Source organism: Callorhinus ursinus, unplaced genomic scaffold (genome assembly GCF_003265705.2).
Source record: "Callorhinus ursinus isolate GAN/ISIS: 27379988/994484 unplaced genomic scaffold, GSC_fseal_2.0 scaffold79, whole genome shotgun sequence".
Taxonomy (NCBI): Eukaryota; Metazoa; Chordata; class Mammalia; order Carnivora; family Otariidae; genus Callorhinus; species Callorhinus ursinus.
Window position 1 is genome coordinate 134,871 of NW_027397141.1, and position 72,089 is coordinate 206,959.

Here is a 72,089-nt window from a genome sequence, read left to right on the forward strand (position 1 = left end):
CAAAAATGCAGCCCCCAGAAGAATATCTGGCTCTCCAGAAAGCATAAAAAGAAAAAAAAATCTTCTAATAGGGTCGGAAGAGTTGAAAAGAGAGAGTTTCCTGGCCCTCTGTTCATAAAGACAGTTGCCCTAACATGCCTTCATGTTTATTTCAAATCCCACTGCTGAAACCTTTAATGTGAAGTTAGCATTATGGGCAGCATTCCAGATGAATGAGATTTATATAGATGAATAAATTGGCATATGTGTTTGCTGTATTAGTCTAGATAATTCAATATTTTTATGAGAATTATAAGTCACCACTTAGAAACTACAGGTTCTAAAGATTCATTAATTGACCCTAAAATACTTTTTTAGGAAACAGACTGTATTCTTCTAAAGCAATTATGTGACATTTATTATTCCATAATCATAGCAAAATTTTTAAATGTTAAGGAAACATTTCAAGGCAAATTTAGAATTTAATTTTATACAGAAACAATTTTGGGAGAAGTAAGAAGGCTTGAAAATGACTATTTTCAATTTCTTTAGTTAAAACACCATTTTCCTTATGCGGATCATGCCTAATAAATTTTTACTTACCTATGTTCCTACAGTAAAACATATTTGTACTTAATAATGCTGATGGTTTCCTACATTTACAATTAAAGATTTATCAAATATTTCTTGATTTAGTAGCAACATAAAACAAAAACAAACATTTATCTTGTCTGAAATGATTAAATAATATGTGAAACTGTCTTTGATTATCTAAAGAATAATGTATTTGAGGGACCTTTAAAAGGAATGGGTGTGCAAATAGTCTCTAAGGTGGCCCCACCATCTCCCTTTATCGTCACTGTGTACTTGTGTTGACTCCACTGGACTTGCTTCCAACAAACAGAATAGAACAAAGAAGGATATCATTTCATGATGACATGACATACAATTATAAATCTGTCTTGCTGAGAATCCTTCCCTTTATGGCTTTAAAGAAGTAAACTGCCCCACAGAGGGTCATATGGCAGAGAACCAATGGGCAGGCGACCAGCAAGTGTCTGAAGTTCTCGGTTCCACAGTCTGCAAGGCACATATTCTGCCAACAACCACATGGGCTTTATCTGATCTTTTCAGATAAAGAGTAGAGTCAAGTCTCAGATGAGGCCCCAGCCTGGACCACAACTTGACTGTGTGTTTGCTGAGGACATATCCAAGCCATGTCCGGACTTCTGGCCCACAGATGTTGTGAGATAATAAACATGCATTGCTTTAAATCTCTAAGTTTGTCGTAATTTGTTACACAGCAATAGATAACTGATACAACAGAATTCTCTACTTTTTTTTTTTTTCCTTTTTGGAAAGAAAATAAACTCAGGCTGCTTCACTTCGATCTACACTTTGAAAGGAAATCTAATGCATGATTTCATTTTCATGATTTTGGAAATCTAATACATGCCCCTGAAAAAATGGCAACCACTCCATTGAATAAAAAGCCTAGTAAGTCCTTCAGAAAACTAGTTGGTGCTTTCAGGACAATTGCTCACCTCTTCATAGTCTACCTAATGGTTAGATGATGCTACTTGCTACCGATTGGACCATACCCAGTTTTCTTTTGTGATTTCTATGAATATTAACCTTTAATGCTTCCCAAAATATAACAGATAAATTGAATGTGCAAATTTGTGCAAGTACTGTTTACAATATTCCAAAGTTATGGCTAAGGTGCAGGAGCAAAGAGGTGATACTGTAACACATGCATGAAACTGTAACTACTTTCTCCTAAAGAACAATAGAAACTTGGTGGCTACCAGAAAATCAGGGTAATCGCCCGCTTGAAAATGCTTCATGTTATAAATGCACAGTAAATAATTCAATGTCAAGAGGACTCACTATAGTTTCTTAATTAAAAAAAAAATTAAAATGAGGCTGAGGATTTCACCAGACTTTCCCAAATAGTGCAGTCTTTAAAACTGCTTCTCTCAAAAATTTCAGCAGATATATTTTAATTGAACAGTTACATTAATTTCCATTTTATCTGCCACATATGGATACACAGTGGAAACATATTAGTAAAAAATCCAGGGAAAGAAGTAAGAAGCTGTTCTATCCTGAATTCCCAGAGGAGTGTGCTAATCCCTCCATGGCATCGTTCATGTATGTGGTGTCAAACTGTGTCTTTTCAGTTATATTTTACACAACCTGCTCACAGGCATTGTATCTTTTCATACATCTCCTAACTCCTCAGATGATGAACTGTGCACAAGAGTCAATGCATGAATATTTGCTGCTAAATGAATTAAATGAACTGGCAGGGGGAAAACGTCACAATAAAAGTTTCAAGAAACTACTTACCAGCATTACTAACCAGAGAGGGAAAGAATTCAATAAAATATATGAGGCCAGATCAGTTGTGTAGTTTTTGGGGTTTTTTTCAATTTTCATTAGTTTTATTCAGTGGAACCTCTCACACAATGGAGAATCATTCAACAATTACTGATCAACACTTAGTTTATTGCTGCCTAACAAACCACTCAAAAATGTAGTTTAAAACAGCAACCTTTTCATTACAGTCTAAGAGTCTGTGGATCAGGAAGTTAAACTACATAAAGGGGGAAGCTTTTCTCTCCTTTAAAGAGTCTGGTGCTTTGAGAAGATCTGAGGGGCTCAGGGTGACCTAAATGGCTGGCGTCTGACACTCATCTGGAGGTTCTACCCACATGTCTGAACCTGGCCTGGAACAACTCGAAGTCTGGGTTCAACTGAGACTATCTACAAGAAAGCCTACCCTAGCCTCTCTCTGTGCCTTGGGCTTCCTTACAGTAGGGTGGTCTTGGGTTACTTAAACGTCTTATATGACAGCTCAAATCTTCCAGAATACGTGTCCCAGCAAACAGGGCTAAAAATGCATGGCCATCTATCAGCTCCCATGGAAGTCCCAGAGCATTACCTATGCCCCAGTCTTTTCTATGAAGCAGTCACAACCATGCCCAGATTCCTCTTTGTTGGAGGAATACCAAAAAATCTGCAGGATAGACTTTCCACCAAAGCCTTTGAATGGCCATTCAGAGTTGAGTTTCTTCCTTGTTTTATTTCTAACACTCTAGCTTATTTCATAATGTGAAGTAATAAGAACAATGTTTGTAAAGTATTATTTTAAAACATTTGCCTATGAGCAATTTGAATTTTGGGAACTATTTGAACTGTCTGGGTGATTTCTCAGGTAATATAATAATTTTGCTGCTCTGAACATCCTAGTTAGGTACCTGAATAGAATCTTGTAATAAAAAAATATCTACAGCTTTCATTTTATGCTTGGATTGATGAAAAAGTTTCTATTATGCTGTCAGATAGTCTCTCTTTTGCTTTTTTCTATTAAGTGGAATGTTTTCTCTTTCAGTCTCTTCCTGACTTTGGTGCACAATATGATCAAGGTGCAGTATCTTTCTAGTTTCTTAAAAATCATAAACTAATCAGCAAAACCAAACAGTGATATATTTTGCTAAAGTCTTCTAAATTTGGGAAACAACATCGGATTTTAAAAATTGCTTCTCTGGAAAGGTTCAGAGATGAACAGTTATTTCTTTCTTTAAGTGGCTAGTTTAAGGAAACACACATCCCCCACTGCAAGCTATGGAGTAATTACACTGCTGTTTATGACTTTTCAAACCCATAATTACCCATAAAGAAGCATGTATAAATAAAATACTGTTTATGGTTCCCGTATAAAAAGCTGTTGTTCAGGAACGAAGATATCAAACACCATATTTTATAAAATTAGTATTTTATAATTATCGGACTTATAGCCTCCTGTATTTTAAGAGAAAAACCATGAAGTTTTCATAAGCAATTTGCAGCACGGTCCTAATTTCAAGGCTCTCTGAGTAAAATCTAATTTTCACCTATAGGGTGAAAGTGGGACCGTATGAAAAAGAAAATTTGTTGCCAGGATGGTTTTTTTCAGTAAAACATTATGAGCACAACAGCTTTTGGATTAAGATATTTACATGCCTTTAACCTTGTTCTCATTTATGTGCATCTTGGAGGGAAAAAAAAAGCAAGTATTTTCCTGGGTTTTCTCTCACATTCCTTTCTTCCCCTGCTTTAACAATTACCCTGTTTATATATAAATTTCCTACTTTTTTTTTGCATGTCCATTTATGAGTCACACATGATGAAATGTCTGATTATTCTTTATTTAACTAGGTGCACTGAGGGATATTTTTTATCTCAGTGTCTAAATTACTGTTGCCATATAATAGCGCTCAGACTATCCAACAACAGTTTCCACTAAAGATCCATTTTTAGAAAGTAATATTACTTTTCCCCATACAATTTTTTTCCTATATAGTACACAAAAATTGTATAACAAAATGCATTCCCAGAGGCAATGATTACAAATTAAATTATTAAAATGTTCTTTACACAATATCCTTTAACATATCTGGATGACAACTATCATATCTTCTGCTAATAATCACTGTGATCATTCTTTGAAAACGCATGCATTCTCTTCAATGCCAACACTTCTTTGGCCCCTCTGATTCACCTGCTTGGTCCACAACAAATAACAGCAACCCTAGAGGACAACCCTTAACGATTAATTAGAGAAGTCAGAGGAACTTGGTTGGACAGCTGCTTGGGAAACTATCCTTAATAATTTACGACATTAAATGCATCACATATTATCATGTATTTTTAAAAATGTAGAATAAGAATAGGTTCAAGTAGCTCAGAATGGAGACAGCACTACATAGGCAAGAGTAAATTGTAGTAATCGGTCAAAGGTAGAAAATGGGAACTCTCAAATATCATTGCATGTTTTCCTTGCTCTACTGGAAGCATGAATTCAGCTACTTCATCTGGACCCATGCATTTCAAATGTCAGGCCATTAAGATAAATTATTATATCTGGATGAAGATAAGATTTTTTTCTCTGAACCCTATCTATCACAAGTTAATTTTTCTACAATTCCTCATCTACCCTAGTCTTGACTTGGGGAAAAAAAAAAAAAAGGAAATTGTTGAGTGCTATGAGCCTTTAGCTGTACTGTTTTCGTATTATTCATATAATCAAGTCATTAAAGAAATGCAAATTTGCACTGCTTAGCTTTTGCACTTTTCTGTTTAAAGTGGATACCGTGAGAAAATTAAACATCCATCCAATTAACATGTAATATTGGAGAAGCGAGCATCATTTCCTCCGCAGGGATGCACCATATTTCTGACAAACACCATTCGCCAAAAAGGTGAGGAACAAAACAGCATTTCAAATCTTTGGGAATCTGTATTTGTCTTAACTGTAGTTATTTATTGGTCTTAGTTTTCTTTTCCTGTGTGGACACAGTCAAATAGAAGCTAGGAAAAGCTGACAGCACCAACACTCACGCGGTGGAACCATGGGACAGTGAACTCTCCAGCCAACACATCTGCAGTGCTGCCCATCTGGACTGGGACAAAGACGGACCCCTTCGTCAATGTGAGGACTTGCTCCTGCAATTAAGACCTTTCAAACATCTCTACCTTTACGAAATAATTGAGGAACATCAAAAATTTTTTAATCTCCAAAGCTTTAAGGAAACATTTTAGACTTTTATTATGAAAAAGTTCAAGTTCTTTTTTTTTTTTTGAAGTTCAAGTTCTTAATATCACATATGAAATATAAGATCAAAGATTTGGGACTATAAATATCAAGGGATTTTGTTAACTTTCCTCAGATTTGGAAGTATTTGGATTTGAGAAAATTATCTGTCAATAAACAAAAAAGTTTAGGTACTCTTATAGTATGCTTGTTTTTGCCAAAAAAAAAAAATATATATATATATATAGATAAAGAGCTTCCTTTGACTCCTGGGAGGTAAAACCGTATTATACATGATTGGTCTGTTTCATCCATTAAGTCATAAGAACAAAAAATATCAACATATCTAAAGATTGGATTAGTTGTTTTAATAATCTTAAAGAGCCAATGAACTGAAGGGGGAAAGCAATCTATGATTTAGCAGGTGAAAAACACAAATAATCTATATTCATCATTGAAATCAAACTATGCCCACAAGGATTTTGTTTACTCAGACTTGAATTCCCTCTTCTTTACTGGAATTTTTCAGCCACATTGAATAAAAATGAAAAGTTTAAAAATTCTAAACCAAAGTGATATGGAAGGATTCATTTTTTCCTAAGTGACTTCTAAAATTTCAATATATATTGAGACATTTCATGGGACAAAGAGAACGTGTCTGAATTGTCATAATTTGCCAACCCCTCACAGAGCAGATCAGAGCCAGAGACTCGCAGCTCCAATGGGCAGCAAGATCACATGCATTTGCATGTGGGTCTCTTTCCCCATGACTCCCCTTGGACTTGGGCTGAAGCCACCGCGTCAGAAAGCACAGCTGCCCCACACCTTCACGCCCAATGGCTCCCAGCAGCCAGCCCAGTTTTCCCTGCAGGGAAGGAGAAATCCTGTTTTTAAATGGTTTAAGATTCAGATCGACCTTTTTAAAATACATTTGTTTCTCTTCAGGCAGAAGATCACTGCTTATCTAGTAGGGTCTCTGAGATTCCAAAGGTTAAACATACCACAGTGCTTCTAAAAACGCCTCTATGAAAACTAAGTTCGAGATCTATTAGGCAGTTGATCTGAACTAGGAGGACAGCTTTGATTAGCAGCTAATTACTAGATGAGAAGGACAAACTTGTCGATGCTTCCTACCAGCTCAGTGTCTAAATAGTGTTGGTGCCGTGCGGTACGAAGCGACCACCTCCTTTCAGAGTGGCTTGAGCTGAGAGGACAACTCGCCAGTTACATCTTACTCTCCACCTGCTCCGCTCCTGCTCTTGGGGACTCCTCGAACTAGACAGAAGCACTCGATCTCACAGGACCTGGTGGAACAGCAATTTGTATCCCGGCCATTCTTTTAGGCCCCTATTTATTCCCCACACGAAGCTGCTGCAGCAGCAAGAAAGCTGGATGAAGTGCGTTGTTTGTTTTGATGTGCCAAAGAACTTTATATTCCCTCTACTCCTGCCGCTTTCCTCCCACAGTCTCCACCCTTAAAAAAAAAGACAAAAACAAAAACAAAAACACCTAAACAGGAGCAACAATTTGTGACAGAATGGACAGTGTCATCGAAGAGCTAAATTCAGCCTCTGAGATTTAAGCTCCAGATACTACTGGGTTTAACTCCTGGCTACGCCACAGCTATCTGTGAGAACTTCAGCACATTCTTTAACTTCTCTAAATCTCAGTCACCATCACCCTGTTTGTTGAAAATGCTAGTTTTGCCCATGATTTTGGACTGTTGTGGGAAATAAACAAGATAAGGATGCTAGAGTCATCCGCCTAGGGCTTATTTATGGTAAAAACTTAATGAGTATAATTCCATGAGAGTGGGGAATTTAATACAGTGATTTTGTCCCTGGTGATAATATCCCCAAAGAACTGGATATGGGATGACTTAATGCCTGAAAAGAAGGGCCACAAAACCAATAGGGAAAGGTCATTATCCACCTTCTCCTTCCCAGTCTGACCATGTTGTTGAGTCCTGTGTGAGAGTCTATAGCAGTGATTGATGTTTGTGATCAGAAGATAATGAGTATTTCTGCAAATGAGCAATAACAAAAAACAAATTTTCTTTATAGATGAGTCTAACTCTGTTCCTATACATCTTCAGGATAAGCATATGTCATTGATTCATTCTTTTTTTTTAAGATTTTATTTATTTATTTGACAGAGAGACACAGCGAGAGAGGGAACACAAGCAGGGGGAGTGGGAGAGGGAGAAGCAGGCTTCCCGCGGAGCAGGGAGCCCGATGCGGGACTCGATCCCAGGACTCTGGGATCATGACCTGAGCCAAAGGCAGATGCTTAACAACTGAGCCACCCAGGCGCCCCTGATTCATTCTTTTTAAAAGTTATTCAGACTGATAACAATATAAACAGAAACCAGAGAAATAATTTAAAGTTGATATTGTCAAGACTTTCATTTTTTAAAGGGAAGTATTACTATGAGTGAGGTGCTAGGCTAGGAAATTAGTTATATTTTGTGTGTAAGAAAATTTTTCTTTGGCAGGAATTAGTAATAAGTACAATCTCACTGTGCAAGCTTATCACTTCTGGGTGCCTCATCTTATGCCAAAGGCTGTTGGATGGAATATTTATAATCATCTGGTCAACCTGCAACACCCAGGCAAGACATCCTGCAGGGTCACAGAAGATAGCTCCCATCCCATTTGTACATCTTCTGTAGCAATGTGCTCTGATTGCCTCAGGCAACTCCTGCCATTGTACCCGTTAATAAAACACTCTTCCTTATAGAGAGTAGAGATTTTGCATAAAATATCTATGTACAGATCCTCATTCTCACCCCTAGAGCCACTTGAAGTACTGGATAATAAGACTCCCCTTCCACATGCTGATTTTTATCTGATTAAAGAATCTTGCTGTGTGTCCCTGTGTCTTCTCTTTCTGAGGGCAATCATGTTGCCACACATGGAGCACAGTCTCATATTTTATTCTCCCCATTCAGTCTTCTATGTCTTGGCACTTGCCATGTTTGCCTTGTCTGCTAGCTCCAGTTCAATATCAAGGCAAACTTTTACCCGACTTCCTCTCCCTCCCCAATCAATAAAAATACTAAATTTGGCTGAGTGGGTAAATGCGGGTCAGAGCAGAAAATAAAAGGGACACAAAAAACGAAAACAAAGCCAAGTATCTAGAGGGCAGGGCAAAGGGCCTCATCTTTTAAAATGGACTGTGAAGGCACGACTTTGCAATGCCTTACAAACTACTTTCCCCAAGATTTATTTTTTTAACCAAGAGGGTTCCAGGAGATGGACGATCATTAAAATGGTTTCTCCACTTGTCCTCTCAAAAAGGTCTGTGCATAAAAGGGCTCAAATCCCTCTGGGGTAACCTAAGGGGATCCACTCGGTCTAAAACCCGGCAGATGTAAATTTTTAATCTAAAATAGGGGAAAACTTCGAGGTTTAGGAATGGAACATTTTCACTCCAGCTGAACTTACGTTTTCTACTTTATTTTAGCATTGTTCAATAACTTATTCACCTTTCTAGAGAAGCATGTAGATGTAATAAAACTGAGAATTTTATCATGCAAAATACAAAGTCTGCTTATAAAACCCTTGTAAGTGAGTATTGTTTACCAGACAATTTCTATGAGACCTCAAGTGAAGACTATGTTAATTTTACTGATTTTCTTATGGTTTTTTTCCCCATGGTTTTTAATGAATTGTCCCATTTATTGAGCATCATCAAGCCCTAGGTTGGGTACATTTATATGCATGGGAGTCTTCTGATTTCTTCCTTGTAACCATGTTATGAAAGAGATACTAAAATCCCTATTTTAAGTAACTAGGGTGATGTCATGTAACTAATAAATGGTGAATCTGAGGGCCGAACCCAGGCTATCCTCAACTGTTCTTTTAACCATTTTATGATATTCTCTATTAGGTTTAAAATTAATTTCTATTTCTATTTCAGTATTTTTTAAAGAAATCCTATAAAGAGATGGCCATATTTAATTCAGTGGGTTCCCTAAATATATGATTAAACCCCAGAGCAACACAACCTAAGAAAGTATAGTTAACACATATTATGTAACTGTTGATATTTACAATCAATAATTATTTTGTATTATTTGAAAATGAATTTTCTACTTCATTTAAGCATATTCAAAATGACAAATGTGTTTATTTTTGAAATCCTGGAATTAAAACTTTGTTCCTGTTTAAAACATAAAATAAAGGATCTGTGATGTATAGCAAAATGCACAAACACAATCTCTCTTCCTCCCCAAGGCTGGGAATAGATGGGAGCCATCACCTCTTCTTTGGGATCTGGTGCCTTCACTATTTTTTTTTCTGAATCTGGTACTTTCTATCTCATATTCTCATCCAGGTCCTAGATCAAAAGTTACAAATATCCTAAAGTTTTTTTCATCGTAAAATATTTACTTCTTTGAATTCACATCTTCCCACCTACTCCATTCTCTTTCTCTTTTCTCTCCTAAGGAAGAGTCATTCAGACTAGTCTTTATCTCAGCTCCAAGTCATTCCTTAATCCATCACAACTTGACATCTCTCCCTACCAAGCTACTGAAACTACTCTTGTAAGGTTGACAAGAGCTAATTGCCAAATCCGGTGACCTATTCCTAGGCTTCACCCCACATGTCCTTTCTGCAAGATAAAACAGACCTGACTAATTCTGCATCTTTCTTAAAGTCCTTCCCCATACCCTTCAGATTATCACATTTTTGTGATTCCCTCTCCCTTCCCTCTGCCTCTGCTTCTCCCTCTTCCTCCTCTCACTTGTGCATTCATGCCCCACCCCCTCATATTTTTACTCTCATCCCTTGTGCTTCTCTGTCTCCTTCCCTGGTCCCTTTTCTGCCCAAACGCTTAGATGTTGTTCTTCCTCAAGATTCATCTTTGGTCTTCTCTCCATATAATTTATTTTGGTTAAGTCATCTAATCTCTGTCCACAGCTTCCCAAATCAAACCTTCCCAAATCACACTACCAAACTCCCTCAACCGAACCCACTTGGCATGCTACTACTGTACATCTTCTGCTATCATTTTCTACAAAAATGAACTCCTTGTTTCTTTCAACAATGCCAATCCCAACTTGCTCTTCCCTCTATGTCTCTTTTCTCTTTCGATGGTATCAACTCCCATAATCTCACCTTTTATAAATCTTGAGCCATATCCTTCTTCTACAGTCAGTAAGTTTGGAATGAGAAAAGTCCGGGGACTCTTGCCTTTCTTCTCCATTCCCATAGCCATGGTAGTCATTTAGAATTTTCTTCCCAACATGGTAGCCACTAGACACTGAGGCTATTTAAATTTAGACTAATTAAAGTTAAATAAAATTTAAAATTCAGATCTTCATTCACTCTAGCCACATTTCAACTGCTCAGTAGCCACACATAGCTAGGAGCTACCATTTTGGACAGGGTGGAGTATAAAACATTTCCTTTGTCATAGAAAGTTCTGTTGAAGACTACTGATTTAGAGCCACCATATTACCCCAAAGGAAGACAGCAGATTCTGAATTAGTCTCTCTGGCATTACTTCAACCTATCCCACCCTATTATCACATTACCATTAGAGATAATTTTTGAGAAAAACAAAGCATCCCAAATGAATCCCCCTTGATCAAAATTCTTCTCTGATATTTTTTCATCCAGAAAATAAAATTCAAAGGCCTTAGCATGGGATATATGATCCTTCACAATTGAGCACAAACACCTCCCCAGAGGTATCTCCTACAGCAAGACTTTTTAACAGTTGTTAAATCTACGTGAAAGTATGTGTGGGCTTACTATACTAATCTTTTCATTCTTTGATATGTTAGTAATGCTCATAATAAAAGAAAAAGACAAAATACATTAAAGTGACAAAGTGAACTTGATCTTTAACACTGCCCAGCTGTTTGACCTTGGAATAGTTAACTTCCTGTCCTTACTTTACTCATCAATAAAAACTGTGATAAAATTACCTCATATAGAGATGATGTAAAGATTAAATGAATTAGACAAGTTTCGGACTTCCAATAAGCTCTAAAGCTTATTAAACAGCTTGTGTTGAAGCCTGTTCCAGCACTTAAATCTATGAGTGATTCAAATCATTTTCTGTGAAAGCTAATACTTTGCTATGATCATCCATCTACATCTCAGTTCAATTTTCTTTTCAAATAAACTAAGTCAGTGATAGTTCAGTAAGAAAGAGCCTGATCATTTCTGATGGCAGTAGAGACGCAAAGAAAGACCCCTGAACTTTGGGTCTCCCATGGGACACAGCCCCTGGAAATGCCACAAGACTCAGCCAGGGGATAATAAGAAGGCATACTGAGAGGAAGGTAAGAAAACCGAGGGATAAAGACACAGTTTTGACTAGAGCCCATTTCCCCTCCTGGGAGGGGTGGAGCTGGTGACATACAGAATCCCCATGCATTTCCATAGAACTAATTTGTTGCATTCACCCTCATATATTATGTGTGGATATGCTACTGTCACTGCTAAAATCAGTAACAGTACTTAAACAGATATTAAACTTCTATTTTTGCAAGACATTTTTTTTTTTTTTTACCATCTGTGGTAGCTTATACAACATTTTGTTTATAAATGACTGAATGTAGAAACAGACTACCAAGAGGTGGCAGTGGGGTGGGGGAGTCAACTATTACCTTTTAACACTTGAAACAGCCAAGAATTAAATATTTTCATGTATTCCAACAAAATACATACTATAAATCAGTAACCATTTATTACAAAAAAGGCAAGTGTTTCCAGTTTTAAAGAATCAGAGTAAATTCACATTTCATTAAAGAAATTCCATTATTTGGACTATATTAATATTCCCTTTTTCCTTAGATAAAACTTAGATTTAATGTTTCACAGCAACTTATAATCTAAAAAGTTAAAAAATAAATTATTATTGACATTATAATTACTTCCAAACAGAATAATAAGATCCTCTTGAAACTAATTCCTAAATTAAGCTTTGTCATAATCTGTGACTACTTAGCATTTGTACCTTCAAAAAACTGTATGGATGTCAAGTAGTTATTGTAGTAATATAGAAATAAATTTAAAAAATGGCTTATCATTACAATGAAAGAAAAGTGAAAAAGAATTAGTGATTTCCTAGGATTAATAAAGTGAACAGATGAAGAACAGACCAGAATCATGCAAAGTATTACAAAAAGCGAAAAGGTCTTCTCTAAAACCAACCATGTATTTTTTTAAAAAGTCTAAATTTTGGCCATTTATATGGGCTAAAATTAGAGACAAAAATAATGAGGCTGGGGCTCCTCTAATAAAGTAATTGATCAGTCTCAGAAAGACAATCATTCAGTTTCTGCACTCATGTCATCAACCCATTATTGAACATTAGTATATTGACTCAGTTCTACCTAAAAGAAAGAATAGGCATAGCCAGTGGGCCCATTCTTAGACATTCAAAACTCTGGTCTTTTCTGCATCCACCTCCCTCTCTCCATGTTCTCTTTGGCCATATCCCTTAACCCTTACATCCAGTTGGTTCACTTTTCATCTAATTCCTCAGTCTAGTTACTACATATTTGCTCCCCTGCCCTCTGGCTATGTCCTGTTGCCTCTACCACTTTTCAAAAATATCTTGAGTTCCATTCTCATCAGTTGAGCAAATGAAATTATTATGTATTACAGAGGCACAGGAACTGGAAGGTTTTTGCACTTGAGCTGTCCCTGACAACTAGAACAGTGGTTCTCAACCTTTGCCACACACATGAGTCACCAGGGAAACTGGACATCCCAAGCCCATGACACAAACCAGATCAATGAAATCAGAATCTCTTTCAGGGCTAGGGGGCTTCTTCAAAGATCCCCCAGGATATTCCAGTGTGACCCCAAGGACCATTGATCCAGACTAAATGTTTACTGATTTTGAAGAAACATCTTTGCAGTATAAATCAATATAAAATAAACAACAAAAATGTTTGGTGCTGAGTTAATGTGATGTTGATATACAAGATGAAGATTAAGCAGGAAACTAGGACTTGAAATTAAAGCAATAGGTCAGATAATTCAAACCAAAATATTCTCTTGTTTGAAACAGCTATCTGTATATTTGTTCTTGCAAATTTAATCTAGCAAGAAAAGATATCTTAATGTATTATGATTTATATGTGGGGGAGCATGAGGCTGAAAGCACTGTTTAATCTCCTTTCGTTCATATTTTAATTCACCTTGCATATGCAGTCACCATCTTCATCTAATTAAAGTGATTAAACCAATGTATAACAGCAATTATTGAAACTTTGTGGTTATGCCCTATATAGCTACTAATTTGACCCAGTTACAAGTTCAAAGTAAAAATATTCATTCTTTAGTCTATAAAATAACAGGCATCTAATATTAAGATAAAATTTGGGGTGTTTCCTTATAAAAATAAAACACAAATCATAAATCAGTAGTTGCATATAGAGGAAAAATATAATAAAGAAAAAATCTGGGTCATAAAAATGATTATGATCATGGCTTTGACCTTATAAATGGCCTTATTAATGGTCAAAGTGATCATCTGCAAGGTTAGACTGTTTGATTTTGCAGATTTGAAAATAATAAAGTGGTAGAATATAAAAGAGCTGTATTTGCAGACGTATTCCACAGTTCTGGACAGCGTCATAATACACAAAATAGTACTTCATCAACAGCAAAATAATACTTTAGTGGAAAGAATTGTTAGATATTTGAATTTCTTTAAAAAAACTATTTTTTAAGAATCTATAGTGCATGACACCAAAATAAATAAGAACCTAAGAAATGCCTTTTTTTCAAGGAGCACATTATGTAATCTAAATTCTATGTTATCAAACTGGTTACTGTTTGTGTTTCCTGCAGACAATACAGAAAGCTTCAGGTATCACAACTGTTGTATATACCTAACACTGGCAGGGTTATCTCTTTGGTCAGTGATTGTTAAAAATAAGCAAGAGAATCTGTTTTAATATGACTTATAAAAATTAAAATATGAGAATGCATACGTTCATGAGAGTATAAAGATCAGACTTTGTGCTGACAGAACTAAAATACAGATGACGTAATGATTTATGTTAGAATCTAATCTCAAATCTGCTTTCACTGACCATCTGTCTAAAGGTATACTAAGTAAATAGCAGTAACAAAAGTTCACCTGTTCACGCAGAAATCTGTATTTCCTAAGTATCACAAGTTTTTATAATACACATTTTCAAGAATGCTTAGGAGCTAAAGAATGGCATATTTAACGGAAAGATCTTTATTTACGTTAAAAAATCCAGCATGTTAATAATATGCATATGTAATTTTGTATCTTAGAATAGTGTATTCTTTTTTTTTAGAATAGTGTATTTTTTAATAATACCACCCAACTTGAAGTTTTTTACAGATTTGTTAGATTCTTATTAAGCATATTTCAAAAACATTATTTTGAATAACACTGTGAACTACAGAGAATTACTGTCATAATTCTTGCTACCTGGTTTATGTAATATAGCAGCTTGAATGCTATAATATAAATGATACATGCAATGGTTTTTGTTCTTTATTTTTTCATAAATTACTTCCTAGATAAATGTGCATATTTTCTTTTAAAAAATTAAACCAGTTATTTCTCAGAATATTAGGAAATATTCTTGGATACAAATGATTTCTATTATATGTTGTAATACAAAGGTTTGTTAAAGTAAATCTAAGTTGTTTTTGATCTCCAATTACTTTGGACTCAAGACATTATGATTGTATTAGATCAATATTAAGAGTTTTTTTTTTCAGCATAATGAGCCAAAAAAGCCTTTTTAAAAAGTTAAATAAAAATTAAATTTGATCTATTTTAATTTTATACATATATGCTATGTGGCATTTTTCTTAATGGAGTGAAGAATATAAAACTAGAAGGTAATAATAATACATGCCCTAACTTTTAAAAGTTAGAAATCACAGCATTAATCATTTGATTATATATGGGTATAATAAAGTTAATATATTTCTCCTAAAATATGAATTCTAATAGTTTGTTTAGCTAATATGATTAAATATATTCTGTCTATAATTCTATAAATATATTTATAAACTATCAAAATTGGATCTTTTTCATGAATATATTACCAATCCCAGAAATATAATGCATTTACTTTTAATGTAGCCTAGGACTTTGTGGCTACCTTAAAATTTGGAAAATTTTGCATGGAATGTATATTTAGAACAAGGCCCCTGATGATAGTCCCCTTTTCATAATTTTAAGTATGTTTGAAATCATTATGTTTAGAAAGAACTCAGACACATCCTTCAAATGCGTACAAGTAGCATGTTAAGCCATGTAATATAATTTGCATGTGGATATGTTTGTGACTTTTGCAGAATCATAAAGAAATCATCCATTAAACTAAGAAACTAAGCACTCAACTTGTGAGTTATTAGCCCAAAAACACTGACACCTTAGAATTGAAATTGTAATTTTTGAAAACAGTTATTGTGGGATAAATATGTCAAATTAACAAATCTAACTGAAATCACACAACCAAGAAATAGCTACAAGACATCATGGGTAATAAATTCTGTGTTGTGGTAATGAAAAACTCAAATGTCTGTATTTACTTTTCCATGTGAGGAAGAAATTTTTCTAAAAAGCAATTAATATTTTTATGATACACTTTTGTGTATACAGGTAATGATGACTCTTTTATACAGAAACACAATCCAGAAGTACTTTACAACATGACAAATTAGTTTAACCTACACTATACCTATGATAATATAAATATCAAGTTGAGATTTTGTTCAGGTCAAGGAGAAAATAAACATTTATATATATTTAAAATCTGGGTATGTGAACAAATATATATTTGACATGTTTATTTGAAAATATGCTGCAGTCTATTGACAATGAAAACTATCTTAAATACTGAACCTACGCAAATTAGAATTACTGGAAATTTCTATAAAAGTTTGCATTCAGGGAAGCAAGCAAATTCATATTATTACATAATATGTAGTATTACATATTACAAGGTACCACTTTTAAACCTAACTATACTAAAGCCCTTGCACCCTTTTCATTAGTAGTGGAATTAGTGTTCTCATCTTTATAATTCTGATGCAACGTATCTTGTCAAAATAAACAACTGTGCAAATGTGCTAGTCATTCACCAACTTCTGCCATTAAGAATAACTTTGATCCCCAGGCATGAATTATTGTGGTATGGTTAAGAAAAATAAGTAGAAAGTTTAAGAGCCATTTATCTAGTGAAGTAGCATTCCAAGTTAATGTTGTAAACTCAACATTACTATTTGCAAAGAAGATCTGTTTCTGGTCTTTTAAAGAATCTTGACAAAGCAAGTTTACTTTAAGTTTAGCTTAATTGTCAAAAGCACAATCAATCAATCCAAAGTATAAAAAAAAAAGCCTTTGAACTATGTTCATTTTAAACAGATTATCTCTTAGCCCAGTTCTCTTGTCAAAGTATCACAAAAGCCTTTGATCCACACCACCCTGATTACACTTCCTCAGTACAAAGTAAGTGAGGCAGAAGACAGTTGTTCGGTCCCTGTGTGGGGTTGGGGGAATAGTGAGGAGAAAGGAAGAGAATGTGGTATATTATTTATTTTGAAAAGCAATACTGTTTTGTTGTGTTGTTTAAGAATTACCCTTGGAATGAAACATAAAGGCTCATTGAGATTCTGTCATCATTTCTTCCCTACTAAGAGGTCACTGCAGTATCTTCAACAGAGCTATCAAGCAAATCTCATTTCAGCACCACGGACAGGGACACTTCTACTAGCAGAAGCACCCATGATTACATTGACCATTTCTTGAGAAACTTGGCAATCTCTTCTCCTTTGTCGATCAGCAAGGATTATATCCACCATTATATTCAACAGGAAGAGGTTGAATATAATACACATGATTAAGGAGATCAGTATTTTTCATTCACAGCATCTAACACTTGCCATTTAGCCGTTCTGAAGAGCATCCTGGAAATTAAAGCTAATTACATAAGGTGTCTGATAAATAAGTTAACACTGATCATCGATCACCAGATATTTAATTAAAACTTTCTACGCATAGTGAGTCTCAGATCAATCATTATACAAATGTCTAAGAGAAAACAGGAAACTTCTGGTGAATAAATATGCTTAGGTAGGCCTCCATACTTTGCAAACAACCAGAATTACCCCGTAAAAAAGGCAAAATGCTTTTCCGTTCTTCCTATGTAAACAACTACAAACACTGTCTATTGTCCCTCTGGTCAACCAACTTAATGATGTCACTACGAGAGAGATCATGTGTGCAGGTCCATAAGCCAAACCATACATGCCTGTCACCGACTCTGGTTTTATCTGGGGTCATCAGGATGCAGTCCCATGTCTGTCTTCCCAGCAAGCTGCATTCAAATTCCATTTTTCTTTTTTTAAAAAGGGGAACAGAGTTTGAACCAATTACATAGCCGTAAGAGTTAAAGCATCAGCTTTATGATCTCAGAACACCAGGGTCTTCCCTGAGCTTCCAAGGATTCCCAGAAGAAGGCACCAGTCCACAAGCAATCCTTGAGGTATTCCCAACTCAAGCAGCAAGTCAAGCCCGCACAACTACAAAAGCAACAACAGAAGTAACAAAACCAGCAGAGAAAAAAAAAACTATTTTAAAACTCTAGAAGACATCTCAGCTAAACACACACAAGACAGAAAAGCGCAAGAAGGGGGGGGGGTGGAAATACACTGTTCCTACCTTACAGTCCTCAGGACACGATTTCACCGAGTACTCCTCCGACTGTAAATATTTATGGAGCACACTCTCAAACTCTTCGTATTTCTCCTGAGCGTGGTGGTCGTAGTCTTGGTAAGCCTCGACGCACTGCCTGCAAGTGGTCATCTCGCCGCCCTCCTTGAGCACCACATCCAGACTACAGTTCAAAGTGTTGGGACTGGACAACCCCGAGAACAACTCCCAAAGTGTGTAGGAATTACAAAACGAAAGGTAAAAATCCGACAAGTTCCAGAGCGGAGCTGGATGCGTCCCCCTCACCGGCTGCTCCTCCCCCGCGGCCGCCACCCCCCGACTCCAGTTCCTGGCGCACACGGCGTCCGCGCTCTCCACCGTGAAGCACTGGCCCGAGGAGGCGCCCTGGGGGTAACAAGTCTCCAGGCGCCACACGGGTTTGGCAGAGTTTCCTAGAAAAAGAGCCTTGCTCCGGTTGTTTTTGCCTCGGTTGCCCTTGCCGCCGCCGCCGCCGCCGTCTCCCGGGGAGGGGGGCAGGGTGGGGGACGAGGAGGCGGAGAGGAGTCTGTGTGCCTGGGCGGCGGGCGAGGACTCCCCCATGCTCGCCAGGAGCGCGGGCCAGGAGGGCTCGTGCTGCCGGTGCCGCTGCTGCTGCTGCCGCCGCTGCCGATGCTGATGCTGCTCCTTGTCGCGGGTCCGGGTCAGCTTGGCCTCGGCGCAGAACCACAAGTGATCAGAGAGCAGGACTGTGAAGAACAAGAGAGATGCCAGAGACAGTCGCCATTTCTGAGCCCTCTCTGAATCGATGAACGGTTTCTCGTTCTCCCGGGGTGCTGCCAACCAGATTTTTAAGCCGTCGTCATACTGCCGACACATCCAAGCACCCCTGGTCATATTTTGGGAACGCACAGCCCTGGCCGACTCCACCGTGAGGGCTCCTGTGCCGGTGTCACCACAATATGCATTGACTTAAAGGGTTTAATTTCCTTATCCCCTCCTCCCGGTTCTCTCTCTCTCTCTCTCTCTCTCTCTCTCTCTCTCTCCCTCTCTCTCCCTCTCTCTCCCTCTCTCTGTTCTCTCTCTCTCTTTGCCTACATAAATATTACCGGGCTTTGGAGGAAGATCTGACTTGCTCCCGACCTAATCATAAGCCGACCCCATCCTCTGTAGAGTGGAAAACAATAATGGAGAGAGAGAGAGAGAGAGGGGAGAGAGAGAGAGAGGGGGAGAGAGAGGGAGACGGAGAGGCAGTCGGAGGAGGCTGGGGCTGGTGGCCGGCGGTGAGCTGAGTGCAGGAGGTGATGCTGGCGGAGGTGGCGGGCTGGCTGGCGCTGCTCCTCTCACCCAGGCATTGTCACAGCGCGGGTCCCCATGGCCCTGCTGAGGACAGCCCGCTCTCCCCCGCCAGGGGCATGCCGCGTCTCCGCTGCCCACTGACGGCGACCGGAGCGCCCCCCCCAGCTCCTCTCCTCCTCCTTCCTTTCCTTCTCCTTTCTCTCCTCCTCCGCCTGCTCCTACTTCTCGCTCGCTCTCCCCGAGTCCGGAGCCTGGGCAGCCGCCGCCGGCAGGGCTCTCCCTCCCCCCCACCCCCCACCCCGCGCTCGAACTGCCGCCGCCGCCGCCGCCGCCGCTGCAGGTCTGCCCGCGGGCGCCGCCGCCGCCGCCGCCGCCGCCGCCGCCGGGCTCCGACTGCTGACGCCGCCTCCCCCGGACCTCGGGGCCGAATCGCCTGGGCTGGGCCTCCCGAGAGCCACAGTCATCTTCAGTCCCCGGCTAAGTTGCCGCCATCTTCGTCCTGGAGAAACACTTTTTTGGGGGGGAGCACTGGCTTTTGCGTCATCTCCTCCCGCGCCGAGATCTCTCCATCCTGGCGCATTGGCACCGGGCTGGGCCCGGGCACAGCAGGAGGGCGAGGACGCACGGGGGCTGTGCCCGCGGGCCCCGCCTGGACTTCTGGGCTCCCGGCGCCCTCCCCACCTTTCGGTTTTTCTTTTCTGTTACCACTGATAAAAGTCAGAATGCGGACCGCAGGGCTGAGGATGCTGGCTAATTTCTACAGCCTCCCCGGCTCCCGCTCTGCCTCCGGAAAAAGTCCGAGCTGCGGGCGGGCGGTTAGAGGTTTCTCGTGGGGCGAGGGTCTGGGTATTGCCTTCTTAACTAAGGAATGATCGACTTCAGATGAAAGGATAGAGGACAGGGGAGTAAACAAGAATTGGCCAGAGAAGACAGGAGGTGACATTTGGTCTCTGCATGTGCCTAGGGATACCTAGACAACTGGAGATCAACAGCTACTAGTGCGTTAAATTATTTTGTCAAATGATTTTAGTGTTTGGAAGGGATGGCGTGTGCGTGCATCTATATCTAAGGTTGTAGCTGTATATATTACAGCGACATATTTCACATTACAAAGTAAAAGGAGATTAGAAGCAACCTCGCAGAGTCTTAGGGGAAAAAAACCTAAGAAGACCTAGGCTATCGGGCGGTCACCACCTAGCCCTCTGCTCCGGGCTCGACGTCTTGACCTCCGCCGCTTCTTCCTCCGATCTGGAGCATCCCAAACTCCCGTGACCCCCCCCCCCCACACTCCGACGGCCTGCGCCCCAGCCCCCACTGAGCTGGGCTCTGCTGCCGCTAGTCTTCCGCAGCAGCGGGCTACCGGGCTGCCCGAGAAGCAGCCGCTGCAGTCCGAGCCTCTGGTGCCCCTTAGCGTTGGCTCTCGGAGTTCCGAGAATGGAAAGCAACAGAAGCGCTGGGAAAATCTGGGGTCCCCTCCATCCCGACTCGTGCCGGACGATGCTGTGAGCAAAGCTCTCATTTTCCCTGAGGACCCTGCCCACTCCGCCCCTCCCTCGCACCCCAGCGGCAGGAGCAGGAGGCTGAGCGGGTGCCAGCTCCTCTGCGCGCGCACCCGGAGCGCAGCGCTGTCTCGAGCTCTCTCTAGCTGTCTCGTAGGGCAGCGACTTGCTCCACCCGGCCACTCACTGTGTCAACGTCCCTCCTCTGCTTTCTAATGACCCAAATACTCTGTCCGGTGCACATTTATATGGGCAATACTAGGGTGCCATCGATCTAAGTCAATATCATGGGGAACCAAAAGGATGGATCGTCATCCATATTCATTTTCCTTGCCGAGGCGCTGTGAGTGTTGGGACACGGGAGAACGGGGTATCTTTTAAAATGGCTAGTCGAAAAAAATAATGGGCAGGATTAAACCAGCCAGCCCTTTCCTCAGCATAATAAGGTATATACTAAATTTTACTCACAGAAATCCTAAGTTCCTAAACACTGTATGCACTGACCATCAAAGCTTGGTGCAGTTTGAGGGCTTGGTTGATCTTTAGGTGTCCTGTAATGTTTTTAAAAGACCATTTGTGTGGGTATATCATTCCGGCACCTTGGATTTCAACACTCTAATCTTTTTTAACTACATATAAGATCTAGAAACTAACTGATATATGTTTTATGGCAAGTTTATCCTTACCTCAAAGCATCTTTAAATAAGCAAAAATTGAGGTTCTGTTGAAGATTAAACATGAAATAAAACTTTTTTCTGAGCTTCGTATCTGAACCCAGCTTAAGCTTTGGAGATAGTCTTTTAATTCTTCTCTCTTTTGATAGCTTAAATATCTTGACATTGAATAAAATATTCTTTTCTCAACCAGTGATGTATGTAGATGAAGATATCCTTGGAAAAATCCCTTAAAATTTTAGAGAGCATTCTTCTACTACCCTCTTATCATGATTACTCTTTTCTTAAATGTAAAACTCCAACATTCTTAAACCAAGTCAGATTTAAATACAACATAAAGTCTGCTTTTGGACATGAGTTTAGGTTCTGGCATTTTCTATTGTATAAATAAATACATGTGGAAGATATCAGAAGTCTGCATTTCTGTTACTCAATAAAAGATGTGCAGAACATGAAACTGAACATATCATATTCTAAATTGAGATGATTCCCTCTCCTTTTTGTTTTGAACCAGTTGGCCGTTTGTAATGAAATATAGATGAAATGCAATAATACAAGGCCTTTCTTTTTATAAGCTCAAAGCGAGGATTTCTTAAAAACTTTAGATAATGTTAAAAGGAATTTTTCTTGATTATCTCTGTTATCTATCTGTCTTTATCTCTATCTCTACATTGAATGGTTTAAAACCTGGGTGACAGGATTTAATTTCTCTGCTTTCTCATATCTACCCTTTCATTTTTCTTCACTTTGTTTCTTCCTAATTTGACAGGTTTATATTTCTCTTGATCTCTTCTGTGCAAGAATACAAAGCTCAGAAAATGCTTGGCTAGGGAAGCGCACAGGGTCCCTGAGCTAAAAAGCTCACACAGAAAGCTTCCAGGCAGATCAGACTGAGTTTCAAAACAGAAATAATCTGAGGGCAACTGGCTTTTTCACATGAAAATGGAAAATCCATCAGAGTCCTTCTGCTACCCCAAAAGGAAAAAGGTGGGCCAAGTAGCTGTGTAAGGGATCCAAGGCTGAAATTCCTAAACAGACAGCAACTCTCCAGCTATGCAGCATCCCATCACTGCCCAACCCAGTGACCTATGCACCCCATATGCCTCCAGTCTTGGCACTTTCAACTCAGGTCACACATACTCTTGTTCACACTCATTAAAAGCACCTTGGTTGAATATGAAAAGACCTTAAGTACCTCTTCCAAGAAAAAAAAAAAAAGGGCAAAAGTTATGCTGAAATGAACTATCCTATTTGTTCTTAAAATATATATTCTGTCTTTCTTCTCCCAATTCCAGTGTACTATAATTTTTTACCATCCCCCTTCCCCAACCCAACCACTCCATGTTTATTTTCAGCTTCAAATTTCACATACAAGCCTGGAGCTGAGCTCTGGTGAGCACTCCTGTTATCGACAGACAGGACCATAAAAACTCCTAAGGGAGGTATTTTAAAGCTAAAGACCAACACAGCTACTGAGATCAAACTATTTATAGTTACTGCACACAGTGTGTCTCAGCATCACTTCTATCGACATTCAGGGTCAGATCATTCTCTGTTGTGGGGGGGGGCTTGTCCTATATTTTGGACAAGGTACAGCAGGCTCCATAGCCTCTACTCACGAAACACCAGTAGCACGCCCACCTCTCCCCAGTTCTGGCACCTAAAAATGTCTGCAAGCATTGCCAAATGCCTGGGAGCAAAATCGCCCCTGTTGAGAACCACTGCTCTGGAAACATACCAAAGTCATAGTTACTTAATTCATGTCTGTATGGGAGAAGTTCTGGAATCAGAGATAAAGCCATAATGTTTTCTTTATATTCAAGGAATTTATAATCTCAAAACTCCTCACCTAGAATCACCACCTCATCATATATCTCATTACAGAATTATTTTCAAGCGAACTCTCTAGAAAATCTCTTAACCTCTCTGCCCAATACAAAGTTAAGGGGGTAACTGACAATTATCATTCAAGTCTGATTAATGTCAGAATTTTTCTTCATAATTCAGATAAAAATGTTATTTGTTAACCATATTATTTATTAATCAGGCAACTGTCTGTTCTTTATATGTGGACTCTCAGCCACAATATATCATAAATTAAACTAAATCTATGTGTGTTCATACATATATATTGTTATGCAACTACTGCATGCACAACATAGACAATTACAACAAATAAGCAATTTTAGAAGTCATAAATAATCCCATCACCCATATACAGTCATTATTTTCATTTTGCAGTATCTAACAGTTATTTTATATCATAAGTTCCATTTTAGGATATTTACTAAACCAGATTTTTGAGGATTTAAGTAAGACATATCATAGCATACATATCCACATTCGTCAGATAATAATGCAAATTTCCCTTCAGTGTCGCATTGTTAATTTTAATCAGAGACACACGAATTCTAATGGTGTCAGAATATTACCCTCTCTTTTCTCTAAGTGTGTGATTGAATCAGAAAGAGGACTAGGAATGAGGAACTCAAAAAAATGAACAAGATATAAAATTAAAGGTCCATTACTCTCAAACAAGGGGAAGAAGCGAAACCAGGCACTGTTGTTTTTATCTTGCTGTTATTCATATCTAGTCAAATTATGCCTCACAAAATATTTCAATGATGCTTAGTAGAAGTCTGATATACTGCATTAAAATAACAGAGGCTATGGAGCCTGCTGTTTTATCTGATTTTTTTATAATTGAGACAGTAATACTTTCTTTCTACAATAGACTATAGTCAATTCTTTGTTTGTAAGTAATCTGGACCTTGCCTTCCTGTAATAGTTCCCATGAATTAAGATGCTTTAAAGTAAAACAACTTCAAGGGTGCATGTCCTCTGAAAGTAAAACCTTCACAACCAATCCCACCTCTGCTTGCTCTACATGGGTTCTCTACGGGGAGATCAGATGAAAGACCGTGTCTGACCTCATGTAGCTTAGTCCCAGAGTAGAGGAAATGACAAGTCCAGCAACCACAATTCAATGGGGAACGCTCAAGGATTACCAATTTGAGAGACTTGAGAGGAGCCCATCTGATTTTGAGAGGGACCAGGATTATTGGGAGGCATGGCGGGGGGGGGGGGGGGCGTTGAATGACATTAGGAAGTATTCTTGAAGAAGACCTCCAATGTTCAAGGACTCTGGAGCTCGAAGGAGCCCAGGGGGAGAATTTATGGGTGAGTGGGCTGTGCTAGAGTGTGGGAGCATGTGGGAAAGGGCAAGGAAGAGATTAGAGAGAAAGGGTGGAGCTCCATCGGGAATCACAATGCATAATAAGCAAAGGAAATTGGCTCTTCGAATGTGCTTGGGATTCACTGAGGAAATGTAGATAATGGTTTGAAAGTTCGTTTTCATTAACATCACTGTTCGCTAAAATCAAAATGAGAAATATGTTCCGAGAAGGTGTTAACCAGATTAGTAAATGTTGATTCTTGTTAGCTTATCAGCTCAAATGTAGCATAGTAAAAAGGAAGAGCAAATAGCTTGGCTGGAATGTAGGTTTCATTTATCAGAAAAAGCAGGCTGTGGAGTCTAGAAACTCCTACGTGGGTTTCACCTAAGAGTGTGACTAATGGCACAGAGTAGTTTAATAACACAGGCACATTTCAGAAGGTTGCTGAATAGTACACAGTTGCAAATACATTATATTGAGGGATCTGGCAACAGGATGTGCTTTTTACAAGAGAACACTGCAGAAATGATCTACACATACACCATAGCAACTTTTGCTCTGTTCAGGGTATCATCTATGCTTCTGTCTTTCAAAGAATTCAAAGTTGTTACAATATTTGATTAGACTTATTTTCATGGGAATCTGTACTTTTATTCCTATTTAAATGGCTAAATTTGTCATGTATTGGAAGAGAGACAGTTTTCTTACTCTGTTCTTATATTATAAAATATGTAAAATAATACACTGTTGTCATCTCAAACATTTGCCCCAATTCCTTAGAGTTAACATCTGCCAAATAATTTCACCATGGAAAGTGAAATCTAACATCTTCCTTTCTAGTGAGAACCACTACTTGAATATTTCCACTCCAAAAATCAAATATATAACAACCCTGAGATGTTTCCTTTTTTTCATTTTGAATGTCTTCTGGATGCCCAAAAACAGTCACATCCTCTTTGATTTTATTATACACTATTTATATGCCACATATAAGTGAAAATAAATTAGACTCTTGAATACCTATTAATCTAGAAAGGAATGTTGTGCTTTTGGAATTCATAGATAATGTGCAAATGCTTGACAAGCATATCTATATTTTTAAAAGCAAATTAAACTCAAAGAACTAATAAAGAATAGCCTGCTTATTTATAAAGAAAATAAGATTAAACCTTTAGCTTTTAGGCCTACTATAGTTTACTAATATAACCTCTCTTTGAAGAAAAAGGCAGGTTCTGGCCTCATCAGGTGTCTGAGGACTCTGGTTAATTAGCAATGGTAAATGTGCCAGAGTCTCTTGATAACCTCAAATAACCTTGACTTGATTATTGATTGGTCAAAACTAGAACTTGCTCTCTCTCTGTATACTTCCAATGTGCTGTAGCTCCGTGGTTTCCAAATGCTGGTGGGCACAGAATCAAGTGAGGTCTTAGTAAACTTGGGCCCCTCCCCAGAGACCTGCTTCAGTAGGACTAAGATGAGGTCTAGGGAAACCACATTTTTAAAAGTGTCCCTCTCAGTAACTTGGTAAAACCAATGAACCCTTCTGTCCAAGGTGAAGGCCCCACTGGATGGAGTTTCCAGTGTTGGTCAAATTAGAATATGTACTCTAAACCAAATCAAGATTCATCCATTGGAGAAGGTCATGTTAACTAATATTTGTGATTAAGAATTAGCACATACAGAGTTATATGCTTCTGTGAACACTTTACATAGAATGCAAATATATTACACCACACATAACATTAAAAACCTGTAAGATCATCATCATCATAGAAACTAAGTTTTCCCCAAACTTCATGCTGAGTATGTGTGTAAACAAACACACAGTTCTGCAAGTAAAAAAGTGACAAAGATAAAACATTTCTTTCAAGATGCACAGAGCAAGGTCCATATGGAGAAATGAACAGAAGTTACTGAGGAATATAAGAGATCTGAACAGTAGGAAAAAGCTGCCTGTTCTAAATAGGAAGATGGTCATTATAAATATGGAAATTCTCTCCAAGTTAATTTACATATACCTGAAAAAAAGTGAGATTATTTTTCCTGAAAGATATCATCCCTCATAAAAGTAAAAGAAGGAGCTACCTTTATTTGAATCCTTACAAAATTTCTCATATAAAGGGGGGCTCTGTTTTACTTCAAACTTCTTGTTGGGAAGACACATTCCCCTAAAATAATATCCACTAATGTTGGTTTTAGATGCTTAAAAAGGTTACCCAATGAAGCTGTTACTGCAAATTCCTGACGAGTAACATGGACTGTTGGACTTACTGTCATTCATCATAGCCTCCACCCAGATATATCTTATCTCTTATTCAGCCTTTCTACCTGTAATGAACTTGTCTTCCAAAAATGGATGTGAAAATATCTCTTCATTTATTAAAAGAAATAGTAGTTCACTTCCCACGATACCATTTGGGCGAATTTGGGAGTGGGCAGACATACTGTTTATGTGTGCGTGGTCAGGAGTATTTATTGATACATCCACAGTTGTCAGGCCTTGAGAAACCACATCCATACCTGAGATTATGGCCTATTAGTCAGAGATCCAGAGATCTTCTTCCTATTTAGACACAGGCAGCTTTTTCCTACTGTTTAAGAAAATTTTTTTAAAGAAGGTAAATTCAGTGATTATTTCTGGGATAATGATTCCACAATAGCAAGTATTAGATGTCATTCTAAATAAGGATTTTTAAGATCACAGTAGAAAACAATATGATAAAATGTTCATGTGGCAGCAGTTAAGAATACATTTTCAGGGATTTTTTTTCTTTTAAAAGAAAAGAACAGTCCCATCATTACACAAATGGATTCTCGGGTTTGGTACAATATTTCCCAGTGACATTCTCACCAAACCATCCAAGTGCTGCTTGACCATACCAGAGCTCTTTGTTCATTAATCCATTTAACCAGTATATATTGAGTTATACCCTATTTACTTTTCCAGGAATATAAACCTGAACATGTCCTCAACATGTCCTAAATATAGCTGCAATTTGACTATTGACTATCTTCCTTTCTGGTGTTTCCACAATAATGTCTACAGCAGTGACTGTTTAATTGATTAACCATTTAGGGAGAGAGGAATCTCTCTGATACTCTAACGAAACCTCTGCAGAGTCTCCCCAGAAGAGAGTCTATCTACTCATACACTCAATATCCTGCCTGCAATTCTGCAGGGTTCCCAGACTTCCCAAAACTCCATCCTGAATCATTCACATCACGTGCGCACTACCTGTTGTAGACCTTCCAGTCCTGATATGTGCCTGTAAGCACTGCCTGTGTTGCTCATACATCTGCCCCTTCTGAAAACAAAACAAAACAAAACAAAAAAACACTCTGTTGTAAGCTCCTCATGGGGCAGAAAGTCTTTTTGCAGTGGCTGCTGCTCACCGAGGAGCAGCACAGATCAGTATTTATTGAGTGAAAGCAGATATGTGTAAAGAATAATTGACCAGGATCTCACATTTCTCCTCTAATACATGCTCCATGAAAGATGCTTATGCCTCTAGGACAGAACTACCCCAGAGACAGCGAGCCACATGCAGCATCAGTTAAGACTCCTTCTATACAAAGTGACGGGGAAAAAATCCTAAACAGGCCCAAATAGAGATCACTTTATTGGTTCATGTAACTGAATAGTCCAGGAGAAAGCCCTCTTTCAGGCATAGCTGTCTTCTTGGGGTGAAAACTGACTTCTCTGCCAATTTTACTGTCTAACTCTCTGCTCTGACTTCTAATTTGTTGACTCTTCTCACATGCAGGTGCTTCACTCATGGGAAAGGAGTGTGTAAGCAGACACCACCTCGTGTGCTTCAAAGTTCAAGACCGTCAGGAATGATTGATCTTCTTCTATAGCTCCTACAGAAATCCTGAAATGCCCTGTGATTGGAGAGGCTGAAGTCCTGTACTCACTCCTGATCCAATCACTGTAGCCTCACATGATCCTCATCTAGAGCGGGGCGATCTCCACCCCAGCGAGACACACTGAAGTGAAGAGTGATTGACCTACAAATGGCCATCCGAGGCTGTGATCAGGATTAGGTAAGTGGATGCACAACACTCCGGAGAAAGCAAAAAGTCTGTAGTGTTGTTCCCAAACATCCAAATACTCTCCTTCCCATCCATACTCCTTCAAAATACACAGGTCTACATAAGTTGTTCTCTCCCTTCTCCAAAAAGAGCCTCCATCAGTGAGGTCTGTTTAATTTGCATGGCATTTATAACAAATCTAAGAAATGAAAAAGGAATATATTGATTTTTATTACCAAAATGCCCAAGGACAGAGCTGGCTTCATAGGCATCTGTATTCAGTCAACCAACATCAGTAAAACTCAGACTCTTTTCTGGGCTCATCCTTCCGCTGTGCTAGCTTCATTGTTAGGGTCCAATTGTGACCTCTGGGAGCTCTAAGGCTAAATAAACTTCCTTTAAATCTCAAGTTTTGAGATGTCTTGCTCCTGCTCAGTGTGTCTTGGTCCTTGGCTCATCATCCTTGAACCAAATCCCTGTGCTCAAGAGGATGGAATGTGTCGAAGGAATTAATCTGAGTCATGTGTCATATTCAGTGACTTAGGGGTGAAGTTCATTTTCAGAAATCTTGTGGGCTGAGGAGAGATCCCCCAAATAAAGTCAGGGTACATTGATGGAAAGAAAAAGTGGATACTGAGCAGAAAAAAAATTGTTCAAATAATATAACCTACTCTCCCATCTACTTCCAGCATATGACTCCAAGCCCTGGATCTCTGACCAATAGGCCATACTCTCAGGTATGGATGTGGTTTCTCAAGGCCTAACAACTGTGGATGTATCAATAAATACTCCTGACCACGCACACACAATCAGTATGTCTGCCCACTCCCAAATTCACCCAAATGGTATCGTGGGAAGTGAACTACCATTCCTTTTAATAAATGAAGAGATATTTTCACATCCATTTTTGGAAAACAAGTTCATTACAGGTAGAAAGGCTGAATAGAGATAAGATATATCTGGGTGGAGGCTATGATGAATGACAGTAAGTCCAACAGTCCGTGTTACTCTTCAGGAATTTGCAGGTTCAAAGCAAGAGTGGGGAGGCTTTAAAGCTAAAATGAGAGAGGCAGCTGAGAGACTGAACAAGCTCTCAGATCTCTTGGGGCTGGAAGGGAGGGTAGGGCAATGTCCAGTAAAGAGGAGAGACCCTGGTAGTATCTCAAGATATCTATCCAAGACAGATGGGAGCCTCAACCATTTACACGCTGTACGTAAGAAAGAAGACTAGAAAAAGACATCCCTCATAGGGCCTGAAGCCCAAATCTGAAGCAGTTCAATTCCTGATCAGATCGAGGGGCTCTCTGTCTATCCTAAGGAGCTACCTGGTGCAAAAAGCAAACCTACGGTGAGGACTCTAACATCAGCCAGAGTCTCAAACTATGTCTCCAGTGGCTCATACCAATATTTGAAATGTAATAAAAATGACCAAGAATATCAGGAAATATCATGACAGAATTTCAGGAGAAAAAGCAAATTTTAGAAACAGATCTGCAAGAGATACAGAAACTGGAGTATTGGGCATAGAATTTAAAATAATGTTTGACTTGTTAAAGAGATTAGAGAACATGATGAAAAATTTTATCAGAGAACTAGAAACCATGAAGTTGAATCAAACAGAAATTTTGTCACTATAATTATAAAAGTAGAAGTAATAGATGTACATTGTAATATGTGGAACAACTACTAAATAAAAGAAAATGAATGCATTAAAAACAAGCTGGTGTTTTTCTGGTCATCATGAAAATGATGGGATACTGACCACGGGATATAGACCAAAGCCAGAAATCTTGTTCAATTATAATCTCTAAATTTAGAATCCAGCCTGTGAATGTCCATTTCTTTATTCACAAGCATCCACGCTCAGACCTTTGAATTACAGGTCTCTAATTCAGAGTACACCTCAAGGCAATGTGGATCATTGGCTTGGGGTCAGAAGGCACAGATCTTCCTCTGGCCCCTGAGCTGCATTCCAGAGCCATCCTGACCAGGAGGATAATAGGCTCCTTGTCTGGCAGAAATGAACAGGAGGTGCTGAGATACTTCAAAATGTCTATCCTCTCTGTCTGTGTTTTCTCTAAATTAGCTTAGGACTTCAGCTTTTCTAGCCAGGCAAAATCCCAACGATTAGACATCTAAGTCATTTCAATCACAGGCTGAAAGTAGAGTTGTCATTGTTTCAGACAGGCCAGTGTCAGCCTCCTGACGCTCCTTCCTTCCTGTAGACCGTAACATCCTGAATTTTTCTGACTAAGTTTTCGATGCTTGCCCTCCCAGGTGTATGTCCTAAGTCTTGATATTTACAAGGTATGCTTAACTATCTGTTTTACCTGTTCCATCTATTTTTTCCGGCCCACTGGAATTCTGAGGGTTTTCCCCCCACTGCACGTTTTTCCATGGACCGGAGTTAGTTACTATGGGTCATAAACATAACAGCTGATCAATGGACACAAGTTGAAGAGAAGTTTAGAACAAACGGCACTGTATTTGTCGCAGTACTACTATTCTAGTTCAAATATCACCTTCAGGCTACATCTAAATACCAAATTCTCTGGCATTGTACATCTCCGATTAATTGAATTCGATACTAGAGGTAATGGGTGAAGTGAAGTCATTCTTAGTAAATTCATTGTTAGTGAGAATGTCAATTCATATGACTGTGTTACAAAGTAATTTAACAGTATTGTTTAAAAGTAAAAATCCTCATATTCTTTGGTAACCTCTAAAAATCTATTTTTAAAAATAGATTATTTTGTAAAAAATGGCATGTGTGAGATTGAATAAAGTAAAAACATGAATATACTGGTATATTTGTTAGCTTGGGCTGCCACAACAAAATCCCGTGGTCTGGGGGCTTAAACAATAGAAATTGATTTCTCACAGTTCTAGAGGCTCGGAAGTCCAAGATCAAGGTGCGATTTGGTTTTTAGGCGAGGGCTTTCTTCCTGGCTGGCAAACAGTGGCTTTCTCACGCTGTCCTCACTGGTGGAGACAGAGAGGAAGCAGGCTTTCTAAGTGTCTCTTGCTGTAATGGCACTAACCTCATCACGAGGACCCTACCCTCTGACCTCATTTCATCTTAATTCCTTTCCAAAGGCCCCATCTCCCAATACCATTCGGTGGTTGGGGCTTCAACAGTACAAATTTTGGGATGACACACTTCAATCCATAGGAAACAGAATATATTGCTTTTAAGTTTATAAAAAATATTTTAAAAATCCAAAAAAAAAAAAAAAGCTTAATAGTGGTTCCTTCTGAGGCCTGGGTTTGAGAGGCAGAGCGGGAACTTCTAGTTTGTATCATTTAATGAAAATCAATGGGTAATTAACCAGAGATGGGATCATTTCGGCAGCATAATTTTTGAATATGCAAAATATACTTTCTTTATCTCTGTGATAAGAACTTTTTTTAATTATGTTATGTTAATCACCATACATTACATCATTAGTTTTTGATGTAGTGTTCCATGATTCATTGTGTGCATATAACACCCAGTGCTCCACGCAGTACCAAAATACACTTTCTGAAAAAAAAATCAAGTAGGATTGTGAAAGGAATAATGATGATGGCATATTCCACAAAACTAGATGAGTAAGAATCTCAAAAGACCCCACAAAATGTATGGGTGAGGTCAAACCAGCACAAATCAGTATCCATGGGGTGGGAGTAACAGTACATGAAAGGGCCAATCCTGTGGCGGTTCCATGGTGTAATGGTTAGCACTCTGGACTCTGAAAGGGCCAACCCACTGCCTATAAATGCTGCAGAAACCACTGTACCGTCAACCTCTACGTGCCCCCAAAGAGGGGGCTCAAAGAGGGGGCCGCGTCTTGAGTTTGGAGCCTGGGAGGGCTAAGACCTACAGGCACAACTGGGAGCGCTCCGCCTGCTGGCTTCAAACTCTCCTGCGGCAGAAGGAGCCCAAGGGCCCCAGAAGCACCTGCAAATGGTCTAGATGAGAGGCTCATCCTGAGGGACGAGCGGAAAGCGAAAGTCCAAACTGAGCAGAGAAGACCGGGGAGAGAAGGTTCAGATGGCCCAAAGGGGAGACGCCCAGGAGAAGCAGGTCCCAGAAGGACTGGGAAGCAAAATGAGAGCCTGTCCAGAGGCAGCAAAGCCCACGAGCCCCGGGGCTGGGGCCTGGGGCAGAAGGGAAAAAGTCATCCTGGAAACAACCTCATTTTCAGAGACCGAGGAACAGCTACCTTAGAGAGGTGAGGCCCCGTTGTGAATACCCTCAGGCAAACAGCACAGCGGGGAGCCCACAAGCCGGCCAGGAAATGGAGAAAGCCTCCCTCACCCAACCCTGTCATCTCTTCATCTCTAACAACTGAGGAACAAAAAGGGAATATATTCTAATCCATATAAAAGTTAAAAGGAGAATTATAAGGAGAAAGGTAAAAATAATCCTATTAATACTATGACAGATAGTGAAAACACACCAAAAACACGTAGCCACAAAGAGGATGGAACTGTTGCCTAATATTTCATAGTGATCTAGAAGAATTAAGAAAACAATCAAAACCTTGAAGTAACCAATCAAAAGTGACAAAGTTCAGAAACGGTGTGGCCAAATCAAAATAATATATGATTGAATTATTATGTAAACGAGTTCTCAAAAAATTGGTCCCCTTTTGTTCAAAATTGACTGGAAATCTTTAATCCAAATGTTCAGTAAATAGAGTGCTAAGAAACTTCAGCTTTTGAATAACTGGTGAACTGCAATTATTGAAGACAGACCTTGCAAGCAAGAAGACATTGAAAATCACCCTGACAAAAGCAAGAGAGAAAGCGAACATATCAAAGAGACCTCAGATGGTGTACAGAATTTAATTCTGAACTTCTTTAAGTGCAATTTGGAATATCTTGGATTGTGAGAAGAATTTTTGATGAAGTTCCTATTTTAATTAGGTAAATTTATGTTCTGACTGGGACAGAATGAAACAGAGAAGGCCTATGATTTCAGAGCATATAAATTTGGTAAAATATTCAAAAGAGTCATAAATAGAATCAACTGATTTAAAGTGATTTTTTTCTTATAAAACTTGTTTTCAAAGAAAGATGATTTGTATAGAGACTACAAAACAGTACCCGGTAAACATTTTGGTAAAACACACACTTAATGTTTTTTAAAGAGACAAGAAAATTATCTGGTTAACAGAATTTGCTGTGATCCTACCAGTTAACTCAACGCCTGAAAAGAGCATTTTCTCAAAAATATTTGGGTTTACAAAGAAAAGTCAATCAGAGATCCCAACAAACAAAATTATTAACCATAAATCAAAATATTGAAACTTTCAGTAAATTTCCAACAAATTATACATAAGATCACATTGAAAAAAAACAAGAACAAAACAAAACTTTATTTCTGAAAACTACCAGTGACAGACTATTACAAACAGATGTAGGTAAGAAATGATTTTGTGAATATTACCAAGACAAATTATTCTGCTTTTATTATCATTTAATGCTGACAGTCAAAAAAGATTTTAAAGATCTGCTTTAATATGTATTGTTTGTGTTCCCCGGCCCCCAAATTCATACGTTGAAACCTAATCCCCAATGTGATGGCATTTGGAAGTGGGGCCTCTAAAAAGTGATTAGATCAGGAGCACAGAGCCCACAGGAATGGGATTAGTGCCCTTACAAAGAGGCTCAAGAGAGCTCCCTTGCCCCTCCCAACACGAGGACACTGAAAAAACAGTGGCCCATGAGCCAGGAAGCCCTCTCCCAACAGACTCTGAATCTGCTCGTGCCCTCATCTTGGACATTCCAGACTCCAGAACTGTGAGAAATAAATTTCTGTGGTTTATAAGCCACACAGTGTATGGTATTTCATTGTAGCAACTGGAACAGACTAAAACAATACATACATTATATAAATGTTATTTTATTTTTCAGAAATAATTTTATTTGTTTTAGGATCTTTGGTCATTTTTTTTTCATCATGCTAAGTGTACTCTTTAATCTCCACCCCCTATTAGGTCCATCCCCCCACCCACAGAAATACTTTTATTTTTAAAAATCATTTTGAATAGAACTTTCTATAGGTTCACCAATATAATAAAATTGAGTTACACATAAATAAATATTTCTAAAATTCACATAAATTTATTTTTTATGCCTCTTTTACTCTCATAACAGTCCAGTTTGGAAAACAAATTATATGGCCATCTTCATTATTAAACTGTAATAAGTAATACACTGTAGCATTAGATGATAGATATTCATAGAGACCAAGGGACAGAATGGAAGGTACAAAAGCAGAAAGAAATCCTTCTTACGTGGAAGCCTGGTGTACGAGAGATGTCACCATATAAGGCAGTGGAAAATTTTTCAATGAACATTTTGATAACTGATATCAATACATGGTTATAGTACTAACATATGGTAACAGCAAAGGTTGACATTAACCTTACAAAAAAATCAACTCCGACTTGATTAAGATCAACTGTAAAAGGGAAAATGATAAAACTAAGAAAACAGGGAAATAACTTCCTTATTTAAGATAGGAAGTAATTGTTTAAGCAAGATACAAGAAATGCTACCCATAATTTATATTATTTAGGCATCAATGAATTAGTATCATAATACATATAAAAACTACTAAATCTGTAAAAAGAGAGAAACTGGCAGCATATACATGAGAAAGACATAGAAGCCAACATAAATGTGCAAAAGAATAAAGAGGAACTTCAGAAAAAAGGACATTCACATGATTAATAAACATGTGGTGAGGTTGCTTAACTTCACCAATCAGAGAACTACCAAGGACAATAACAATCTGATACAATTATGTAGCAACAGATTGACAAAGAATTTTTTTTTAAATCTAACAGTACTGAGTAGTGAAGATGTAAAGCAACAGGAATTCTCGTACATTTCTAGTAGCAGGTGAACACTGATGTAAAACATGTAAAAACATGCACACCCTGTGACCCAGAAGCTCAGTTCTAGGTATATGTTCTAGCAAAATGTGTGCTCTTCATATAGGATATATGTATGTGATCACCACATTATTTTTGTAGTTTCCTCAGGCTGGAAACAACCCCCCAAAAATGTTTCATCCATACTATAGTATGGGTAAGTACAGTGTTGTCTATTCATAAATTGGAATATAATACATCAATGACAATGAATAAACCACAACTTCAATCAATACTTTGCACAAACAAAACCACAATACCGGGGTATGCTGTTCAGGGATGCATACAGGCAGTATAATTATAAAGAAATATTACGAGATAGAGGTTACCTCCAGTGGGAAAGGAGGAAGGGGGCCACCCATCCCTCACTCTCAGTCCAGTATAAACTCTCTGCCATCCACCAGAGGTGAGCCTGGAGCCCAGACCTGCTACATCAATACCACATCTGATTAAAGGGAGAGACTGTTTAACACAGGCCTGAATTCCGAAGGGCCAGCAGAGGTTCAAGCTCAGGATTTTTAGAGCTTCTGAGAAGAGAGAACAGTACTCAAGTGTGGATCTGCCAGCAGCTGAATGGCTACAGCAAGAAGACAAGACTACACAATAGGAGACCCAAGGACGGTGAGGGAGAGCTAAACACGAAAAACGTGGGACTGTGTTCAGGAAATCCTCACAATTTCTGAATCTAAACTGGACAAGATAAAGCCTGCATCTGGCACTGACTGCTAGTTAGGCCAACATGTTGACTCTTTGCTTAGGACAGTTTGATTCTTCTGTCCCCTGCAGCTAAGATATCTGAAGTCCCATTTGTCACCAAAATGTAACAGCCCACAGTTTCATCTTCCAGTGTTCACGTCTGACTGTCTCTGGCCCTGATATGTGGTACACAAGTAATTACATAAAATCCAAATACTTTGTACTTGAAATGCAGGAAGCAAAGTGGGTCTTGAGCCCCAAAGCTTTTCTTTTCTTTTTTTTTTTAAGATTTTATTTATTTATTTGAGAGAGAGAGAATGAGAGATAGAGAGCATGAGAGGGAAGAGGGTCAGAGGGAGAAGCAGACTCAGGGAGCCCGATGTGGGACTCGATCCCGGGACTCCAGGACCATGACCTGAGCCGAAGGCAGTCGCTTAACCAACTGAGCCACCCAGGCGCCCCCCAAAGCTTTTCTTTAAGCATCACATATGCCTTTGGTTCCCCATGACAGTTAGCACCCATGCGAGACCCACAGTACACTACCCCCCCACCCCGCTTTACTTCACTATCTTGAAGCATAATGAACACACAGGCCTCACATGCTTCATAAAGTTTTTGATGTCACACTTAGGTTTAAATCTGTCTTCACAGATTACTACGTTTGTGACTTTTTGCAAGTTAATTAACCCAAGTTAATTCACTCAAGTTAATTGAAACACAACGGCCTCATCTGTAAAACTGGTATTCATAATAGTACTTGCTCACAAAGTTGCTGTGAGGGTTAAATGAATTACATGCAGCATCTCGTAGTGAAGTGTTTCCAAGTACCTGTTCTGGGCCGCTCAGAGTGTGCGTAGACCCTGGTGTGCTCTACCAGCCGTGAGCCCCCGTGCAGACTAGTGCTTCAGGGTTCTCATCTTGAAAGTCAGGATAATAACAGCAACAAATCCACAGCATTGCTGCAAGATTTAGATAACAAGGGTGCCTAGAACAGTTCTCACCAGTTAGTAATTGTCCAGTAATTATTTCTCTTATTATTAGAGAATAATACTATGAAAGTATGTTGGCACATAATAAAAGTTAACCACTAATATTAAGCATTACTAATATCAAGACTGAAAGATTAGAGGTAACTACTAATACTACAATCACTAGAGAATAACAAGACAACTATTACGAACAATGCTATGACAATAAACCTGACAACTTAGATAAAACTGACAAATCTCGTGGGACACAAAACTTACCCAAACTAACACAGTAAGAAATAGAAAGTCTGAATAGCCTCATACCTATTAAAGGTATTTAATTCACAATCAGAAAATTTTCCACAAAGAAAATTCTGGTCCCAGACGGTTTCACTGTTGAATTCTACCAAACATTTAAGGAAAGAATAATACTAATACACAAAATGTTTTTCAGATAATAGAGGAGGAAAACTCTGCACCTACATTTTTTAAGGCTGGCATAACTGTTGCCAAAACCTAAAAATGATATCACAAGTAAAACAAAAGTGCAGACCAAGAGCCCTCATGAACATTAACAAAATATTAGAAAATCAAGGGGCGCCTAGGTGGCTCAGTGGTTAAGCGGCTGCCTTTGGCTCAGATCATGGTCCCAGGGTCCTGGGATCGAGCCCCGCATCGGGCTCCCTGCTCGGCGGGAAGCCTGCTTCTCCCTCTCCCACTCCCCCTGCTTCCTTTCCCTCTCTCGCTGTGTCTCTCTCTGTCAATAAATAAAATCTTTTAAAAAATTTATTAGAAAATAAAATCAAGCAATATATCCAAAGTACAATCCATGACAACCGTGTACTTTTAACCATGAAATGCAAGGTTCATTTAACAACTGAAAACCAAAAATGTAATTCAACATATTAACAAAATGAAGGATATCAAGATTAGAAATATTTCAATAAATTCAGAAAAAACATTTGACAAAATTCAACACTGATTCATGATAAAAATTCTTAGCAAATTAAGCCATAAGGGAACCTCCTCAATCTCATTCAGGGTATGCAGTAGATGAAAGATATAAAATTCAAAAGATAAAATTCAGAAAATAAAATTCAAGACCTCCATTTACAGTAACATAAACATATAAACTATTCAGGAAGAAATTTAACAAAAAGCATGAAACTTTTATACACTGGAAAAATATATCTAACATTGTTGAGAGAGATCAAAGAAGATCTAAATAAATGGAGACATGTACCATGTTTATGGAATGGAAAACTCAAAATTGTTAAGATACCAAATGCCTTCAAATTTATCTATAGATCTGATGCAACCCGGTGAAAATTCCCTATAGGCTTTTAAGAAGCTACTGACTATTTAATTCTAAAATAAAAGAGAAAATGGAAAGGATCTAGAATAGCCAAAAATACATTGTAAATCTGTTTGAGAGAGCTGTGTGTCTTGCTCTAATGCTATAGTAATCAAAGAGAGGGTGGTATCACGAAAAAGATAAAGTGGTACATGGACGGGACGGCACAGAGATTTCAAAGTGGAAAAGAGACTCTTTTAACAAATGGCACTAAAACAACAAAATGGAGAATGCCTAGATGGAAGCATGAATGGACAAAGACAAAGGGTGTCATGTTCACACAACGGAATGGGTTCTTGCCAATAGGATGAAACTGCCGGCATGAGCATCGACCTGGATGAATCTGAGGAAACGCTGTACTGACCCCCATACACGAGATCACACACTAAATGATTCCATTTACGTGAAGTTCAAGAAGAAGAACAAAAACAATGAAGCTATACGACAGAAAGAACAGTGGTTATCTACAGAGGGTAAAGGTTTACTAAAGGAACTTCTACCATGACAAATGATTCATACCATGAATGGAGATACAAAGGTACATTAGCTGTCAAAACTCATCAAATTTTACATTTTTGGAAAAAACTCACATGGAAATAGTGAAATGGGAAAAAAATGAAACAAGACTTAAATACTCAAGTGGAGCAGAAGGAAAATGAACCCATAAAATAACAGGACCCGGAAGCTGGGCTTCCCACAATAATGGGGTAGATTCAGGGCGCCTGGGTGGCTCGATCAGTTAAGCGTCTGCCTTCAGCTCAGGTCATGATCCCAGGGTCCTGGGATCGAGTCCCACATCAGGCTCCCTGCTCAGCGGAGAGTCTGCTTCTCCCTCTGCTGCTCCCCCTGCTTGTGCTCGCTCTCTCCCTCTCTCTCAAATAAATAAAATCTTAAAAAATAATAATAATAATGGGGTAGATTGGTTTAGAAAAGTCCTCCTGTTGGATATATCCCAAAATATTTAAAAAAAAAAAAAAAAAGGAAAATCCAGGAAAGTGAGCTTAATATTTGGTGTCATTTTCCCCATCAGTAAACTGCTTAAAATTTAAATTCTGAAACCAAGAGACTTAAGCCAAAATGACAGCTGAGAGGCTGAGAAGTTGAGTAGAGCTTTAGGTCTTTGCACAGGATTGAAGAGATAAAACTTAGACACAGTATAGGACAAGGATCATCAAAAGACCCCATAGGGAGTTCTTTTTTTTTTTTTTTTTTTAATTTCTAGGATGAATCCCACTGCTACTAAGTCTTCTAGGAAAGTGAGGCAGTAGATTCAAATGGGCTCAAGCCTGCCCTTTTGTGACCAGCTCCTACATCAGAAAGAAGTCACTGGGAAGGGAAGGGAAAAATAAAATAAGATGAAAACAGAGAGGGAGGCAAACCATAAAAGACTCTTAACTCCAGGGAACAAACTGAGGGTTGCTGGAGGGGACGGGGGTAATGGAGTGATGGGCATTAAGGAGGGCACTTGAAGTAATGAGCACTGGGTGTTGTATGCAACTGATGGATCACTAAATTCTACCCCTGTAACTAATAATACAGTATATGTTAACTAAATTGAATTTAAATTAAAAAAAGAAAGAAAGAAAGAAATCATGGGTTGCCAGCCAGAGCCCTGAGCAGGGCGAGCAGTAGCAGGAGTCTTCCCTCACCCCAAGGATTTCCACGGGGGCTAAGTCACACCCGTACCAACCCCAGCTTTGGATCCCAGGCGGGTGCTATTGATGCTGACATGGCTGCGGGAATCTGTTTCCTGCCTATCAGCCCTACCTTCTACTCCTGTTTCTCCTGAATTTGCTTCAATAATTGCAAGGATCCAGAATATTCTTTCATCTCTCACAGAAGTCTCTTTTGGTTTTCATTTCTAAACCCTTTATTCAATATAGAGTGAGCTTGCTTCCACAGCAGTTTTATCGATAGGGCTGATTTTCTAAACTGCATTACAGCCGAAGTATTGGCTGTGGTTTTTGCTGTGTGAGAAAATGAACATCAAGATTCTGGGAACCCTCCACATCACTTCATACTAGTTCACATGCTCTGCGCATCAGTTTAGAAATGGAGGAATTTGAGGGTATGAGACCAGATATAATTCTTAATGCCAGGCCCTGCAAACTTTCCATTTATATCTGTCACTTCCTGTATAGGCCTGTCATTTCTCTAAAATCTTAGTGACATATTGTAACGCCAACTCACAACTCTCCACTCCTGTTTCTGGCACTCCATTTCCTGCAAATGTTTCTAGGTTCTGGTGACACCAGGAGTTCAGAACTGAGCTTGAGAGCCAGTCCCACAGCAGCTAACTAGCCTCGAGGGTCTCCTGAGTCAGGGAAAGGGGCTTTTGTCACAAAATGCGCGCACTGTATCCATCCTTTTCGTGGAGAGACAAGTCCAATCTCCTGATAAAAGTTTTCACTCTCAAAGCCTGTTTACACTTCAGCGTCTACATTTTCCTACCACCACATGGTTTCTTAGCCTTCCTCTTGTAAGCTCACACACAGGGCTCCAGGGCCTGTCTCTTCACCTTGAAACACCAACGTACAACTCATAAAAGTTCCAATTAAGATCCCTGAGTTTTCACAGCACCTGACTTAAAGGTGGTGCACTAAGGATCCTCACAGGCCAGGCTTAAGTGTCTCGGCGTCTGATCACCTCACATGCAAGCATGTGACAGGCATGGTCAAAGTCCATTCTCAATTTAATCCTATGGGATGGTTTCATCTAAAATATAGTTGGTCTTTCATTTTAGTACAAAAACCCTATGTGAAAAGGTACGTGCCACGGAAGACTCCTTAGATACTTCAGGAATGGAAAAATTTAGCTCTGAGCACCTCCTCCATAGCTTTGAAAAATCCAAGCTGTCTCTGGAGGTTCTCTGAAAACCTTAATCTTGTTCATTTTGTTATGGTAAGAAAATTTAATCTTATTTTTTATCTGTTCTGCTTCCAAGTCTGTGTCGTGGTTGCATTTCTGCTTAGCTTACCCAGGTCTCAATCGATGCACCCTTTCCACAACCATTACTGGGATATTGGACACATTTCTGAATAAGTAAAAGTTTATGAAGAGGGACTCGATGAAGCAGTGGCTGGCTTCCCCACCATCTTCCTGGCTCTTTCCTTCGGCTGCGTCTCCACACTGACATCTTTCTCCTACGCTGTTCAGGGTTAAAAGTCCTGAGAAGTGAAAAGTACCTCATTCAGGTGCCTGCCTCACCTTGTTGTTCAGCCTTCTAGATATCTTCGAAGGAACTATTGTTCACAGACACTTATGGATCACTGAATATGCAAGGCTGTCTTAGTGGGCATTACGTAGGGTTCACGTAGGAATTTTCATTCTAGTAAGGAACGTGTGCTCAATTCTTCACCTTTCCCCAATGTTCCCAGCCCAGTGGTTACATCATTGACTGCCCTGGTAGCTATCTTAGACACTCTTACCAATTATTTCAGTGGCACCTTCTCCAGCATCCTAGATGTCTAAATTTCCCCTCCCCAGCCCTCTCCGTGAGCTCAGAATACAATGACCAACTCAAGACGTCACATTATTGCAATTCATTTCTCCTTTGGTGTTTGTAGTTCATAAGGAAGACGTAGAATTGTACTGACTTGCTCTATTACAGAGTTATGCTTTTGAACCATTATGCCTTTCTACCATTTTGTAATCATTTTATTAATCCTGATTCACTTTCAATCACAATTCTCAAAGCAGTTATTCTATATTTTAATTTTTGTTTAATCTATTCTTCCAACTCCAAATTTTAGTCAAAGGACCACCCTCTATAGAGAACCCTAAAATAAACAGCAATTGTCCAAGCTACATGTCACCCTCTCTTCTTGAATTTTCACTACTCTCATACCATCTTCGAATACTTCCCTCTCTTAACCAGAGTGTTATTAACAAAGAGTATGAATGGTTTCTCTCAAGCACTATGGATGGTTGTAAAAACTTAAAGAACCTTTCGGGAGACCAGTTTGGCAATATACATCAAAATGTAAAATGAGTACAACATGTGATTCAAAAATGGTCTTTTCCATGAAATAGTCTGAAAAAATATATTCCTACAAAACAAAATTCTATGTATAAGGATGTTCATTGGGATTTTTAAAATAATAGTAACAAGTAAAAAGGGGGGGAAGCCTAATCTCATAATCTATTCAAAAAAAAAGGCTGGTACATAAATTATGATGTGTACACATGTAACAGAATCTTTTTTTTTAAAAAAGAACCAATTTTGATCAATTAACTCATGTGATTTCAAGTCTTAACAGTTTTTGTGATCCTGTTTAATAGATAATTTTCATATTTTGGATGACCAGTATCTGGTCTCCTTCCTGTTAGCATCCTGGGGAATAATGGCTGTCTTTATCTACAGAAGCCAGAGAGACTTGATCCTCATCTTCCCAATGGCACAAACAAGAGGCACACATGAGACAGTCTTGGCCAGTTGAGTGCTGTCTCACAGATGTGGGAATTTAGGCTAATAACAAAGGATGGTTGGTGAGCACATCCATAATGGTTTAATGCAAAACATGACAACTGTCCTGCACTTGCCCATAGCTAGTGCTCTCTGATGTTCAACAGGAGCCTTGTCTCCTGTGCCTGGACATCTAGTTCCCATTAAACACATATTTTTTAAAAATGTACAAAGTGGATAATGAAGTGTATATACTTAATTGAAAGAGAAACAATACATCTGTTTTACTTCTGTCCATTTCCTGAAAACATTTTCTGGGTGAGTCTAGTTAAAATGTATACTTTCTAACTCATGTGTTTGTGGCAACCTGGGATCTGTCATCAGTCATGCCCCATTACATTTTGCTCTATAAAATAGTAGTTTCCACACATTTTTTCCTGCTGCAGGCATAAATGAAGATATTGCCATGCGTGACACACTTCCGTGATACATCCAGATTTTCTATATCCAACCCTGCTAATTTTGTTGGAAAAAATCAATCTACTACTTTTTTTTTTTTGCAACAAATCGTGAAGGAACAGCAGTATTTATCCAAAGTTAACTGACTACATATTTCAATTATTTTTGGTATGCACGTATTTCTGTATCTTGTGTAAACCACCTCTTTCTCTCCAATTCAAAAGAGGCAATTCTGAAATGCTATGTCCCAATGCGAGAGGTGGAAATTTTAAGGGTACAGTGTTTTATAGAATAAAAGCTTTGAGTTCCAATGTTAAGTTGAATAGGAAACAATTATGTCTTTTGCACACCTGAAACTATACACTGAGATTTTCATCTTCTCCACACATTCCATAATTGATCAAGGCACAAGTGTGTCCTGACTCTGCTAAGAAAAGCTGCTTCCATGGGCAATGAGGGTATGAACACCTGATGCTCTGTTAGTAAAGCATCTGCTTCAATTGTCATGTTCTGCCATTCTTAGTGGGGTTTTTCAACCAACATGTCTCATGTTAGCTTTCAATGAAAGAAATATAAATGAACTAGGGCCATGTTTCTACATATATATACTAGTTTAACAGGGTTTTTCTTTTTTAATTAGATTCAATCAGACTGAAACATATTTTATCATCAGACTCTAAGTAGGTGCACCTTGATCAAACTCAGTTTTGAATGGCTCTTATGTCATGCCTGTATTACGAGTATAATCAATTACTGAGTCAAAAAGAACAAGTGATACACTAGAAAAAGATGAATCATTAGGAAAGGGTAGGCAATGCTTTTACAGTGATTGAGGATAGTCCAGACAACTAGGTAGCTGGGACTTTATACACAGAGTTATAATGGTGTGGTTCATTGAGAAGCACATTGATGGGGAGCCTGGGTGGCTTAGTCGTTAAGTGTCTGCCTTTGGCTCAGGTCATGATCCCAGGGTCCTGGGATCGAGCCCCGCATCGGGCTCCCTGCTCTGCGGGAAGCCTGCTTCTCCCTCTCCCACTCCCCCTGCTTGTGTTCCCTCTCTCGCTGTGTCTCTCTCTGTCCAATAAATAAATAAAATCTTTAAAAAAAAGCACATTGATAACCACAAATACTAAAATAGAAGACAGAACAGACTAGAACCTATTTCAACAAGTTGATTGTTTATATAACAGGACATGTGGGGTACACATTATTTAATAAAGGAATAATTATGAAATCTATCACTCTGTGTCAATTTCATTCAGTCAATATTGGAATGTCTACTTTAGGCAAGCAACTGTAATTTTTTTGGATATAAAAAAGTTAATATAAATTTTTACATAATGTCAGGAAGCTCCCAACCTAGTAAGGAATATAGGCAGAGAAAGAACTAAAAATAAAGTATGTTTATATATCCATAATAATCAAGGAGTTCTTGAAAATCAACAGGGAATAGAAGAAGGATGCAATGACAAAGCATATGGGCAAAGATAAATGGTCTTCACAGATGAAGTTCAACTTTTAGCTACTAGTAAAGATGAAATTCACTATTAGAAAAGAAAAGAAAATATTAAGAAAAAAGGGGCAGGGGAAGAAATTAGCCCCCAACAATTTGGCAAAATTTAAAAGAATGAGGTACAACAGCGGTGAGAAGGATAGGAGTTTTGAGCAGGTAGCAGCCATAAAATTTTGAAGCATTCATTAATAATACTTATTTGTAAATATAACCTGGAAATATTTATAACCAGTTAAAATTAATGTTCTTTTTGAGTCAAAAATTCCAGTCCTGGAAATAATCACACAAAGATATGAGATAAATATATTTCTCATATATATATTTAGGTTGTTCATCCCATGATTTTTTGAAGGAATGGCCATCAATAGAAGATTATTTGGATACATTTTGGTAATGATGTAAAGGATACATCATTCAGCCATTGGAGATAATAAAGCAGAGTTATATGAACTACTTTAGAGAGATCTGTCCAGGAAGATAAGGGGAAACTGTTAAAAAAGCAAACTGCAAAATAAAAATAGTAACTGGGTTCATGTGAAAGTCTCTTGTTCCCATTGAAACAAGAAAATACTGAGTAAAATAAAAGCATGTTTCTCTTTTATGCCATCAAGAGCAATGTATGTGAACAAATCTAAATTAAATAAATTCTGGAGAGGATAAGCCCTTCTTTGGGGAGCAAAGAGACACAGCTGCCTAAACTAAGTTAAGTAGAAGCACATGACTGATGAAACTAGAGAAATCTTTCTAGGAAAAGGAGAAAGAGGCCAAACGTTTATTAACATTGTTGCTTGGAAAATCTTGATAGTAACTGGAAGAGAGTCAAACACACAAAAAAGGTTATCTTCATTGACAGTCCTCCTCCACTAGGATTTGGTAAGTTAACTTGAGGTGGAGCTGAGCTGAAAAACAGGGCACCTCTGGAGGTGAATTCAGAGCTGCGTTGAATATAACTGAAGCTACCAACAGACTCAGTCGCAGGTAACATAAAAGATCAAAGACAACGTTCCCTCTGTCAACTCAAGAAGTTTAAGATTGGGAAGAAAAGCAAAGATATTTCCTTGTATCTCATTTGAAACCAGAGATAAAGTAAAACTTTATAAATTTGCAATTGCCCAGCCTCATTTCCTTTTGATTCATGCTGTTAGCTACTTCAGTTAGGCTCCTAACAGGGGAAAGTATGTTTTCCAGAGTAGAAAAGCAAAACAAAATAAAACGACCTATTTTAGTGTCTGCTGAATCTTTATATAAAATGTCTAGCATACCATAGAGACATATAAATATATAAGGAAATGGTACCCATAATCAAAAATAAGAATAAGGATAATAATAGTCAATAGGGCCCGTACAAAAGATGTCCTAGATGTTGGAATTAGGAATCAAGAATTAAAGGCTAAGATAAAATCAATAACAATTAAATGACTAAATGAAAAGACTACTGGAGACAAGGATTATTAATTTATAGGAAAAGATGGTTAGAATATGTGGACAGGGATTTTTAGCAGAGAAACAAAGACTTTAAACTAATACTAAGTAGACATTGTAGAACTAAAAGATTAAAAATATCAAATGAAATATGTAATGACTTTAACAACACACTTGACATAGCAGAAGAAATAATCAGTGAACTTGAATAAAGGTAAATGAGAAATATTCAAATCATTAAACATGAAAATAAAGAAAAAGAAATCAAACATAGTATCAGGGAACTGTAGGAAATCAAATAAGCCTACCATATTTGACACTGGATTTCCAGAAAGAAAGGAAAGAGAATGAAGTAAAAAAGGATCAGAAGAGAAACAGAGCTAAGTTTATCAAAACTGATAAAAAGATCAACCCATAAATCTAAGAAGTCTGGCAAACCCCAAGAACGATAACCCCTGGAAATCACATTCAGGTAGGTCATAGTCTAAGGATAAACACTAAAAATGAAGAATAAATCTTTAAGCATCAGAGAAAAAGGCCTTTTCACATTCATGAGAAGTGTAGTAAGAATGATAGCTGACATCTCATCAGAAACAATGGAAACACAAAGTTAATGAATGACATCTTTAAAGTGTTGACTAAAAATTACCAATATGAAATCCTATTTTCAGCAAAATAACTTTAAAAGACAAAGACTAAATATAAAAGTTTTTAGGGAGACCTGAGTTTTTGTCTGGTAGTTTTTCTTTTCAGCCTGAAGAACCTCACTTAGCATTTCTTAAGGTGGCTCAGCTGTCCACAAATTTTCTCAGTATTTATTTATCTGAAAGCTCTTATTTCACCTTTATCATTTAAAATGAACTTTACGGGGCACCTGGGAGGCTCAGTCAGTTAACCATCTGCCTTGGGCTCACATCATGGTCTCAAGAGTCCTGGGATCCCCCCAAGTCAGGGCTCTCTGCTCAGCGGGGAGTCTGCTTCTCCCTCTCCCTCTGACCCCCCACCCCCACTCGTGTTCATGCACTCTCTCTCTCTCAAAAAAATAAAATCTTTAAAAAAGTAAATAAAATTAACTTTATAAATTACACTTTACATAAAATAAGCAAAATCTAAATATATAATCAGATGAATACTGACAAAGGCTTACACCTATGTAGCTACCACATAATTCAAGGTATAGAACATTTCCATCACTCCAGAGAGTGTTCTGCCTACTTTGAATGTAATCCCAGCCCACTTGTCACCCAAACAATTTATCTGGTTTGTATCACCATATATTACATTCTCTGTTTTGGAACTTCACATAAGTAAAATCACGAAGTACGTATTCTTTGGTTTCTAGCTTGTTTCACATAGCACGTTTTGGAGTTTCATTGATGTGTAAATCAGCATTTCATTAATTTTTACTGATGAGTAGTATTACATTTTATAAATATAAATTACTTATTCATTCACTTATGGATCAATATTTAGATTAGTTCCATTTGAAGCCATTATGAATAAAGTGGTAGTTGTGTGTTATAGTCTTCCTGACCGTATTTTTATTTCCTTTGGAAAAACACCTAGTATATGTTTAAAGAAAATGCAATAAAATTTGCCAAAGTACCATTTTACTCTACTATTAACAAAATATAAGGGTTCTAGTTGTTTTATATTCCGGCCAATACTTTTTTTAATTGTATTCACTCTAGTGTCAATTGTGAAATAGTATGTTGTCATGGTTTTAATTTGCATTCCCCTAATCACCAATGCATTTGAGCAAATTGGCCAATCTTACGTCTTTTTTGTATACTGTCTAAAGAGGACAGAACTTATGTACAGAATACATAACCAATTCTTACAATTAAGTAATTAGAAGATAAAACCTCCACAAAAACAATGGGCAGAAGACCTGTTTGGTCTCCTAAATACAGTTATAGCTATAGAAGTCCATAAAGAACCATGCTACCTCACAAACTGTGTAAAGAAAGGCACGGAATAGGTTATTTGAAATAGTGAGGGGGGGCGCCTGGGTGGCTCAGTCGGTTAAGCGGCGGCCTTCGGCTCAGGTCATGATCCTGGAGTCCCGGGATCAAGTCCCGCATCGGGCTCCCTGCTCAGCGGGGAGTCTGCTTCTCCCTCTGACCCTCCTCACTCTCATGCTCTCTGTCTCTCATTCTCTCTCTCAAATAAATAAATAAAATCTTTAAAAAAAAAAAAAAAGATGAAATAGTGAGGGAATTTCACTGACCAGCTAGAACTCTGTATTTATTGTATCAGGTGTTGTGATCAATAATACACCATTTTGTGTGTGGTACTGCCATGTGATGACAGCAAAATTAAATGTTTATCTGGTTCCTAAGACGTTACAAGTCTTTTAGAATACATGATATTATTTACTATCAAAATATTTCTATAAGAACAAAGATTATAAGTTTTCCTATTTTTTGTCTTTTTCTTTTTTTCTCTTTATAGGTAAACAAACTGAGCTCCTGCAAATTTATGAACGTCCCTGGGCCAAATAGAAGATGATAATTTTTTTTTAAATGTGATAAATTTCTGCAGGGCTGACTGAAATCTAGTTCCTCTGTCTCCATTAAAATTATCTTCTCACTACAACCAAATTTTAAGCCCATTCTTGAGATAAAGTAAAATTTATAACTTAAGACATACCCAAAATTGAATTTGCAAAGAAGAGAAAATGGGCTACCCCTACCCCGTCTTCATGCACCATTACATGCTTCCCTGAGTGTCTGAGAGGAGGTGCTGACTCTCACACTTAACTTGACTGCATTAAAGGATGACGGCTGTTAGTTTACTTCATATTAGCATTCATTTTCTAGATTCTCCTTTCTGACTAGAAATATCGCTTCCACTCCACTCACCATGGCAACAAAACAGCTGAAGATTCTTACAGCTTGCCTAGTGAAGAAAAATACTTGAAAATATCTTTTGACGCTAAAATTGGTTTTGTTTTCACAGTACCGCATGAAGGAACCAAGGATGAGGGCTATCACCACACATTTCAGATGGATTTACCCAGCAGGAGCATTGAGGGGATACAGGAGAGGAGACGGAAGGGGAGGGAGGAAGGAGGCAATATCATGTTTATATACTTGAAGACAGAGTTATCTACACATGTGCTCCCACAAACCATCCTTCATTTATATCACTGCATTCACTTTGTTGTTGGGTATTTCCTGTTTCTCTGGCTGTCTCCACCAATTAGACTACGATATCCTTAGGGGCAGAGACCACTCCTTATTCATCTTTGAACCTCCATCATTATTTTTAAGTGTGTGTTAGATAAAAGAATAAATTAAGACTTTTACATAAGAATCAAAAAACATAGAAACCAAAGAGTAATTTCAAACAACTTTAGAAATCTTGGCATAAAAGGAATTGCAAGAATATAATTTTTCTTCTGTATTATTTGTGGCAAAATACGTTAATCAAGCTATTTTCTTTTCTCCCAAGATAGGCTGCAGAGCCCTTCAGTCAAAGGTATTTGCTCAGCTACTTAACATCTGACTCAGTTAAGTTAAACACGTTTGGAAAGGTAAATACCTTGCCAAATAAGGTGGATAATGAATTACAAAGCCACACTGAAATGATTATTTTTCTTCTCATAGTTCTTGTTGGTGTATATAACTGAGCTTTGATTATGCATCTTGAAGAAAGGCTATGTTGCAGTTCAGTACTGTAACAGTCTTCTGTGTTTCCTATGCAGGAGAAAGAGTTTCATGAAGCCAAGCTTTTGAGTCTGACAGCCATGTTGATAGTTCTCTGCTCTGGCTCCTAGTCAGCAACAAACAATGGTCTCCACTTTGGGAGAGACAGATCAGTGGTGCCCTGTCCAATGTTTATCAGCTCTCCAGGAGAAAAAAACAAAGCCTGTGTTTGTAGGGTTTGCCTTTTTCTATAGGGTAAATACTCCTACCATGACCAATTTCAGGCCGACAACACAATGCCACTGAAAGCAGACCTGGGAAGAAGCATGCAGTAGTACATCCTGATGTAGGAGCTCCATCACAGAGATAAATGTCCACAATCTCAAGAGCACAGATAGTAATAAAATTGTTAATAAGTGATGTGCCTTGAGTATGTATTATTCTTGTTTTGATATAATTCATTTAATTTTATATCATTTAATTTGCAACAAAGGCTATTTAAAGCTTTAACAATCTTCTGTCATGAGTGGGCAGAAGCCCACTCCAGCATACCACTGGATATTGGCTGTTTCCCTAAAATGGCTCCTCTTGGCCTGAGTAAGGGAGTAAGGAGGTGTGCAGTGTTCCTCTCATTCTACAACTATGGCACAGACATATTGCAACAGGCGTAACTGTGTCCTTTATCGGTAAAACCAGGGATTTTCAGAAAATCCGAGACAGAGAACTAGTATAGTGCCATGTTGCCATATTCTCTTGCCATTCCTGCCATTGTGTTGGGCAGGGCTGACCACATCAAGAAAGTACACAATAAAAGGATCCAATCCTCCACATCAGCCTGTGTTATTATTATTATAGAGAAAGGAGGGCAGAGAACATGAAGTCTACTACATAACAATGGGATCTTCCTGCTAAGGACATAACCTTGTTTGAAAATAAGAATTCTTAGAGCTGCCATTGAATCAACTTATACATGCTGACTCAAGATTCTGGTGGACTCCTGGAAGGGAGAAGGAAATGAACCTCTAGAGCATTTTGGATGTGCTTTGCTTTATCCCACACAAACTTAGGAGATTCACTAAATAGAGTAACCTTGGGTATATGATGTAATTGTTTCTTCTCTCAGGCTAGATATTAGCTTTCCCATTTTCTTGAGTGGTTTAGACTGGTCCCAGAAGTTCTTGAGTCTCTATAAAGTAGGTAGTCAGGTTCAGGTCTACTTGTGGAGTCTGAACTGTTGAAGGGAGTGGTGACTTCACAGTCAATTCTCTGCCATTGATAGCCTGGCCAGAAGACAGAAAGTAGCAGTGGAGGTAACTGAGAGAGGGTCTCAAAACCAGCAAGCACCCAAGTGTAAAGCATTGCAAGATGTCCAGGCTTTAATTAAGCTAAAAGGAAGCTACATGCTTTACCAGCTACCATTTCTAGCAGAAATTGCAGCCAGGATGACCAGGGAGTAAACTTAACCAACTACTATATAGAGAAAATCAGTAAGAAACCACAGTAACAAACTAGAAAATGGAAGACCCCTACTCTGCTACCATGTGATACAGCAAGCCCCTCATACACATGGGCATCGTCTGGGTGGAGGAATGAGGATGGGGTAATATTAGAGACTGAATATGTTTTTCTAAAAGCACTGAGTGATTATTCAAAGGACTATTTGAATGATCCCATGGGACCAAGGTTAACACATTGGAGTTAAATTATATTTTCCCACTTACCAGTGGGAAGAGAGTTATAAAAGAAAGGAATGCCTCAAAAAAGAGAGAAGAAAGAAGCTAAGTTGACTTTGCACATTTGGGTATGGTATTGATAAACCCAGACTTTTCCATAAATTGTTCTTAGCAATTCAAGGCAAGGCTCCCATAGGGAGTGGTACCAATCTTGCTCCATCCACTTAGGTAAGACATTAAATGTTCCTATTATTTTAATATTTCAACTTATTATTATTTAAGCATCCTTCAAACACTGGTGAGAAACCAATTAATATACAGTATTTTAAAAAGCCAAATATCTTCCATTGGCACAAAGAAAATGAAATTCACAAAAACAGTTAAAGGACTTGCTCAAGGTCAGTCATTGGTAATGGAACTAGTATATAGCCCAACTCTCCTGATGCTTACTGTGAGGCTATATGCATTTAAATGTGTCATTCCATTTACTACAAACATTTACTGGGCTGCTACTCATTTGTTCCAGGCCCAGGAATCCTGTTCTTTTAGAGAATTCACAGGAGACTTCCTGTCTCTCACCAGCAACTCATTTATTTAATTGGTAGTTTTTATAAGGCTTTGAATGCAAGATTTAGAAGGACCAGAATCAGATATCAGAAAAAAAAAAAAAAACAACTTTTTCATCAAAGTCTCTTTCATTTCCACACAAGAAAATGTTAATAAATAATCCAAACATTTTACCTGCACAGATTTCACCACTCTGCTCAGGAAAGCACCCAGATTAAAACATCCTTCAGGTTTTTGCTGTTTGACTATTTTCCCTAATTTCTTCCAAGCTAACAGGTTTGTTTAGGATTTCTATATCTTCACTGATTAGTTTTGGTTATTTCCAGATTTCTAAACAATAATGTATTTCACCCATGTTTTCAAAATGATTTGCTTAGCATTGAACAAAAAAGCCTCTTGAGTTTAAATTTCCTGTCTGTGGCTCTCTCCCCTTATCATGTCTGGCTTTCCGTAGTTACGCTTTGCCTCTTCTCCCTTTTATCTTTTCCTTGGAAAGAGTTCTCTAACAATTTGTATACTTTATTGTGCCTTTTTTCCCCTACAAAGATCAAACTATAATATTTTATTGGAATTGTTCTGGAGATACTCTGCAGTAACACTTTTTCCTCCCTCCACCATGCCTAGGCTTCCAGTCTTAGCCAAAAGACTTTAAAGAAAGTGTTCAAATGCTGGTAATATAGCTTATTTCCTTGTTTTTCTTCACTCACTGTTGTTGCATTTTGATAATATCTTTATTTCTTCTTTTTGGGATAGACTGAGGTTTTCTCTGTCAACTTTTGTGACTACTTAAGGATAAATGGCCACTTTGTTGACAAGAGTCAATAGTAAGTAAGGTACAGGTAAATCAACCAGTGTTTAATTACCTACAAGATACAGATCTATCTATCAGCACACTACTGGCAGGTAGCAAGGAGATCAGCATTATTTTTACAGACAAGATGAACATTTGGCCCTGAAATTCCTCACTGGAGAAAACAAGGCTGCAGACTACTGACAATATGGGAGTGAATGAAGGTCACTCCAGAACTCCTCGGAGCTTGAGTGTCTCCTAGATCCAATTTAGTATATGAGGTTTAAAATCCTAATGGGAGTCAAATCTGAATCCATGCCAGGGAACTTCTCACCTGGGCCAGGTGTGCTTCATCAATCTCTGAGATATCCTGTGCAATTCATCAATGCGCGGTCATAGTGCCCTCAGACCTGAAGAAGCCCTCATCCATCACTCACGGACTCAGGTTGTACAATCTGCCCCAAGTCAATTCATAATTTTCGTGTCTGAGAACCAAGACAGGGGACTATTTCCAAACAGCTACAAGAGTCACGTTGAAAATGCCTTAGTTGACCCACAGTTTCCTTGGGCTTGTGGATGAGCATATGGTCACTTGGAAAAAAAAAAAAAAAAAGGCATATTCTCTGTTTTCAAGGTACAGAATTCATTGTATCAAGTACATCTTTTTATTCATCAAATTATCTGGGTCACCTTTATCATTATTTTGTACACATACTGTGTCACAAGACAAGTATGCATCAAATCACCTCCTGCATTGCTTCTATTTGTCCTTGAATCACCTGTTATTTTGTTTCATGAATGTTTATGATATTTTATTACATGAAAAACAACTATTAGATTTTTGTTGTGGATTTCACATGTAAGGGATGATAATTGTCCTTCTTTGTGTCCTATCATGTTTAATAACTCTAAATTGAACACTGCCTGATAACAGGACCACCGCTTTCAATTTGTGCCCAGCATATTTTAAACATCTGATTATCATCAGTGTTTTTGAGGCACTTTGTTTTGGTGATTTACATATAATACAGCCACATTTTATTCTGTAATGCTATTTGGGAGTGTTTTTATTTTAATAGATTAGTTGAAACAATCCAAGTTTCTTGATATGAAAAATATGGCTTTTCTTGGTTTTACATTAATATTCCATGAAATGTTTTGTTTTTATTGTTTCTTATTTTTTTAACATATTGCCTGTGTTGTGTGTCTTAGCATGTGTTTTTCTTCTGATTGATTGGAATTTTTGTAATTTTATTCTATTAGTAAACTTTGCAATAAAACGTTAGGTACATACTCTGGTTTACTTTTCTCTGACTTATATCAATTAATTATGTAAGTCCAAAATGAATATCAGAAATATCTTATAAATAAATGTAGAGTTAATAAATGATGATTAATAGTAATGATAGTAGAAATATTAAATTACTTTAGTTATATATTTCTTCCTACAAAGTATCATCTCTATATTATAAATTTTGCTGGTATCCCCGCACAACTGTGTGTTTTTCTAGATGTTTCTCTAATCAGTTCTCAAGTTGGATAAGCTGGATCAGAGTGAAACAACTGGAAGTCACGAGTGAGGTTTCACTGAATTTTGATACCATGAAACATAGTAAGTCTGCATGAAAATAACTTACATGATGAACATTATTTGGTTTTGCTTGTTTTGCTGACTGAAGTCTTCTACCTACACCCATTTTTCCTTCTATTCCTGGTTCCTCACTTTCTTCTCCCTCACATTCCCTATGTGAGATAAATATAGGGTTTACATTCCCTGTTTTCTCTTTCTTCCTTGTCTCCCATCCCTCACACTGTGTTAATTCATTGAGTCATGACGTCCATCACCCTTACTGACTCCATCTTATAAAGATAACATAATGAAACTTGTAGTAACTGAAGAGGAACTAGAGCATCAAAAATACTCAGTCTGTGATTGGGATCAAACTTTGGTTATCAAACAACCAATTAATGCTGCTGAGGCTTTCAATTCTAATGAACTACCAGAGGGCCATCAGATTCTCTTAAAATTTTGTTAATATAAACGCAAGGAGAAAAAGCTGAGCACAAGTACAGTCAATATTTTTTAAACTAAGCAAAGAACAAAAGATGACTACTCAGAATTTTAAATTATTACTTTTGAATACTTAGTATAGTGCTGCTTAATTAGAAAACAAAATAATATATTTACCTCTGACAATAATTTTTCAAAAATAATAAAATTTTATTCATTAATTCATGTATCCATCCATAGATTCATTAAATATAAACTGAATTCCAACAATATTTTAGGGGATATGACTGTCAGAAATGCAAATATGACACAGCCCTTCCAATACTTCTATATTTTTTAATTATAAAATTCATGTACTTACAGAAAATGCAAAAAAAGACAAAGAAAGCAAAAAAATATATAGTAGATAGCTAAATACATACAGATAAAATGAACACTGTGTTCATTGCAATACATAACCTTCCATTTTCTAACTCACATGAAAACATGAAATAATACATTAAACATGTATATTACATTTATAAGTGCTTTCTTAAGCTTTTTTCACTTGGTAGGAAATACAATTATTTTCCATGTAATTCAATGGTGAATTTAATGATATATAGTAAGTTATTAAAACAGATACACCTAATTTCTTTTTTTAATTTAATTTTATTACGTTATGTTAGTCACCATACAGTACATCATTAGTTTTTGGTGTAGTGTTCCATGATTCATTGTTTGTGCATAACACCCAGTGCTCCACGCAGAACGTGCCCTCCTTAATACCCATCACCAGGCTAACCCATCCCCCCACCGCCCTCCCCTCTAGAACCCTCAGTTTGTTTCTCAGAGTCCATCGTCTCTCGTGGTTCATCTCTCCCTCCAATCCCCCCCCTCATTTTTCCCTTCCTTCTCCTAATGTCCTCCAAGCTATTCCTTATGTTCCACAAATAAGTGAAACCATATGATAATTGACTTTCTCTGCTTGACTTATTTCACTTAGCATCATCTTCTCCAGTCCCATCCATGCTGATGCAAATGTTGGGTATTCATCCTTTCTGACGGCTGAGTAATATTCCACTGTATCTGTGGACCACATCTTCTTTATCCATTCGTCTGCTGAAGGGCTAGATACACCTAATTTCTTTAAATGGCCCATTATCATTGGACGTTTAGACTGAATCCTACCCTCAACATTATGAACAACTGATCTACAATCCTTAGATTGTACAATTCTTCCAGCAAAATTGTGAGCATGAACCCAATATACAAATATTTATTTATAAATTATGTACCACTTCATATATCTGTTTTTAATTTATGAAGAAAATTTTAATTATTTTTTTTTCCAAAATTGTGTAAAAAAAAAAAAAAAACTGGATGGATGTTAAAAAGCTTTTTACTGTGAAACTTCCTATGGCCAAAAAAAAAAAAAAAAAAACTATATTTCCTTTGCAGTCTACTTTCGTGCTTTGCTAGTATGAGTATAAGGTAGCCTTTACTCCATAGACAGTTCTACTCTTCTACAAGGCATGACCATAGGGGTTCCTGTGAAAGGCCTCAGTGAAGCACTGAGAATTCCCCAAGTGGTACAGTCATAGTTCAAACAATCCCCTACCACGTGTGAGCTCTGGGGAGCTTTCAGTTTACCATCCCTTGGTGATATTTCACCCAGCATTTTTAAGGTCCACCCTTCCCATTCATGGTCTCGTACCTGTACCGACCACTAATGCTTCTTCACGGAGACTTCCTTCCTTCTAGAGTTCTGTCCTGCAACTTCTGGGCCCCTCAGCCTCGCAAACATCCCATCAACTTCTCTTCAATCCCGTGAGAATTCTGGGCTCTGTGCGCAGGCCCTCTCCTTTTGCTCCTGGTCCAGAAGTTACCTCCAGGCAAAAAGTTGGATAACAATCGCAGGACTCACCTCATGTTTGCTTTCTCTCAGAAACCACAGTGAGAGGCTACTTGTTATCCAGTGTCTGAAAACAGTTGCTTCATGTATTTTCCCCATTTTTCTAATTAGTTACGACAGTAGGTTAAGTGTAGTCCCTGTCACTCCGACACAGCTAGGAGCAAATTTCTATCCATTTAAATTTAGCTAGGAAAATAAAATTCACTGGAGGCACTTTTTTTTTTTCTTCTACAACTTTTCTGTTTTTATCTTTCAATCTTGCTTTGATGCCATTTCCTTTTGTTTAGAGAAATCACCTGGTCAGTTTCTTCAGAATGATACCATGGATGGTACACCTACTAAGCACGTGCACCTCAGATTATATCCTTCTGTTCTCAGATGATTGCTATACTGCTGGGTATGTAATAATCTTGGATGGCAGCTCTGTCGATGCATAATCTATAAATATTGTTCCTCTGCCTTCTAGTTTCCAGGATTGTAAACAAGAATTCTGATGATGCAGGTCATGATAAATTTGTTCAAGCACAGTCAGTATCAAATACCTTGAAGCTATCGCAAGATAGGTATGGGCATTAGAGCTCTTGGGCACGGTGGTCCAGATCCTGACGCTTCTGCTTAGCAGTGAGTGACCATGGGTGAGTGACACAATATTTTTGTACCTTATTTCCCTCACCTGTAAAATGAGGATGCATGCTAGTACCAATCAGAGGGTTATAGTGAAGATTAAATGAGTTTTTATGTATGAAAGGCTCAGAATATTACCTGGCACACAGTCACTACTCACTTAATGTTAAATGATAGCATTATGTGAAACATCACTGCAAAGTCTCTTTGCACTAACCTAGACCAATTCACAATCCTTCATGAATAATTTCCTTTACCTACTAACCACAGTGAAAATAAGCATCAACCACACAGTCTGCTTCCCTCTGAGAACTGACCCCTGCATAAGGGAGCTTGATCTTTCTTGTTCACTGTTATCTTAAAAAGCCACACTTGATAACTTAGCACCTTCACTTAAAAATTTGTTTTTGGGGGCGCCTGGGTGGCTCGGTTGGCTAAGCGACTGCCTTCGGCTCAGGTCATGATCCTGGAGTCCCCGGGATCGAATCCCACGTTGGGCTCCCTGGTCAGCAGGGAGTCTGCTTCTCCCTCTGACCCTACCCGCTCTTGGGCTCTCTCTCTCACTCTCTCACTCTCTCAAATAAATAAATCTTTAAAAAAAAAAAAAAAGAAAATTTGTTTTTGGAACAAACATTATATGAAGTATTGTTTATAACAGATAAAATTGGGATGCAATCCTAAGGTCTAATTACTGGAAAACAGTGAGATGGTCTCTCAGAATAGTATGAAGCCACTATAAAACATTTTTTGCATAACAGATAATATATCGTTGTGCTGGTAATATAATTTTAAATCATAAAGGTAGAATTATATATATGACTTATGTATCTTATGAATCCATACATGTATTCAAAAAAGTCAACACACATCACGTTACTGCACAGTGACTATTTTAGGGTATCTTGGTTCATTTTATAACTAATTTTTAAAAATCGAACATGCACGCATGTTCTCTTTCTCTCTCCAAAATAAATAACAATGAATCGTGGATCGCTACATCAAAAACTAATGATGTATTGTATGGTGACTAACATAATAAAGTTAAAAAAGAATGGAAAAAATAAAATAAATAAATCTTTTTAAAGAACACATATTACATTTAAATTCAGAGGAAAAAAATGTTTGGACCAGTAATTCTAGGAAGTTGTTATTATCCTTCTCTGCCTTTGGCGCTACTGGTCCTGTGCGTCCTCTAGTTGTCTTGATGTATTCTCTGTCCTAAGTATGGACTCAAAGACTATTTCTGCAATATCCTTACCCAACCACGTACATATACACACATTGATAAATATTAAAATAATAGCATAGTAGCTTTAATATACATATATGCATTTACATTATTCTTCATTCTTTTTACATAATTCTATCATGTTGCTTCTACATTACCCTGCTCTTTCTACTGCTTTCTTCTCTCTCCTTTTGTAAGCCTTTGGGAACATCTCAAGAAAGAAGTGGTAGAGATAATTTGGTTTTTTTTATTGTGTGAAAACACTGACAAATGAAACAAGACAGCTTAAAAACAATCTTCTCTCTCCCAATAGTTTAAATTTGGTGCATTTCATAACCAAAACCAATCCTGTTTGCAAAGAAAGAATTCCCATGGTGATGACTCCTTGAAATCTGATTATCCATTTGATGCATGGCCAAAATGTCTTCACAATGTATCTTCTTGTCAGAATCACCAAATTTCCCCCTGGTTCTCAAAATTCACTTTAAGCCCTAAGTTTGGCATCACTTCAGACCATCAAATCCCATATCCAGAATTTTTTTGGCCACAAATTTTCCACGATGAAGAAAAGACTAGGTAACACGAATGGAGTATCAAAGGTTTTTAACTGCTCATTTCTGAAATAATCATGGTTCTTTATTCTAGCAATTTTCAGCCAAAAAGAAGTCCTGGGATGATTTGCCACAATTTCATAATTGCCATTCATTTTAATAAACCATGTTCTGTTGGGGGCACAGTCACAGATGTAGGTTATGTAGGTGTTCTTTCTTCCTGTTTATTCTCATGACTAATGCTCAAGGGCACATCTATTTTACTCCCAGAATACAATAATAGAAGCCTGGATGGTTGATAGGTACAGACAGACAGAACTAGTAATTTTTGGAAATATGCACTCCAATATTTTACAAATCTTGTTGCTTTTTGCTTACATGAATTTCTGTGAAATAGCTGTTCTGCTTCCACTTATAGCTATTAGAAAATTAAGACTGAGACTAACCAAGAAGCTTGGCTGGGTCACATAATTTACAAGTTGGGGGAACTACTATGTTTTTCCATGTTCATGCTCATGCTCATTCTACTCTGCTTCACAGTTCACTCAACCTCTTACTGCCAGCCACTTACATTCACCCCAAACCTTGATCCTAGGTTATGCTTCTCAAGTACAGTTCTGAGAACACTGATCCCTGGCTCAAAGTCATCATGCATTCCATATTACCCACAAAGCTTACTAAAATACAGTCCCCAGACTAGCCTTGCACACTTACCTGCCACCAATCAAATCAAACTATTATCCACAGACAAATTCTAGTTCATATTTTATAATGCATTGGTTCTAGAAGATAATGCTGTCCACAACTCCCAAAATGATTTCACTCCTAAACTTTATCACAAATGTCCTATCAATGGAGCTTATCTGATTACCTCTCATGTTGCAATGAACTCTTAGGGCACTTTTAATTCCAGATTGTATTATGAATATTGGTATACTCTGGATTTCCAAATTTATACTCTACCTCGTAACAAAAAAAAGTCAACGTTTCTCTCCAAGATAGCAAAAGTAACAAAATTAAATAAAAATGGACTCTTAATTCATCCAGGTCTGAACCATGAGGGCAGGTATTCTCTCTCCCTCATTTCTTCATCTCCTCATATTCTTAAATCTTTTTTAAAAAATTTATTTACTTATTTGAGAGTGAGAGGGAGCGCATCAGTGGGGGAGGGAGAGGGAGAGAATCTCCAGCAGACTCCCCACTGAGCACGGAGCCCATCTCAGCGCTCAATCTCTGAAATCATGACCTGAGCTAAAACCAAGATTCGGATGCTCAACCAACTGAGCCACCCAGGCACCCCACCTCCTCATATTCTTAAACAATTTCTTATTAGAAGTATGAATTCAGGAAATGCCTGTTAGCTTCATTTCCACTTTTTTATATATATAAGCATTCCCTTAAAAATTAAAATAGGCCAAGAATGCAATTAACTGTGTTTTTAATATCCATGTTTCTCTCTTTTATCCCATTTTTTTCTTCTAGTGATAATGTCATCCTCAGAAGTCCTATTTCAAAATAGTGAAGAATTTGATACTTACATTGGCATTATTTACTTGAACTCATTTTTACATGTATGTGAAATTTCCACTTTAATGGTTTTACTTTACTCTTTAATTGTGTAATGAAAGGAAGAAAATGTTCACTGCATGGAGATGGACATGATCACTTGCGGAGGAAGAGAAGTCCCTTCATCACTGAAGTCATAGGAGTAAGCATGTTTGTAAATCATTTTCTGATGGGGTCAGCATCGGCATTATGAGGCTTGGCTACACTCTTCTGTTACTTCTTTCCTTTCCTCCACATACATAACCCAGAGGCTTTCATGGTTCCAGACACATCCATGGCGCATTCTCTCAACACACCTCTGTGCCCATCTTGTTGTGGATCCAACTCTCCTGCAGCAACCTCACTGACTAGAGTTTCAACCCTATGCCCACCGATCTCCCTGGAAGGAGGAAGAGAAGGGGACATCAGCCTCTGGTCCAGGATGCCTGAGTTAGTTAGGACCCAGGAGGGAAAAGCCCATTGGCTACAGCTGCCACACACCTTGCTTGCTGCTACACCTCTTCCACAGAGGCCATGATCCAAAGACAGGATGGTGAAAGTACAAAGGTCTGGCTCTCTTGGTCCTACTCAAGACCATTATGAAAGGCCATGCTGTTTCCAGAGCCTAATTTCCTATGCATTGTAGTTTGGGTTCCCGAGAAGCACAATCTGTGAGAGAGTTTAGCATGAATGACAAGTTATTAAGACATGCCCTTGGGGCCAAAACTTGTGGAAGGAAGGAGAAGAACAGAATCAAAGAATATAAGTACTTTGGAGTGTCTATCCCTGTGTACACACACACACACACACACACACACACACACACACACGTGCACATGTCCTGGTGCTCAGTTTCTACCCAAAGTCATGATAGAGAAAAAAAGGGTAAAACACAAAACAGGACTTGATTATGTAAAAGCAATAATATTTCCATTTCTACATAACATTCGGGGGTTATTAAATGTTGGGCTTATCTTGTGGATCATCATTTTGTGTTTGGGGAATAGAGGTCACATCCCAGGGTGTCACTCAGGTAATTATAATTGAGGATGTCTATTTGCACACTTGCTTTCTATCTGCCTCTGCCCCTAAGATGGGAGCTCTGTGAAGGCAGGGGTATTTTCTGATGGTCCAGAAGCTAAAAGTTTACATCACAAAAAATTATTAACAATTAATCCTTAACAACTGTTGAATGAGTTATCAAATTGTTTTAATATGATGGTGTGAATAAAAGCGATATATACACCCAATCTTTATTGTCTGGTGTTCATTTTTCATGGCTGTCTGCTCACAATTTAAACAAATTAGGCAGCACATTGCCCTGAGACATTTTTGTTACATGATTATTGCCAGAACGGCATGGTGAATACTTAAAATTTAGGGTCATGTCTACAGGAAAAGCTGCTAAACTGACTGTCAAACTCCAGTCTGTTGGCATTGGAGCACTGGTAAAAGAAAAGATCAAAAACACAGACCATGTGCCAGAAATGGCCTTGTGGCCTGGTGCCACATTCTACGTACCACATGGCCCTGTCACTATGGTATACTTCCCCTCTGTCCTTCTTTTCTTTAGTACTAATTAGCACCCATATTATCAATGTAGTTCATTTTCAAAATTAGCTTTAATAAGAGAAAGAATATTAAATTCAGAAGAAATCATGGCAGGCTTTTTCCAACAGCCTGTAGGAAGGCAGAAAAAATGATTATAGGCTAGTTTATATTCTTCCTGTTAATATTTTTCCAATAACAAATGTAGCAATTGCTCATTGTAAAAAACACATAAAAGTAAAAAGAAAATAATTGCTTCCTTTATTCCCACTAGTAAGAGAGAAGCATTTTTTTAAACATTTTGGTATTTGGGGTATTTTTCCCTTAAGGTCTTTGTGTGTGTGTGTGTGTGTGTGTGTGTGTACATACAGGGTGCATGTGTGTTCGATCTGGATTTCTCTATGGCATTTAAAGAATAAGAAGTGCCACTGTTTAATTTATGTAATCAAAGCAACTCCGCCTGAAGAGCCCTCTCCTCAATGTTGGAGAGAATGTAGTTTTCAGGGTTCCTTATCAAGTTCTTTTATCAGAGGAACCTCAGCATTTCCATCAGTCCTGAAAGCCTGGAAGGCCACAGGCCTCTGGTCATTGTGCTGCTCTCATCATCAGGCAGATGTCTGACCTAAGGTGTGAAATCTGTTGGAGGGTCGACAGCTTCTCTACCAATGCCAAGTTTGGTCACCTGGGGATCTCACCTCAGCTCTAGGATCTCTTTAATTGGTTCTTATAGTTAGTCTTAATTACATTTTATATTTGTACCTAGTTTTCGAGCAAATTCACAATGCCTACAAGAAAAAAATTTGAACCATTTATCTGAGCTTTCAGGACAATGTTATCTTCCCCTTCTTCAAAAATATACCTTTATAAATCTCCTGTTGGAGTACTCTATTGATTATCCTTAGAAATAAAAATTTTCCTTAACCAAATGCAAGCCTGTGGCTCTCTAATGATTTGATTTCGAGCCAAATCCTCTTAGGTCTCTCAATGGATAGCACAACGTTGTGCAGTGTTCCTAAATGATTTCCCCGTGTCTGGAGGGTTTTAGCTAGTGCCACTTTGCTACTGGAAATGGGATCATCCCCTGCCTCAATTGTCTGGGTGTCTAACATGCTGCATGAACGGCATACAGACATCTTATTACTTCTCTCATAAGATAAAAATAGTTACCAAAGAAGAGAGCATCTGAGCGTTACCAACCCAACTTCCCCTCTTCATCCATCAGTCACTGAGAAGGGGATGTCAAAGACACAAAGTCACTCCTCTCAAGTTTATCAAGCAGTAGGCTTAATGTTTCTGAGCACGATGAAGCAGCAGGGACTCCCAAACGCACGCCAAGAGCTGGAGGGAGATTGATGGACTTGCCAACTAACAAAGGCCTGTTGGAGCGTATATATGGCCACAGAAACTGTCGGGGTGATGGTGTGAGGCAGAAAGTGCAGACCAGAATGAAGGCAGGCTCAGACCAGGGAGGGGGCACGGGCGAAGAGAGACACCACTGCTGTGGGAAGACCACCAGCTGCATCATCGCAGTATGGAACTCAGGGTGGAGAGAAGGGATGGATAGGTACAAATTAACCCACTGACATTTCCGAATCCACTAAATCCTAAATCGCTTTCCACACCTCAAGCGCCAAGATGACGACAGCGGAGGAAGATCACCTTTGAAAAACAGCAGCTTAAGGTCAGGGGTGCAAAGGTAGAATGCCCGAGAACTTCTGTCTTGAGATTTGCCCCCGATCCCCTAAAATCATCACAAGGAGCTTGAGACACGCACAGCATTTACAAAACCCTTTGCAGCACTCACACCAGTGGGGGGAACGCGCTGAGGACAACAGTGCTGGCGCCTCAGCCTAGACACCACGTGCTCCGCGGGGGACCCCCCAGCGAAGCTCTCCACCACCTCCGCCCGGTCTCACCCGGCGCACACCTTGCTCTGCATCTCCATCCTCCTCCCTGCGCCTTCATCGCTGCTCCCCGGAACGTCCCCTGAGGGGAGGGTGGAGAACCTCTCGGACCCCGGTCTCCCAGCCACACAGGTTTTCCCCTGGCGGACCCAGGAAAGCACGCAAAGCTGCAGCGGACCGCGTGCACCTAGGCTGATGGGAGCCTCGTCCACTCAGGAGCAGTGGGCGGGGCCTCCGACAAGGGCATGCGCCACCTCCTGCGCCTGCGCACTGCAGAGAAAGAGGCTCCAGGCCTTTCCCACCGCTTCCTTAGGCGCGGTGCGGCGTTGCATTGTGGGAGCTACGTGGCCCGAGGGGCCGGGGGCTGCGCGGCCCTGAGGTCAGTTTCCCGCGCAGCACGGGCTGGAGCTGTGCAGGGTGAGCCCGGGTCCAGTAAAGGGAAGGGGTAGGCAGCGGCCTCCGGGACTGGGCTCCAAGCCCCGAGGGGAGGGAGGCGGGGGCTGGCGGCGCGTGCGCGCCGAAACCTCGGGGTGGGACGCGCCCCGACTCCGGGAGGGGGCTTGGGGGACGCCTGCAGCTCGGGGGCGGCGGGGCGTCGCCTTTGGACGTTGTCTTATGGGTTTGAGACGAGGAGTCGTGCCGGTTGGCGCCGCGCTGATGCGGCTGCGGTGACAGCAGGGTTATCGGGCCCCCCGGGAGCCTGTGCCTCGTGACGCGGCCTCGCCGCCGTCGCCCGCGGCGGCACGGTGCCCGTTGGCGGCGAGCAGGCCCCCGGAGGCCTTGCGACGGGACGCGAGCTGTGAACGGCCGCCGGGCGCGCTCCGGGCAGGCGGCGGGGGGTGGGGGGGGCCGAAGAGCAGGGCAGGCGCTGGCGGGCCCCCCGGGCGGCCGTCCTGGGCGCGCGGCGCTGCCGCCGTCCGCGGGCGGCTCCGGAGCCCTGTCCCTTCGGCCAGTCCGTGAAGGACTCGAAGCCGGGGGTGGCCGGGCGCTTCCTGAGGTCAGCCGCCGTTGGCGCGGAAGGAGTCGGCCTGCCTTGGGGCCGCCTCGCCTCGGGCCGCCCGTGTCGCCCACCCCGTCCGCCCTGCCCCTCACTCGTGCTCTCGCTCGCTCTCAAAAAAATAAACAAATAAAAATTAAAAAAAAAAAGACTTGGACTGATGCCTCCCAAAAGTGCCCCAAATGACCCCATCAGATCTAAACCCATGCCATTTATTAAAGACGAGTAGAGCTCGGACAAATGTTCCGCCTTTCGAGACATCGGATGCTCTGCCGCGCCGAGACCTCCTTAGCCCCTCCGGGAAAGCGCTTGAGGAAGGAGGAAGCCGCGGCGTGCAGGGCTGCTAGCCGCAGGCGGAAGTAACGGCTCCGCATGGCGTGCCGAAAGTTAATGTCTTCACATAGAACACGCAGAAAAACAAAACAAAAAAGCAAGCAACAGATGTGTATCCTTAACAATTCAGTTGCAAAGTCCTGGATGTTCCACGCATCGGCTGAGGACGGGCGGAGCGTGTGCGCGAACGGGGAAGGAAACCGCCTGAGGACCCGCAAGCGTGCCCGCTTTGCCGAAGTGAGCACGTGGACAGGCAAACGGCGGTTGGCAGGGAGCATAATTTTACCGTCTACTAAGGAGAGAAGAGAAAGGACTCCTGAGACTCCAGATTTCCAAGAATCACTACTTTTGAGCAACGAAAATGTTGAAACAGGGTACGCAAATCATCTTGGGTGAATCCAAAAACCATGCTGAGAAATACAAAGCGTGGCCAGAGAAGAAGAAATGCAGTAGCAGTCCACTTTTATAACGCTGACAAACAAGCAAAGTTAAAACATGTATGTGTTTTTTAGGGCTATCTACTATTGTGGTAAATCTACAAAGAAAAAGGAGGAAACAAATATCACCAAATTAAAAAGAGCTGACACTGGTGTGAGGAGTGCCTGGGGAGTAGCCCACAGATACTTCAGAGTGCTAATTATTTATCTTCGCGAAGCATTGGTTCTATTCATTATTCTCTCACTTCACATACTTGTCATACACGTTTTTAGGCACAATATATTTTCCAATATATTTTAAAAGCCAGATATTTATTACAATTGCTGGATTTTCTCTGCTTAATGGGTGTCAACGTACAAATTTTCATAAATAACTACATGCTAAGGAAAAATTTTCATTATTGCCAATGACCAAAAAATTACATGAGTGGAGGCACATTCTTATTTTAATCTGAGACACCATGCAATTTTTTAATCTGTGAGGGGTTTGACAACTTTGCACCATGCATTTTGATGTTTCAAACACAGCAACAAAAATTATATAAAGTTCCCATGCAGTGATAATATGACCGTGCTTATAAGCTGAGGCACAAAATCATTTTGGAAACCAAAGTATATATAACGAAATATTGTGAGTGGTGGAGAAATTATAAACATTACTTGTTTGTTTTCTCTTTGGACTTATATATAGGCCTATCCAATCTAATGTCTTCTTACCTAAAAAGATTGTTTCATATACTAAGACAGTTGTCCAATCTAATGTCTTCTTACCCAAAAAGATTGTTTCATATACTAAGAAAGTTACAATCATTTTCATATTTGGTTATTGCTATTCCATCCATCCATTCATTCAACAAATATGTGTTGAATCCCCCACAGTGTGTCATATGTTGTGCTAAGTATTTCACATATGTTACCTTTAATACAATATTAAAAACAAAGGGACAGGGTAAGTATGATAACATGAGATTCCAGTAGGTAAATTCCTGGCTTACCTTAGGCTATTTTAAATATTTATTGAATAATGATCTGTCCTTGAAAATGAATGAATAAATTAGAAGTTGACAAAAATTCACCCAGTGAGTCAGCATCAAAACTGGGATTTGAGCCCACTGTTCTGTATCTGAAGGCTTTATATCTGTGATGTCTTCATTTAGTACATATATGAATTGTACCTTAATCTCCAATTTGGGCTGCTATTTTCAGAAAATACCACTGCTCTCCGATTGTTTCTCTTATTTGCATTCAGACTACCTTATGCCTTAGAATATTAGCTTAAATGAATCAACATATTATTGAGCTACTGTGAGATCCCAAGTGGTACCATTCCTTGTGGTTAGACACAAATATTCGAGTCAGGGAAAAATTTGTATCAACAAACACATGGAATGTTTGGGGGAGATGGATGGGTTTCTGAGGAAGGAGGGCATGACCAAATCTCATCATAATATTTTAAAAATTGCATTTGAGATGTAAATTTAACCAAGAGCCTAAATTTTTTACTGATGTATGAAGATTGTCTCACTAGTATTCTGGCTTCTCTACTAATACTCTGACTTCTTCTTCTACCATATTAGTGAATCACTGGGGAGATATTTTCATGACAAGAAATGTACTGAAGGACTATGAAGGCCTACTTTCATTTATGCCAGAGATACCAAATGTTAAAAATGCAAATAGACACATTCCTTTCTCTGCATGCCTAACAGGATGCAAATACAAACTTAGAGAAAGGCCCAATATAATATGCGACAGAAAAGTAAGCAAGCAACTCTCTTGACATATTTTGTGGTTCAATAATACAAGTCTTTCTGTTTACAAAGGAATTTGAAAATGCTAGTCTTTGTGTTTATACTCTGCTGCAAGATGTCTGAGTTGGAATCTTTTTTTCTTATGTGTTTTTACACAAAACTCACATGAGATTATTGATCTAAAATAAATGTAAATATTTTTGTAAGAGCCTGCATGATAAGGGTAATCTTTCATTATGTAAAGAGCAGCAACCAGCACTGCCAGCTAATGTTTAATACACACTAAAGGAAGGAAAAATAATCAAGAAATTAAATGTAATAAGTAATGTATGATATTAACACATATTGAGTTATAATGAATACTTACTGCAATTCTGATTGATTTTACTATTTCCTAAACCATGTTATTTCAGAAGGCTATTGCTTTTACTGTTCAAAATATCTTCTTTAGAATATATAATGCTTACATAAAAAGTGTGTATACCAGAATAGTACAGTTTTCATTATGTATGCATAAACACATGGGTGTGTACAGGAAATAAAAATGTTCTAGAGATGTATTCAATTCAGAAGGAAGGCATTAGCATTTTTCTAAAGTGCATCATCTCAAAAGAACAAAACCAGTGTTATATAATATTATAAACATATAATATATATTTCATATATCATTTCACAATTGAATCATGTTGGAATAGCTGACCCAAACATGGCCCAGTATTTTTGTGGCCAGTACTTCTCCTCTGAAGGATGTGAAAAATATTAGGAAAATGCATCAGGAAGAAAGAAGCTATGTTTGAGGCACATTATTTGGCAGGGGCCAGAATGCTTCAGTCACAGCCTCTTTAATGTGTCTTCCACATGGTTCTCAAGAGTTCTTTTTCTAAGATGAAGGTGTAATTATGTCACTGTCCTTTCCGAGTTTTTTTCAATGCCTCTTTCTTTTCTGCAGGATAAGACAAAATTTCTTTGTTATAATATCATGGCCAGTTGAATGTAAAAGGATAGAAAGAGATATTTCATGCAAATAGTAACCAGAAGAGAACTGAGGTGGCTACACTAATATTAAATAAAAAGACTCAAAGTCAAAAATTATTATAAGAGTCAAAGAAGAACATAATATATTGATAAAAGTGTCAATGCACCAAGAAAATATAACAACTGTAAACATATGTGCACCAAACAACAGAGAGCCAAAATATGTAAAACAAACATTGACGGAGTTCAAGGCTCAAATAGACAGTTCAACAATAATAGGTGGATACTTCAGTACCCCATTTTCAATAGTGGATAGAACAATTAGAAGATTAACAAGGAACTAGAGGACTTGGCCACACTGTAAATCAATTAGACCTAAGAGATGGATGTAGAACACTCTGCCTGACAACAGGAGGGTACACATTTTCCTCAAGTGCACACAGAACATTCTCCAGGATTGGTCATCTAGGGCCACAAAACAAGTCTCAATAAATGTAAAAATATTGAAATCACACAAAGTGTCTTCTCCAGCCACAATGAAATGATATTAGAAATTAAAAACATAAGGAAATCTGGAAATTTCACAAGTATGTAGAGGGGCTTCTGGGTGGCTCAGTCAGTAGATGCTTTCAGCTCAGGTCATGATCTCAGGGTCCTGGGATCAAGCCCCGCATCAGGCTCCCTGCTCAGTGGGGAGTCAGCTTCTCCCTCTCCCTCTGTGTTCTCTCTCTCTCTCAAATAAATAAATAAAATCTTTAAAAAAATATGTGGAAATTAAACAACTTAGTCTCAAGCAATCAGTGGGCCAAAAAAGAAATCACAAGGGAAATTAGAAAATACTGTGAAATAAATGAAAATGAAAATACAACATAACAAAACAAAACTTATGAGATATGGCAAAATCAGTACTTCAAGAGAAATTTAGAACTGTAAATACCTACATTAAAAATGAGAAAGATTACAAATTAATTACTTATCCTCCCACCTTAAGGAAGAAGGAAAGGAAGAGCAAACTAAACCCAAAGCAGGTAGTAGGAAAAAAGTTTAGAATGGAAATAAAATAAAGAATAGAAAAACAATAGAATCAGATTGCTAAAAATTTCATTTTTCAAAATACCAACAAAATGACAATTCTTTAGGTAGACTGACCCAGAAAAAAAGAGAGAAGACTCAAATTACTAAAATCAAGACTGAAAGTAGACATTACTACAGACTCTACAGAAATTTAAAAATTAAAAAACAATTAAAATGTCAGGACTCTCCAAAGGGGAATGAACAGTCTTTTCAACAAATGATGCTAGGACAACTCATAGCCAAATGGGAAAGAATGAATTTGGCCTACTCACATTCTATTGTGGATTCAGAATGGATCCACATGGATCCCAATGGATATTGTGAATTCAAAATGGATCAGAGATCTAAACATAAGAGTTAAAACTATCAAACCTTTAGAAGAAAATATAGCAGTAAATCTTTGTGACCTTTCAGTAAGTAACACTTTCTTAAATATGGCACCAAAAGCACAAGCAAAAAAAAGAAAATTGGATACACTGGACATCATCAAAATTAAAAATTTTTGTGTTTCAGTGATTATTATCAGAGAAATCAAAAGACAAGCCACAGATGGCAGAAAATGTTTGCAAATCATATATCTGAGAAGAGTCATGTATCCAGAATATATAAAGAATTTTGCAACTCAGCAGCAGAAGACAAACTACATTACAAAATGAGCAAAAACTTCCATAGATATTTCTCTAAAGAATATATACCTATGTCCAACAAACACATGAAAATATTCTCAACATCATTAGTCATTATGGAAAACCAAATAAAAAATAGAATAAGACACCATTTCATTTCACTCACGAGGGTGGCTATAGTCAGAAAAATTTTCATTCAGTATTGGCAAAGATGTGGAGAAATTAGAATCCCCAATCACTGAGGAATGTTAAACAGTGAACCTACCATGGAAAACAGAACCAGAATATTTCACAGAATAACCATACAACCCAGTAAATTTACTCTTAGGTATATACACAAGAGAATTGAAAACAAGTACAAAAACTTGTACATAAATCTTCATCACAGCATTAGTTGTAATCTCTAAAAAGTGAGAATAACTCATATATTTGTATTATGATGACTAGATACACAAAAAGTGGCATAGCCATACAACAAAATATTTGAACATAAAAATGAAATACTGAGGGCCGTCTGGGTGGCTCAGTCAGTTAAGTGTCTGCCTTTGGCTCAGGTCATGATCCCAGGGTCCCTGGGACAGAGTCCTGCATTGGGCTCCCTGCTCAGCCGGGAGCCTGCTTCTCCCTCTGCCTGACGCTTGTGCTCGCTCTCTCTCTCTCTCTCTTTCAAATAAATAAAATCTTTAAAAAATAAAATAAAATACTGATATATACTCCAACATGGATGAATCTTGAAAAGAATTCTTTCACTGCTCAGTGAAAGAAGCCACATACATTTTGTCTGTCTCTATTATTATGAAATTGCTAGAATAGGGAAGTCCGTAGAGACAGCAAACAGATTTGTTGTTGCCAGGGGCTGAGGGAAGGGCAGGAAATAGGGAGTGGCTGCTTAATGATTAAAACGTTTCTTTGTAAAGTGATAGATGGTGTTGATAGTTACACAACATTTTTAATTTAGTGAAGGTCATTCAGTTGTACACTTCAAAATGGCTTGAGTGGCAATTTTTATGTTATGTGAATTTTATCTCCAATTTGAAAAATAATCCAAGGTACAATGGAAGTAAACAATATAGGTCCTGACAAATTATGTTAATGATTTCTCAATTATTTAAATACTGATTTGAGGCAATTTCTTATATCATCTAAAATCTTTATTTCCTTCTGCTTAGCATAATTACTAGTTTTGGGGACATTAATGTGAATATATTAATATGTGTAATTACCTTGTCTTCTGCCCACTTGAAGAATCACTCAAA

General features: G+C 38.6%; 1 protein-coding gene across 1 annotated transcript; it reads right to left on the bottom strand.

The window, feature by feature from the left end:
• Window positions 1–5,334: 5,334 nt before the first annotated feature.
• LOC141371589 (NALCN channel auxiliary factor 1-like) lies at window positions 5,335–19,795 on the bottom strand. Its single transcript, XM_073887443.1, has 3 exons — window positions 18,245–19,795; window positions 6,246–6,422; window positions 5,335–5,469 (listed from the first exon to the last, which is right to left on the bottom strand). The coding sequence occupies exons 1-3, from the start codon at window positions 19,127–19,129 to the stop codon at window positions 5,335–5,337; spliced, it is 1,197 nt and encodes a 398-aa protein (XP_073743544.1). The 5' UTR covers window positions 19,130–19,795.
• Between the last annotated feature and the right edge of the window lie 52,294 nt (window positions 19,796–72,089).

Bases quoted from the DNA above. Each gene is read 5' to 3' on its own strand.
- LOC141371589 (XM_073887443.1), bottom strand. From the start codon at position 19,129: ATGACCAGGGGTGCTTGGATGTGTCGGCAGTATGACGACGGCTTAAAA. The intron at 6,423-18,244 runs GTAGGAACAGTG...CCTTCCCTGCAG, and splicing joins CGTGTCCTGAGGACTGTAAG to GGAAAACTGGGCTGGCTGCT. The intron at 5,470-6,245 runs GTGAGGGGTTGG...TCTTAATTGCAG, and splicing joins CTCTGGCTCTGATCTGCTCT to GAGCAAGTCCTCACATTGAC.